The sequence below is a fragment of the Mesoplodon densirostris genome, chromosome 14 (genome assembly GCF_025265405.1).
Source record: "Mesoplodon densirostris isolate mMesDen1 chromosome 14, mMesDen1 primary haplotype, whole genome shotgun sequence".
NCBI classification, from domain to species: Eukaryota; Metazoa; Chordata; class Mammalia; order Artiodactyla; family Ziphiidae; genus Mesoplodon; species Mesoplodon densirostris.
In genome coordinates, this window is record NC_082674.1 from 71,031,500 (window position 1) to 71,091,387 (window position 59,888).

The following is a 59,888-nucleotide window of genomic DNA, read 5'->3' on the forward strand; positions in this document are numbered from 1 at the left end:
TTATATAAATGGAATCGTACATTAGGTACTATTTGTGTCTGGCTTCTTCTGTTAAGCATTATCCATGTGGCATGTACCAGTGGTTCATTCCTTTTTATTCCTGAACAGTATTCTTTTGTGTGGATCTAGCACAGTTTATCCATTTACCATGTGTGTGTGTGTGTCTATTTTATTATTTTTTTAAATTGAAGTACAGTTGATTTACAATGTTTCAGATGTACAGCAAAGTGATTCAGTTATACATGTATATATGTACATATATTCTTTTTCAGATTCTTTTCTGTTATAGGCTATTACGAGGTATTGACTCTAGTTCCCTGTGCTATACAGTAGGTCCTTGTCTACCTACTTTATATGTAGTACTTTGTATCTGTTAATCCCCCAATTCCCAATTTATCCCTCCCCACCTTCTCCCTTTGGTAAAGTTTGTTTTTCTCTGTCTTCCACAGTCCTTTTTCTTGAACCCCTACCACAAACAACCACCCACCCTCAGGAGAGGGTTCTTCTGAATGTAGCCCCCAGACCATGTGCTTGAGAAACACCCAGGGTGTGCAGGAAAAAAACAGGTTCATGGGTCCCCTTCTAGACTCCCAGAATCAGGATTGCTGGGTGTAGCACACAAGGCTATACACTGAAAACACACTTCACAGAGGGCTCTGCTGCCCTCTGAGTTTGAGAAGCTCTGCCTATGGAGTCAGGGGGCCCGGGTTAAGAACCTCAGTTCAGACAAAAGTGGATGATTTCTGGGACTTCCCTGGTGGCACAGTGGTTAAGCCACCGTGCTGCCAATGCAAGGGGCCCACGTTTGATCCTGGTCAGGGAACTAGATTCCACATGCATGCCACAACTGAGAGTTCGCATGCCACAACTAAGGAGCCCAGTTGCCGCAACTAAGGAGCACACCTGCCTGCCACAGCTAAGACCCAGTGCAACAAAATAAATAAATAAGTAAATATTTTTTAAAAATAGATGATTTATCTTGTGTACTCAATAGCTCATTCTCAGCCAATTTTGGCTTCAGAACACACAAAGTTATTTTTATATTGGTTCTGGAAAAATACTGACAAAGACAAATCTTATGCAGAAAATAAATAGATAATAGAGGACTCCCCAGAAGCTGCGTGGAATGTCTGGAGTGATCTGTGCCCCAGGCCGGCTCCATCACACCTGCTAGCGTCCACATGATCTACGCACAGCCATCTGCATGTGTAAAAATATCATTTGTGCACTAACCTAAGCAGCCCTGGTGGATAGGAAGTTTCAAGAAATCTCTGATGACTAGAATTTGTCATTTAGAGAAACAGAATGCAAACAACCCCTGAGCATTGCTGGCTTCCCTGCTCTGGGAAAGGCATCCTGGCCTTTCCATTTTATGACCCACTATGAATAATTCTCACAATGTTTCATCTCCCTATTACTCAGACATCACAAGCTCATTTCTTTTCATCCCAAGGCCATATTTTAATACAATGTAGCAATGCTCCTCTTCCGGATTCTGTGTTTTTATTACCCATCATGACACCATGAGAGCGCTGAGGCATAGGTACACTACTGAGGAAGCAATTGGTGCACAGGAAATAGAACGGGGCTATAACTACACATTTATTCCTCCTCTTCTCATTTGAGTAACTTTCTTTTTGGAAAGTCTGCTGACCAATTCATGGAGTGACTCAGTTTTCTACAGGAGACAGCTACAGAATTATTACAATTATAACTACCCAGCTGTAATATCTGACACCACCATATTTATCAGAAGGCACACATCCAAGACCTAAGCTGGTGTCATCCCATTAGGCAATTGTATAAAAAGGCTCTGGGTTGTGTTATGAATCTCTAAAACCTGGAATGTGTCAACAAAAAATAAGGATCTTTTTTTTTCACTTCACCTCTGAAGCTTTCAGACTTTGGACAAACCAAGATCAAGATGGCCAGTGTTTGACATTGTATGTTTTACATGGACGCTATTAGTTATCATATTCATGGAGACCTTGGCCTTTAGGGGGTCCTTGGTGTGGGAGATGTTACCAATCATGGGGAAAGACTAGTCAACAAATGGAGCTGGGACAACTGTGTTATCTCATGGCATCGAAATTCCAGGGAGGCCGAATGGAAGGTACACATTGTACTGACATTTTTAAGGGATCTTTAAAGGTTGAGGTGGCTCCACCTACACTTTCAACCTCCAAGATGATATAAAAGGCAGGCTGTCTTGATTCTCAGCCTCTGGCACTTTTCTTTCCCCACAGGGCTGCTGAGACCACCAAATATTCAGATGTACTTCCATGACAACAAAGGAAATTTTGGAGAAATATTTCCTTAGCTTCCTGTGATCTTTGCCCTGGTCATTGGTTGGCTCACAAGTAAGCGATAGAGAAAGTAACTCAAGCTAAGTGCAGGTCGTCATCCTCACCAGTCCTCATGGCCATAACCAGCACTTGTAGTCTAGCTCAGCTTTCTACATGGAAAAAAATTAGATTTCACACCATATAAAAATAAATTCCAGATGGGAGTAAGATTAGATAAATGTGAAATTAGATAAATTTTAAAATTTAGAAATTTTAGAACAACTGGAAGAAAGTACGCAATACTATTTTATTATTGGGGGAAAGGTGATTTCTTTATAAAGACAGCAGAAATCACTAGAGAAGATATTGATGTATTATTATAAAAGTGTTAAACTTCTGTACGATAAAATATGCTACAAACTAAGGTTAAAGACAAGCCACAATCAGAGAGAACATTTTTATGGCAAATGAAGATTTTTTTTTTTTTTTTTTTTTTTTCTGTACACGGGCCTCTCACTGTTGTGGCCTCTCTCGTTGCGGAGCACAGGCTCCAGATGCACAGGCTCAGCGGCCATGGCTCACGGGCCCAGCCGCTCTGCGGCATGTGGGATCTTCCCGGACCGGGGCACGAACCCGTGTCCCCTGCATCGGCAGGCAGACTCTCAACCACTGCGCCACCAGGGAAACCCTCAGATGAAGAATTTATATACAAATATAAATTCATATATATGCTATGAATTAATAATAGTTAACGATTAGACAGTGTTTACCATGTGCTGGGCACAGTTCTAAATATATATAAAGGCACATTATCCTAATAATCACCCTACAGCTATAAAGTAATCCTATTTATTCATTTTTCACTCTACAGACTAGGAACCTTAGAATTTAAACAGCTTACTCAATGTTACACAGCTGGTAAGGATCTGAGTCAGGACTTCAGCAAAGGATATGAGCAAGCAATTCAGAGAAGAAGAAATATAGTTGTTACCGACCAGGGTTCTTGGCCTCGCTAATAAATAGAAATTGATCAGAGGCTAGACAAGAAATTCAGGCAAGGCTTTATTGGGGCGCCTGCTGCAGCAGGGGGCAGTGAGAACAAACAGCAGTTTCCCTTGTTTGCTCGCTCCCTGATAGGGGGTGAGATTGTTCCTCATATGGGAGGAGGGTAGGGGTGTGTCCAAGGGTCGTGCCAGAGGGTTGGCTTAGGTGTTTTGCCCACCCCTTAGGTGGTGTTGTGTGGAGGGGGCATGCATAATACCCTGCTTTTGCTCCAGGCTCTTCAAAAGTGGCAGTTGGGTTTTTTGATCTCTTTGTATCTTTTGTTCAAAATTTGCGCAGAGTGCCCATGCACACAGTTATTTTTAGTCCCATAGAGTTTCTCTGTATTTTGTTGCTCAAGGAGAGCTGTGTCCAGGTGCAAGCATTGCAGCACTGCAGCAAAGGGTCCCAGATCCCATGTCTCATAGTGACCAGTAGACTAGTATTAGAGAAGTATGTATTAAAACAATTACATACCATTCACACACATAGGATTGTCAGAAATCTAAAAGTCTGACAATACTAATGTGGCAAAGAAGTGGTGGGCAAGTAAATTAGCACAACCCCTTTGCAAGCAATTTGGAATACCTAGTGAAGATGCTTGGAGTTGGGAGCCCCAGGGAGTCCATTTTGACGGTTCCTCAAGACTAGACTGCTCCAGCCCCTCAATTTTTACTGTGGGACCCCTCTCACCTGCTATTGGATTGGGCAAGACCCTCCCCCATTTCAGTGGCTGCTTTCAAACTGGTCCTCTGTACAACTTCGGGTTTCTCCTGTTCTCCAGTTTTTCAGATGCTGCCTGGTTATCTGTCTGTTTCTGTACAGATGCTGTTAACCTATGGGTCTATGGTTTTTCCCTGCCTACTTGTATTTTTGAGGTTTGTGGCAATGGCTCATCATCTGGTTTTGTTGTCAGTGTTGTCCATGGGTTTTGCTATCTAGTTGCTCTGGGTTTTTTTGTTTTTTGTGGTTTTTTTGTGCATTACACGGGGCTCTCACTGTTGTGGCCTCTCCCGTTGCGGAGCACAGGCTCCGGACGTGCAGGCTCAGCGGCCATGGCTCACGGGCCCAGCCGCTCCGCGGCTTGTGGGATCTTCCCGGACCGGGGCACGAACCCGTGTCCCCTGCATCGGCAGGCGGACTCTCAACCACTGCGCCACCAGGAAAGCCCTTTTGTGCACTTTCCAACCCATTCCAAAAACTGGGGCTGCTTCAATCTTCAGTGGCACTTTTTGTTTGTATGTTTGTTTTTACTGCACGTGCAAGATTGTGATGAAAATACAATGACTACCAATTCAATTTTGTGCCACTGCGTGGATTCATGCTATGTGTCATCAGTTTTACCCACCATTTCTTTTGTACCATCAGAGCAAATGTCTAAATAGTGAAGACAACTAGACATAGAAGCAACCTAAATGTCCATCAATAGATGAATGGATAAAGAAGGTGTGGTATTATATATATATATATATATATATATATATATACATATATATGTGTGTGTGTGTATATATATATATATATATATATATATATACACACACACACACAAACACACACATAACGGAATATTACTCAGCCATAAAAAAGAATGAAATAATGCCATTTGCAGTGATATGGATGGACCTAGAGATTATCATATTAAGTGAAGTCAGTAAGAGAAAGACAAATATTTATCACTTAGATGTGGAATCTAAAAAAAATGATATAAATGAACTTATTTACAAAACAGAAATAGAGTCACAGACTTAGAGAATGAACTTATGGTTGGGGGAAGGGTGGGGGGGAGACAGGGAGTTTGGGGATGACATGTACACACTGCTATATTTAAAATGGGTAACCAACAAGGACCTACTATATAGCACAGGGAACTCTGCTCAATATTATGTAGCAATTAAATGGGAAAAGAATTTGAAAACAGTAGATACATGTGTATGTATGACTGAATCATGTTGCTGTACACCTGAAACTAACAAAACATTGTTATTCAACTATACTCCAATATAAAATTAAAAGGTAAATAAAAAACAGAAATAGACTCGTAGACATAGAAAACAAACTTTTGGGAGACTTCCCTGGTGGTGCACTGGTTAAGAATCCAGCTGCCAGTGCAGGGGACATAGGTTCAAGCCCTGGACCGGGAAGATCCCACGTGCTGCAGAGCAGCTAAGCCCGAGTGCCACAACTGATGAGCCTGAGCTCTAGAGTCCGTGAGCCACAACTACTGAAACCCGCGCGCCCAGAGCCCATGCTCCACAACAGGAGAGGCCACAGCAACGAGAAGCCAGAGCACTGCAACAAACAGTAGCCCCTGCTCGCCGCAACTAGAGAAAGCCCACGCACAGCAACGAAGACCCAACGCAGCCAAAAATAAATTAATTAATTAAAAAATAAAAAAATAAAAATAAAAATGTTAAAAAAAAGAAAAACTTCTGGTTATCAAAGGGGATAGCAGTGGAGGCATAAATTAGGAATTTGAGATTAACAAACTACTATATATAAAATAGATAAACAACAAGAACCTACTGTATAGCACAGGGAACTATATTCAGTATCTTATAATAATCTATAATGGGAAAGAATCTGAAAAAGAATATATATATTCAGGTATACATATATAACTGAATCACTTTGCTGTACACCTGAAACTAACACAAACTGGTAAATTAACGACACTTCAATTTTTAAAATGTTTAAAAAAATAGTGAAGACAACTAATGTTCTTATGTTATTGCGAAAGTGGTTTTGATATTGCAGATCCCCTAAAAGGATCTTGGAGATTTTCAGGGGTCCACAGATCACATTTTGAGAACTGCTAATTTAGAAACTATTCTGCTGTTACAAAGACTGAGTACTAATACTTTCCTTAAGTTCATTTATAGAAACAAAAAGAACTAGAATAATTCGGAAAAACCCCAACAAAAATATTCAGCTACCTTAGTCACCAGTGTGTAAGCCTCTTGAAAGAACTGTATCTTTTAATATTTGAACAGCATCTTAGGAATGCAATAAATAATAAATAATAATAATGAAAGTAGTTTATGTTTACTGTGATTTTAACTACTGGGGGAGAACTGTGCTATGTACTTCAAATGCATTATCTCCTTTATTCTTTAGTATCAAACTCTGGGGTAAATATTATATAATATCCCTATTTTATAGATGAGGAAATGGGAGCACAGAGAGACAAAAGAACTTGACAGGGTCACGAGCCTTCTGTGGTGGAATAAAGATTTGAACCAACAAGATCTAATTCCCAGAGCTTGGACTCTTATTTTAAATCTGCATATTATTCAGTGTCACATCTAAGTTCCACATTTACTTGTTGTGCTCCTCTCGTGTACGTGTGTCCATTCAAACCCTCAAGGAGAAAGCAAATGTCTCTTGTCAACCATAGTGCCCCCAAGAAAGGGCTTAATAAATACCTGAATGTGTGATCAAAAGACCGAGTAAATCGCCCTTAAACCGCCTTGCCATCTTTAAGTCATGGTGGTTAGTACCCAAGTTAAAAGTGAAATTCTGAAATGCTGAGTCCCACCGGTATTACATTTAAGTCATTAAAGAGGAAACCAACAGGGTAGACCAAAGAAGAAAAAAAAAAGCTGGTCTCTTGAAAACTTGGCAAAAAATTATGTGTTCATGTGCATACGTGTGTGTACACACGTATCTATATTACCGTTTGCTAAGTAGATATATATTTAGGTAGTTAACAAACATGTAGGTTAGATCAAAAACAAAACTAGTTTACGTTTTCTAGGGCAATAAAACCCCCATCACCGTTGGGACTGACTCCACCCACTCTACCTTGACAAGGGGGTTACATCCCCCAGACTGTCAGCCAAGGGTGGTTCTGTGGAAGGGGCCTTGTTGAAAGTTCTGTTTTTACCAGGAAGGCTGATTAGGAATACTGGGAGGTACCCCAAACTCAAGCAATTTTGCCTTTTTCCAAGCTTGGATTTTTTTATTTTTCATTTTTCCAAGTTTGGGATTTTTTTTCGTTCTCAAACACCCAACCTGTTTCCTGGATGGAGACCTAGTGGGATTAGGTTTGGCCACAAGTCTCCCTGTCATTTCCCGGGATATAATTTGGTGGGTGTTTTTTTAGGGGGGTGTGGGTGGGAGGCTCAAGGACCGGGTGATCGGGTTTCTGGGGTCCTTTGGCTCCGCCCCCTCCCACCTCCCCTCGGTCCCGGCGGCGCGCACACGCGGGGGGTGGGGCGGGGGTTATGGTGTATGGGCGGCGGGGACGCGCACAGCCCGCAGGCGGCGCGCACGGCGGGGACGGCGGCGGGGACGCGCAAGCCGCGCAGGGGCGCGCGGCGCGGACGGGCGCTAGGGCCCCGTGCGGCGGCGGCGGCCTCGCCCCCCGAGAGGGCGTCGCGCGTTCGTTTTCCTTCTTCCGGCGCCGCCGCCGCCGCCGCCGCCACATCCCGGGCCGGGTGGGCGGCGGCGCCGAGGCCTCCGGGCGGGCGGGCTTCCAGCGCTCCCCGGACGCCGGGACCCCGTGCGCCTTGCCCCCAGGCCCGCGAGGCCCGAGCCGAGCTTCGCCCCTGGGGCCGCGGAAGGGCCCGAGGACCGCGACAGGCTCCGGCTCCACGGAGGGTGAGCTCGGGGAAGGGCGGGGAAGGGCGGGGGGCGGGGGGGTGAGCGTCACATACTCCCGGACCCCGACTCCCACAACACCCCGGGTGGACGGGAAAACGGGGGGAAAACCGGCTTCTCTTTGCTAGCGACATCCCAGTGTGTTTTGGCGACTTGAGGGCCTCCCTAGTTCGTGGGGTTAAAGAGGAGAACCTTCATCACGTTAATTATGCAATGAGGCGGCGTCCTTGCTGGGGATGCTGTGATCGTGGCATCATTGATACTCGGTGATCCATACTTTACTTCTTTCATCCTTGCCTGAGAATTTGCATTTGTAATTGGAGGCGGAAAGAGAAAGAAAATGTTCCACTTGGGTGCAGGGAGCAGGCAGACAGAGGAAGAGAGAGGCCGGGGAAGAAGGACCATGTGCAGCTTCCCTAAGTGCACAATTAAGCACGTCTCTGGCGAGTGGGAGGGGAAAGGATGGTTGGAAATGCGTGTGTCCTGCCAGGTAGGCTCCCGGGTGCCCTCAGCTCAGATTTGGACAAAAGAGAGGCCTGTCAGAAGTTGGAGGTGGAGGCATAAATTTCTGCACTTCTGGCTGGGAAGATGAACCAGATCTTCCAAAAGCTGCCTTGTTATTTTCCACGTCTGCAAAAGGCAGGAAAGGGCCGGGCACTGAGTGCAAAGCAGCGCAGTCAGGTTCTGGTTAGCTGAGCGGCAGGACTGTCATAAAGGGTTTTTTTGTCTCAAACACCCCAAGTCTGGGACCTTGGACCGTAACGAGTTGGTTATTGGTCAGTTTTCACTGCCAGAGTGAGAAATGTCTCAGGTATTCTTAAAACCAGGCAGCTCCCTTTAGCTCCAGGCTTATTCATTCTTTTCATTGACTGGGTTAAGAGGAAGAGACACGAAGAGGGAAATGGTCTTCTCTCTTTTTTCCCATTATAATTAGGGCAAAGTCCATCTTGGGTCCAAATGGGAATTTCAAGATGGAAAGAAAAATCTTCCCATCTTTGCTTTTGACCCTCAAGGATGGAGTCTCCAAGAAATACCTAAGAGAAAAATTCTCTCCTTCCCTGGAATGGAAACTGGAGTTCTTGCAAAACTGAACAAAGAAAGGGAAGAATTAGTTACTGTCCTGGGCAATTTGCAGTTATATTCAGATCATTTTTCAAATGCTTGAGGTTATACAGTAGAATAGAAACGGGGGAGAGAGGTGAATGCAGGACCTGAGAGATCATAGAAGCCAAGAGAGTGTTTTGTCCTGTTACAGGTCTGGAAGAATCTGCATCTTAATCTTTCTGTCTTTGTAACATGAAATTGCTTTTCCTTTTAATATTGAGTTCATAAGACTAAAGGGAAACGTAGCTAGACTGCTCCAAGCATCCCAGGCAGCTCGGGCTCTATTGTGTTTTAAATGAGTTGGATGTTTATTTTGCCAGGTAACTCTATTAAATCTGTTATCTCTCTAATTCCATGAGTTTGGCTTGTTTCCAGTTATTCATTCACGGTATGACGTTTGGCTAGAATTTACCAGGGTGTTAAAGCTTGAAGAAATACAAAACCCCGTGAACATTTTGCATTGAAAGATTTGATCATCTTATACAGGAATCCTTTACACAATATCAAACATACAAAACAGGTATAATAGGATCTGATTATTTTTGCTCCAAAAAAATTTCATTTTTTCATACTAAGTGACAGGGAAGAATCTTTTAAACAGCTAGCTCTTTTGGTACGTTTAGAATATTTATTCATCTGCCAAGCCATCCAAAGATAACCCCCCACTGTAAGAGACCTGGCGTGCAAAACATAATTGAAAAATCAAAGTGGTTAACTGTTTCTCAAGTATAAAGCAAGTTGTGTTCAGTAAGTTGGTCTCATAACCTTTAATGGTGCTTATTTGTTTTTTTAATCGTCCTGTACAGAGACAGGAGGAGCCAGGAACCTCCAAGGCAAAGCAGATACTGCAAGGAAATGTGGACCAGGCCTAAGAAGGTACGGAAGGGAGGTTGTGGACACCTCACTAGTTATCTGAGATCCATGTCACATAGCATTCTCCTTTCTTGCTCATATGGAGATTTCCGGAAGCTTCAACTCATAAACAGGAGTATGTACACGGATTCTTAGAAATGTTTTCTTAACCCTGATCATAATAGGAGCACCCGCTTAGGCAGGGGGTTAGGTGAGCTGGGTACCTGCCGAGTGCAGTGCCTGGCTTGCAGCGACCCCCGAAGACGTGTTTGCTGTTCGTCATCATCACTCCTGAGAATCTGTCTTCACCTCCAGTTCATTCCCCAGCTGGCTAGAGCGAGGGGTGGGTTTCCATTCTGGTCACTAAAGGATGAGCGGTCATCCTGAGTTGGTAAATTGTAATGACAATGGCCAAGTAGACAAAGGAAATTTCTGAACTTAAATTGAGAGAAACCCTTACTCTGAATTTAAAGCTCACAGCGATTGTAATAAGACTTTATATATTTTATAAATTCATGTGCAGCATTTTATTTTCTTAAGTGGTGATTTATTAATTTTGTTGATTAGGGAACACATTTTAGTTCAAAATCGAAAGGGCTGGTGGTGGAGGGTCCCCGCTGCTCCAGCCTCCGCTGTCTCTTGTTTGCCTTCTCCCTGTCTGTCCTCCCAGGGTTACCGGGTCCTTGTGCATGACCAGATTCTTTTTGTGAAGTTTCCTTTGGTTTCTGGATAGGTTTTGAATGAATGTTTTAAAAACTGAACACTGGGCAGGTGATCCTTTCCCCGGGGTACATGGGTGATGGGGGGCGGGGGTCCAGGAGTTTCCAACTCAGTAAAGGGCCCTTGACAAGACTCTTCATCTGGGCCACTCCCCCGCCGTCCTGCTCACTCTGCACAGGAGATGCCAGCCTCCTTGCTGCTTTGGGGATTCTGGGACCAAGCTCTTTGCCAGGGGCCGCGTGATGAGTCCCCTCCCTCTGTTTGAGCATCTTCTCAACATCATCTCCTCTGAGGTGCCCCTTCCTCCCTTATCCTTCTGTGTTATTAGCGCCTGCCTGGTGTGATCCTAGGCGTTAATGGCTCTATCTGTTTATGGCCTGTCTGCCTCTATTAGAAGCAAGCACCATGAGAGCAGGGTGGGTAGGTTGCTGTATCCCCAGAACCAGGAACAGCTCCTGGCTCAGAATAAGCCCTTGGTAAATATGGCTGAACGGATGAATAACATTTGGGGAAAAGCTGTTTTTTTGTGTTTTAAATCCCCTGTCCTTTCTCTGTCTAGTTGTCTGTCCCTCTGTGTCCTTCACATTCAGGGAGTTGAACGGAGGTTAACTCCTCGGTTACCATCCCTGATGTCCGCAGGGCCCCTTGTTTTGTTTACTTGTGGATGCCTTTTTAATTCCCGTTCCTCAGTCTCATTTCCTCTCGTCCACCCACATAAGAAATCACTGGAAAGGTCATCCTTTTCTTTCTTTGTGTTTTTGTAGAACGTGTATTTTTGGTTTCAGTGCCTGCGTTTTTAATTTACGTAAATGGCGCTGTGTCATATATCTCATTCTATTTTTTGCTGTATTTCCTTTGCACCACGGTTGTGAATTTATCTGTGTGGTTGTGTGCACACTAGACCAGGTCTAGGACAATTGCTTTTAAAAAATTTGTAACTCTGTTTGAAACAGTTAAATGGGCTTCTTTGCCACAGGAGGAGTGAATGTGCACAGTAGAAGCAGAACTAGGAGAAAAACAAGTGGAACTAGGCAGGTGGGAGTCAAACTCTTCTGCACAAATTCAGGGATTGTGCTTTTGGGTAACAACTCGAACACGGGGGAAAAGCCACTGGCAGCTGAGCAAAATGGATGCTTTCAAAAAGCATCTTTTTGAAAGTGCAAGGGAGGCCAAATTTGCACCAAAAGTTGGTAATAGTACCAGAGTCACTGTTAGTCATTACAAACATGTCACATGTGTGCTGTCTTCCTTACAGTTTGGAGAGAGAGAAGCAGCTTAGGATATCTTGCATGGTTAGTGGTCTTCCTGCATACCTGACCCTGCTTTCCCCATATGTCCGTCAGTTCTTTAACCACCGCTTCTGCCTTGTGGGTTTTCAAAGAGCCAAACTTCTGGCTTAGTTTCAGAGCCCAACATCTTGACAGGTGCAAATGCCACGTAATGATCAGGAGTAGGGAAGCTCTGCAAACGGTCAGGGTGCACGCTCAGGTTCACCCCTATTAGCTGAAAGAGGCACGTTGGGAGTTGTCTTGGCTCCTTGAGCAAGGGAGAGTTAATTACAGAAAATGTTAGGCTCTTTAAAGGCTGTTTGTCACCTGGTGCAGGGAGAGCAGTGGCCCTTCCAGAGCCGAGGAGGGAGGACCGTGGGTGTCAGGCCCCAGACTCTGCAGACGGAAACAGTGAGCCTCAAGGCTGTTGCCCATGGACAGGAGGCAGACCCGTGGGGAATTCGTGTGCTCAAGGAAACACTGCAGATGGCAGATGGCGGGGCAGGCCGGGAGGAGCTGGGGCTACAGGAGTTTGGAATGACTTTCTTTTTGTTTAAAAAAAATGGGGCAAATTTTCCTGAGTTTTCCAAGGTCAGCCCAAAATTCTACAGGGGCTGGTTACCTATAGATGGGAGGGCTGGAAAGGAGAGTAAATGGGAACAGTGATGGAGGTCTTTATTCTAATCAGGCCTCTTTACGCTGTTTATTCAGAGCACAGGTAATTCAGATCCTCAGTAGACAGTCTGAGTTGACAGACACCCTTTTGCTACCGATTTTCCTTCTCATACAGTAAAGAGGTGGTGGAAAGACAGCTGTTACGCTAAAAGGCCTAGAATCTGCATTTTAATGAGTTCCCCAGGGGGCAGCGGGGGCAGTAAAAGCTGAGGAGGCCTGGGGGCTGGACCAGCAAGCAGCTCAGCCTGGCCGCTCACTGGCATCCTGAGCAGAGCTTTTCAAACTCGCCCAGATTCAGCCTCACAGGTTTGCCTAGCTCCTCCTCCACAGGTTTGCATTGTCTCTGCTCAGGTGTTCTTGGGGCCCAGGGTGTTGCTGTAGTTTTCAGAAGCTTCCCAGGTGGTTCCAATACACAGCCAGGACTGGGAGCCACTGCCCTAAACATAAGGTCGGACACCTTAGCAGATGATCGCAGAGCAGAAACGCTGCCTGGCCAAGTGGACACACACCCCCGTAGGATTCATCAAAGCCTAGCCCGTCAGGTCCTGTGGCTCTTACTGGTTCATTGGCTGGTTTTCAGAGACTGAGAGGGTGATGTGATGGGGGGCATTTAGGAACACCACCTGCGGCCTGTGGAAGTGACCCTGGGGCTGGGGTGTGGCTGAGCGGATCGCTGTGCCTGACACCCCTGACTCTGCTGCCAGAGGAATAGTTCCAAGATGTAAGTCAGATCACCGCACCCCATCCCCGCTCACCCACAGGGCGACTGCTCCCCAGGGCCCAGCCTTGTCTGACCATGTCTGCCGGGGCTCCTCTCTGGGCGAGCTCGGGAAGCTCCTGCCTGCGCCTGGGTCTCCTCCCCTCACCTGTAGGTCTCTGTGCCGCCCCCGCCCTCCGTCTGTCAGGTCACGGCCCTTGTGCTTTCCTCTCACGGCACCGCGTCCTCTGCCTCATCTCACATCTTAGGTAGAGTCTGTGGTGGCTGCGGGTCCCCCCAGCAGCCTGCCAGCTCCACAGGACAAGGAGCGTGTGTGTGCGTGTTGGGGGGTGCTTTGGGGCTCGGTGCTGTGTCCCTGCGCCTGTTTTGTGGGATGAATGAGGACACCTTTTCGTGATGAGCTTGGTAAATGATCGTTGCTCGGCTAGTGTGTCCTTCAGAATGTATGCAGGTGCACGTGTGGGGGGGGCAGGGGGGGATGTCGTAAGTGTAGAGGTAGTGGCCCTGAGGGGTGGGGCATGTGGCGGGGGCCCGGGCTTCAGTCTCACTGGTTCTGGTCAGCATGGGACTTGGAGAGCAAGTCCTGGTTCGTCTAAATGTTTAACCAGCTTTTACCTTGACAGCTTCTTCACTTGAGTTTGTGTATGATTTGTGAATTTCCTCATTATAGACCACGAAAAAAAAAAGTTAAGTGCTTAAAAACGGTCCATCTCTCCACCCGGCTGTGCCACCGCATGTGCCCCCCTGAAAAACATAATAAGTAATGCAGTGTTTCCTCGCAGCCCGGGGGAAACTCGCCTCCCCTCTCCCCAGTCCGCCCTGCCTTCATCTGGGCTGGGACGACCAGCCTCCCAAACCCCTGCTGCTTCTGTGAGAGGAGCCGTATTTGATAGTGGAAGTGTCATCACCCAGATGGAGGGTGTCTGGGGAGGGAGGGGAGCAGGCCAGGCAGGGGCTCCAGCTCATTTGTAACCCTTTATTTCCTTTAAAAGACTCAAGTACGTACAGCAGAACTATTAGAACTGAGCATCTGAAAACAAGTATTTGTTATATTATCCTATGTTTTAAATATTAAATCGTTTTTAAAACTGAATTAAAAACTAGCTAGTGAAGACAGAGATGTATTTCCTAAACACTCAGATACATATTGCCTGTCCATTCACCACATCCTTTCCTGGCTGGAAAAGTATTTACCATCCTTTGCCCCATTTTACAAAGTGGTAAGGAAACTGCTGTTGGTGGTAGTCAGGTAGGAAAAAAATTAAACAGCAGAAATAAAAACACCTGGGTCCGCATATGTAGGTGGTATTTTCTGTATTTTATTGGTTTTTATTATAAAATGGATATATGCTTATTGCAATAATGTTTTTAAAATACAGAATTGTACGAAGTAAGAAATGACTCCACTCATCCTCAAGATTTTATTCTGTGCATCACACACATGTATGTGTGTTTGCGTGTATATATAATCACATACGTTCACATGTATATATATATAATTCTTTTTAACTAATAGGATCATACATTCGATTCTGCAACTTGCCCTTTTTTGCTTACTGATGTATCTTGATACTTTGGAGCTGTGTAATTGGCTTACCGCCTTTCAGTGTTGTTTTATTTAAAATTTAGAAAAAAAATTTTTTGGACTACAGCATTATTTCTTTATCCCCTGGTCAGTAAGTAGGTTTTAGACATAGAACAGTAGTTGTATGTCTATTCAAATGCATGTGAGTGTGTGAGTTATAAAATACAATTTTATTTTCAAGTATAGTGTGGTCCTAGTGGCTTTGGGTTGTTTTCTAGTCTCAGTTAACGCATGTTAAATACATAAGCACTCACGTGGAGACTGGAGAAATATTTTGAGGTTGAACGGGCGGGCCTCATACTTCAGAGAGTTTGGACCTTGGGGTGGAGGGTTGAGCCAGCTGTCTTCTAAAGCACCTGCCAGCTCTCCTAAGTCTTCCCGGTAGTTTCTTGGTTGATGTCGTCATCCAGCAATAGTGAAGGTCATCTTGTGGTGTGCTGGGCACTGTGCTGGCCGGGGTGCTCCAGCACGAGCTCACATGCCACCAGGGGAAGCAGAAGATTCAGGCTGTGGTGGGTGCCGGGAAGGAAGTGAAACTAGGTGAGGATGGAGGGCAAATCAGGGTGGCCAGCAGGGAGGGCTGAGCCTGCCTTGTGCTATGCAGCAGGCGGGCAGGCCCTGCCTGGCATTTACAGGGGCCCAGTGGTTGGTTGGTTGGTTGGTTGGTTGGTTGGTTGGTTTGGCTGCACTGCATGGCTTGCGGGATCTTAGTTCCTCGACCAGGGATTGAACCCCGGACCCCGGCAGTGAAAGCGCGGAGTCCTAACCACTGGACCGCCAGCGAAATCCCTCCGGGGCCCAGTGGCTGGGAGAGCACTCCACCCACTCCCCACCCCCTGCTACCTGAGCGCAGGCCCCCCACAGTGACCACCACAGGCTGTGTGGCCTGGGCGGGGACCACAGCAGGGCACCAGCGTCATTGGCAGGCCTGAGTCTGGTCTGCACTCTAAGCGCTGGCCGTATACTCTGCTTCCCAAGGGCTTTTGGCAGGGGCTGGGGTTTATGCACGCGGAGCTTCCCAAATCTGCAGCCCCATCACAATCCCCACGTGTCCTGGGCACCATCCCTGCCCGGCCCAGGCGGGCCGTGAAGAGGGTGAGAGGCGGGTGGGTGCCTTGCAGACGCCCCCCTCTCCTGATCCCGATGCCGTGGCCAGGCTTGGAAGGGGAGAGGGCTCTCTGGATGTTTTAGTGCAGTAGGAGTTTAGCAGAAGTCACTTGAGAAGTGGAACTTTTTGGAAATAAAATTGCCATCTGGAAGAAGCAGCGGGCTGATCAGTTGTACGTTGCAGTCGAGGTGCTTTGGCAGCGTCTGTCTCACAGGGGCCTCCCAGCACACTGGTGGGTATGCAGGCGGCTGCTCTGTCCTAATCTAGTAGGGGGCCCAGAGAGCTGTTCTGTGACTAACCCCCAGACACCAACACGGAGAGGAAGGGACCAAATCCTGCCCCTGCCCCACCCGCGCTTCCGGGTGAAAGTAGCTGTTGCTTCTGACTTTAAATGAAAACCCAAGGTTAGGAATGCAGGCGGAGCTTCACGACAGTGCAGGTCTCACTTTCCAAGCAGCCCAGAGGTAGAAATCCTGCCCCTAAGCCACCTGGCTTCCCGGAGGGCAGATGGCGGGAGCCGCCTTTTCATGTCAGGCTGTTTATCCTTTGTCTTCCTACCTTTATTTGGAGGTGAACCAGCTCCGTGAGGTAGGGGGTGGGGTGGGGGGGAAGCTGAGTGCCAGTGCCCGGGGCTCTTCTGTGCCCTGCCCTGCAGCGTAAGGTGTCTGTTGGGGGGTGGGGGACAGACCCCAGTGCCTCCACCGCACAGTGTGAATCACAAGCCCCGGGCCACTCAGCACCGGGGCCTCTTCCTTAGCCTCTATCTTCCCGAGAACTGGTGCACAGACACAGATGCCTCTGGGCACGTCGTGTACCACCCGCCTGGTGCTTGTCCGCTTTCTCTTTACCCACTCTCCAGCCCACACTGGTGCCTCCGCCCCTCTGTTAGAAAAGGCCTGAAGCCGGGCTTCCTCAGTGACTGGTGAGGATGGACCCCACCAAGTGTCCCCGTCTCGGAGGGCCCAGCTCAGCGGACTCAGCCCTGAGGGACCCTGTGCCCTCTGGGCCATCTGTGCCTCCCTTGTCTCTAGAAGAGAAAAGCTAGTTGGCTGGGCTGAGGATCTGGCCTCTCTTTTCTTCTCCTCTTGGGCAGTTCACACTGTTAGGTTCATTTCTAGGTATGTGTCAGTTAAATAGGAAAGTCACCAAGGGTGCCGAGGGACCGACCAATTTCTGTTTATAGAGGGTCTGCTCCAGGCCAGGTGGTCCTTTTGGTGCAGTCTCTTCATTGAATCCTCGTGACCATCCTGGAGGGGGGAGGGCCTTGTCTCAGGGACTGAAAGCCACAGCTTAGGGAGGGTAGGTGACTTGCTGAGTCTCAGAGCTAGCGAGCGGTGGGGCACTCCAGGGCTCTGCTTTGTGCTACGTGGCCCCAGACGAGGCGTGGCAGAAGGGGACAGGGAGACTCTGCAGAGACAGGCCAGCTGCTTCGGGCAGTTAGAGCGGGAGCCGTGTTCCCCTCACTGGGTAGTGTTGCCAGATAAAATGCAGGACACCCAGGTAAATTGGGAATTCAGAGAAACAGCAAATAGCTTTTTAAAGTATAAATGTGTCCCACGCAGCACTGGGGACATAGTTATACCAAGTACTAAAAAATGATTTGCTTACCTGAAATTCGAACTTCACGGGGCACCCTGTGTTTTCATATGTTTAATGTGGCAGCCCTACCAGGGGACCCCGGGAAACATGGTGCGCCTGCTGCGTGGAGACCTGAGAATGCAGGTGCTGGTGTGGGCTGGACTGCGGGCGGAGCTCCCCATCGCAGGCGGAGCACCCCTTGCGGGAGGGAATCCAGGTCGCAGTGAGGGCCTCAGAGGCAAGGATCTGTCGTTGAGGCAGGAGGAAGGCCGATGCCCGGGCCCTCGTGAGCCCTGTCCACCAGGTGCACTCAGGCTCCGAAACTGTCTGCCGTCAGCGCACGTGCAACAGACCAGCTCCCTGCTGCCCGGGGGTGATGGGCGGGCCCGACAGCCCGCGGACACCAACCCAGCCCAGCATGGTCTCTCTCTCCAAGTGGCTTGGTTTGGCTTCAGGAAGCCCCGTGTTAAAGGTGACACGAAGCACTTTTTTTGTCTCTCTTGCAAAGAATCGAGTGCAACTTCCGGTTCTTCTGTGTCCCCTGCAGCAGAGTGTAACCGTGTGACCCGCTGAGGACCCAGGTGCCCCGCGTCACTCCCGGGCAGCGATAGCCTGAGAAACGCCCACCCCCGAGGTTCCGCGCAGGCTCTGGCGGGCAAGTGGGCGGAGCCGGGACGCTCCGGGGTTCTTTCTCGGGTTTCAGAGATTCTCTAAGCTCAGTGGGTGTGGCCGCAGCTTGTCAGCGAGTCAGGATTTTAAACCCAGCCTGCTTGGAATCGCATCAGGATGGCGTCTGCCCTCTGAGGATTACCCAAAGGTCCGGCCCTCGGCAGGCCCCCTCGTGCCCCGGCTTCCAGGCCCTGGCAGGTGCCAGATGCCAGGGACACAGTAGCCTGGGCCAGAAAGAGTGAACAGGCACATCTGCAGAAGTGAAGTCCTATCACGTGTTCCAAGATCAAATAGAAATGGCTACTTTCTGGTAAAGTGTTTTAAATTTTATTTAATTATCAACTTGATAAGTTGCTATTAATTAAAAATATAATGTTAAGTTAAATAATAAGTCAAAACACCCTTGGTATCAATAGAAAAAATTTCAGAAATATTTGTATTGAGGCTATTAACTGAAATTGCCCATTCTTTTATTACCTTCTGTTTAATTGATTTATTTGTAAGCAGCAGGGCCATTTTGCTTGTGTTTTCCAGGAAGAATCACTGAATGGCTGACATTTGACAACATGCACCACCAGTGGCTTCTGTTGGCCACATGCTTTTGGGTGATTTTCATGTTCATGGTGGCCAGCAAGTTCATCACACTGACCTTTAAGGACCCTGATGGTAGGTACACCTCCTCACGGAATGGATTTTGGCGAATTCAGACCTTGCTGTGGTACTGTTCCCAGGTACCTGCTTGGATGAGTGGTGACACGGAATCAAGTGACTCTGACCCAGAAGGGACTTGGAGGTCACGGCGTCCAAATCCTTGATGTTGCAGAGGGTTCGGGAGAGGAGGTGGGCGGGGATGAAGGGTCCTTCTCCTCGCAGCCTGTGGGTTTGGGCACCAGCCCTGCTTGGTGTCGTTGAGAGATGCTGCGTATGTGCCCGGTGATGCTGCCTGCTGGTGGCCACGTGTTTGAAGGTCACCTTCAGCACCCTGGAAGGAAGGTGGTCTAATATATGTGTTGGGTTGTCCTCGAGGATTTTTTTTAACTCCCCTTGACCTGATGTAGGCGCTCAGATGAGGACATATTAAGAGCACACAACCCAGCCTCAGAAGAGCTGCGTCTAGTTCGTGCCGTCACCCTTCGCTTACCGGGGCCTTAGTATTTTTTCTGTGGAATGGGCGTGCTCCCTGCTCTGACAGCTCCAAGCCCGACCTGGACACCGTGAGGCCCTGTGAGTGACCTGTGAGGTGCTGGGCAGGAGTGAGGAGCTGCGGGGACGGTCATCTTGAACCCTGAGGCCACTCCTTCAGGGGCAGCATGAGGCAGGGTGCACGGGAGATGTTGAAAAGGCTCGTGAGCGGCCTTAGAGTGTCCTGGCACTGCCACCCTGATAGGGAGGAAGCGCACAGCATCCTTATCCTGCACGAGGCTTGGCATGTCCGCCTGCAGGCGGTGGCCCTTGAGGAAGGGATGTAGAAAAGGATCACACCAGTCTTCTGCTGATTTACGCCCGGGGGCTGCACAGCCCGTGCCGTTTGTGTGGCCAGCGGGCTCCGGGCCCTGCTCATCCTGGAGAGCCCCCAGGGGTGTCCCCGGCTGTGCTGAGGCTGCCCAATGCCCCACACCCCCTGCTTCCATCCTCCCTGTAGAGGGGCAAGGTTGGAAGGCAGATCTGCAGGCGGAAGAGGGAGGTGCTGAAATAAGCCCCCAGGGGGGTTCTCAACTCTGCAGTTTCAGGTCAGTAACGTTATCGGGGCTCAACTGGCTGTCATCTCAATGCTACCCTCATCTTCCAGGAGCCCGAGAGGCTTTCACAGCCCAGGGAAGGTGGAGTCACAGCTGCAGGCATCTGGGGTGGCCAAGAGCATCACGGGGTGTCACGGCTAATCACGGTCACACTGGGAACCAGGGCCACTGTCGGGACGGCACAGGCCACGTCTGGGAAGGTTGTTGGAATTTGAGCTGCGGATCTCAGCCCAGCCATTTGCTGTGGGGCAGCTCCCCCCACCAGTTAATGTCACCGATAGTGGAGACCCCGTGTTAAGAGAGCAGTGGTTCTCGTCCCCAGGGCACTTTAAAATCCCATGGGGACTGTGTATACCTCCTGCTGCCCAGGCCCAGCAGAGACCAGGGGGCAGAATCTCTAGGCGGGGGCCCCAGGTGAGGACCACCAGTGGGAACGTGGCTGGGAAACTGCACAAGTAACAAAGCTGCAGAGAACATGAAATGGTGTCACTAAGTCTACACATTTCACCCGTGATTCCTTTAATGTCACCTCCTGGTAAGGGAGGCACTTGAAAGGCGAGCCGTGAGGTTGAATTGTTTGTGGTTTATTTTATTTAAAAATGAGGAGTGTATGTAATATATTTTATATTCCACCCAAAATAATTAAATAAGACGTGTGCCTCTGAGTTTGAATATGATCTAGCAGTAAGGCCTCTGAAGAGCACCTCGTGTCTCAGGGGCATCTGATAAACGAGGTGTCGCTGCTGTGACGGGGCAGGTTTTATGCTGAGTGTTTTCAGAAAAGTGTAGAAGCTTGAGAAGGTTCGGGGAAGGGGAGCGGAAAGTGAGTGGGTGGCAGGTGGCCCTACAGAGGAGGCTGAGAGGCCTTAGGATGTTGAAACTGCAGAGAAGGTCTGCTGCTGCCCTGAGGGCTCTCACCAGGGTCTCACCAGTGGCTCCAGCCCCATGAGGCGCACGGTGGTCCTCGTGCCCTTGGGCGTCCCGCGTAGTTGTTGGGGTCCGTGCGTGGGAGCGCGGTGGCGGGCCGCTCCTGGAGGGAACATGAGAGCCAGAGCTCACCAGCCAGCTCCCCTTTCCCCCTCGGGCAGCACGGAGGAGCCGGTCTTCAGTGGGGATGCAGCCCCGTGTCGTGCTGTGGACTGAGTGAGGACCCTAACCCCTAACCCCAAACCCCAAACCCTAACCCTTTGTTGTTGGGCTCAAACATAACCCAGCCTTTCTCGACCACACAGATCTTATCTAATTGTCCCCAAGTCCCTGGCTGCGATCATGAAGGTGGGTGTCTGCTGGCTGGGTTCGGGTGCAGGAAGCCAGCTCACATGCATGGTGTCTTGCTGGCCTGGGTGACTGAGCAGGGAGCGGGCCCCCCAGAAGTTCAGGCCTCAGCTCCCTGGAGCACCGTGGCTCAGTCCTCGGGTCCCCTCTGTCTTGAGAGGCAGCTCACCCCCCCAGTGGATCTCGGGCTCCTACAGGAAACCGAGGGAGGTTGGTAAATGTGTGGCCGTGAGAGATTTCCTCATGTGTTGGAATTTATTTTACTCGCGTTCAGTGTTTCTGCTTTTGAACCAGAAGCCCACTGTGAACTGTCATCACAAGGAAGTAACTAACACACAGTGGTGTCCTGTGTGGGGAAGTTCCATCCCTGTAAAGCGGGCGGCAAATCCATGGCCTCAGTGTTCAGGGAGCTGGGTGCCCTCAGTGTCCATGGGCAGCTCCTTCCAGCTCTGTCCCCTGGGAAGTGGGTTCTGTTCCAGCATCCAATTCTCACCTACCTGTTCTTTTTTTTTTTTTTTTTTTTTTGCGGTACGCAGGCCTCTCACTGTTGTGGCCTCTCCCGTTGCAGAGCACAGGCTCTGGACGCGCAGGCTCAGCGGCCGTGGCTCACGGGCCCAGCCGCTCCGCAGCATGTGAGATCCTCCCGACCGGGGCACGAACCCATGTCCCCTGCATCGGCAGGCGGACTCTCAACCACTGCGCCACCAGGGGAGCCCTAAACTTTTAATTTTGAGGTCGTTGTACAGTCACGTGCAGTTGTATAAGAGAGTCCGATGTACCCTTTACTCTTTTGCCCCAGTGTAACACGTTGCAAAACCACAGTGCAGAGTCACAAGAAGGGTATTGACAAGGATGCAGTCACGATGCACAACATCTCCATCACCACCAGGATCCCTCCAGTTGCCCTTCTGTAGCCACACCCACCTCCCACTCCCCACCCCTGCCCCCTCCCCCCTTGACAACCACTAATCTGTTCTCCTCTCCATCATTTTGTCCTTTCAAGAATGTTATATATGTTATTTGACCTTTGGGGATTGGCCTTTTAAATTCAACATGGTCACATGGAGATGCATCCAATTTATTGTGTGTATCAATAGTTTGTTCCTTTTTAGTGCTGAGTAGTATTCAATGGTATGGATATACCAGTGTTTGATTAACCATTCACCTGTTGAAGGATAGCTGAGTTGTTTCAGTTTGGGGCTATTATAAATAAAACTGTTGTGAACATTCGTGTATAGGTTTTTGTGACATAATTTTTCATTTCTCTGGGATAAATGCCCAGGAATGCAATTGCTGGGTCATATTGTAGTTGAATGCTTAATTTTTGAAGAAACTGCTTCTTCTAGAGTTTCTGAGAGCTGCTGTACCATTTTATATTCCCACCAACCATGTATTAGTGATTCCTTTTTCTGCCTCCTCACTAGCATTTGGAGTTTTCACTGTTTTTGTTTTAAGCATTTTGATAGGTGTGCAGTAATATCTCACTGTGGTCTTAATTTGCATTTGCCTGATGACTAATGACGTTGAACATCTTCTCATATGTTCCTTTTCCACCTCTAGATCCTCTTTGGTGAAATGTCTGTTCCTGTTTTTGCTCATTTTCTAATGGGATTGTTTGCGTTTTTTTTTTTTTTTACTGTTGAGATTTAAGAGCTCTTTACATATTCTAGATATGCCAGTCCTTGGTCAGACGTGTGGTTTGCAGATAGTTTCTCCCAGTCTGTAGCTTCTCTTGCCATCCTTGTCATAGGGTCTTTGCCGAGCAAAGGTTTTAAATTTTGATGAGATTCAGTTTATCAGTTTTTCCAAAGATTTACTCCTGTGCTCTTTAAGAAGTTTTATAGTTTTTTGTTTCACATCTAAGTGCTAATCTCGAATAAAGGGTGAGGTTTAGGGAAAGGCTTCTTCTTTGTCTGGGGGCATCCAGTTGCTCGGGTACCATTTGTTGAAAAAATGCTCCCCCACCACATTGCTTTTGCGCCTTGTCAGCTATCACTTGGGTGTGTTTGTGCGGGTCTCTTCCTGGGGCCTCTGGGCTGTGGCACTGATCGGAGTGTGTGCCCCTCCACGGGAAGACATTTTAACCTCTCTATGTCTCCTAGCCTACAGCGCCAAGCAGGAGCTTCTGTTCCTGACGGCCGCGCCCGACGCGGGGAGGTCGCTGAGAGAGACGCACTTCCCTGAGGAGCTGAAGGTGGGCACAGCCAGGCCGCGGCACTGACCCCTCTGCCCGTTCTTCCCCGGCATCTCCCTCTCACCTGCTCACCCCTCCGGCCCCAGCGGGTCCCCCGTCACGGGGAACAGCCTCCCCTCCCTCCCTGCCCTCATCGGCTGGTTTCCACTTACTGTCATGCTCGGCTTTAGGGTCACTGCTTCTGCACCTTTCCGCTTGTTTTTAGTGTCTGGCTGGGGGAGTCACGGTCAGTGGACCTTGTGCATCGTGGGTGCCCTGGAGTGTTGACTGTGTTGGGTTCCCGCCCAGCCGAGAATGAGCTTTGTGATGGGTGGATTGGGGATGTTGGGCGAGTCGGGGGGAAAGATCTCCACCCCCGAATCCTGGGAATCCTGGAACTTTAGAGTTATGGGGCAGCTAGTCCAGCCTCTGGGCTGTGTGGATGAGAGATCTGAGGGTAGGAAAAAGGCTAATCATCCAGGGTCACGGGGGAGTTAGCAGCAGAGCCCAGGGCCGCTGACCTTCACCCCGTGCTCACCTTCCCTGACGCTCTGACTCCAATTTCTCCCCAGGCTCCTTTTGCACGTAAATTCCTAATCGTCCCCCAGCCAAGGTGAGGGCGCACTCCTGAGACCCCCTTCTCCCCCTGCTGGCCCCTGTGCCGGGTCTGGATGGAAGGTTCAGGTTGCCCTCGTGCAGGAAGAAATGAGGTGAGGAGAGCCAGCTCTAAAGATGTTTATCAGCCCAGCATTAAACCCAGAGAAGGGACAGTCCTGCCCATGAGCTGCACGTAAGGGTCAACAGAAAGAATCCAGCAAAGTCTAGACAGCACACACCTGGGTTTCTGGCATCACAGCCTTCACCCCACAGTTCACATGGATCTTCTCACCTGGTCTCGTGACTCCTTAGAGCAGAACCAGTGCTGATGGGCTCCATCACCTGCTCACAGCAGCTAAACTACTGGTACCACTGACCTGACTGCCAGGCAGAGCCCCTCTCCTCACCTGAAGCCACATGTCGGAGAAACATAATTGTGTGCTCAGCCCTGAGGAAGTAGAATAATGGTTCCTGCTTTTATAAAACCCACACTGAATGACCTAAGGTGTTTTCTTAAATTAATAAACCAGATACACCAATGTACCAGGTTATCTTCAAAACAGCCACCGTCTGTGTGGACAGCGGGTTCTTAGGTACAGTCCACATACTTAACACCCAGGTTACATGGAGGGAGAGCCAGGGGGCAGAAGCTGGCCTTCCCTCACTTCGCTGAGTGGAGGATATCCTGCCGTTGCCAGGAAGTCATGGGCCGTTGTGCCATCAGCACAGCGACAGGCAGACAGCCCACCCGCCCCCGCGGCTTGTCCAAGCTGAGGATGAGGAGACAGGGTCAGCCGTCTCTGGCTGCACTGTGGTCCAGCGCATCCATGCAGCCTGGACCCCGGGCCACAGCGGTGACTCACGCCCTCCGTCCTGCTGCTTCTGTGGGGACAACCCCCAGGCTCCGGCCTCTGTGAGTTAATGCCCGGCATGCCCCGTTCTGCTAGTGAAGCCCTTGTGCCCGTTTTGTCTCCATTCCCTGCAGCTGACCGGGAAGATGCTGCCGGGAGGGCGGCTCGTTCCACCCTTGGTCTATATGCAACGCCTGGAGCTCGTCAGAAACGTGTGCAGGGAGGACGCCCTGAGGAACCTCTCCCACGCCGCCGTCTCCAAGTTCGTCCTCGACCGGATATTCGTCTGTGACAAGCACGAGATCCTCTTCTGCCAGACGCCCAAGGTGGGCAACACCCAGTGGAAGAAAGTGCTGATCGTGCTGAATGGTGCGTCCTCGCTGGGCCTTAGGGTCTGCGGGGAGGGCAGCCGGGGCCCGGGCGGGGGCGTGGGGGAGGGCGGCCGAGAGAGGAGCCCGGGAAGGGCCGGTGACCCACAGACAGCGTGCTGGCGTTTCTCCTGTTCGTGTCCACCTTAGAAGTTGGCGGGGTTCACCCCAGTGCTGCATACCCACGGCCAGGGCCTCCTGGCTCCCCTGTCTCTGCCTGCCCAGTGGATCCCGTGGCTTCTCTTCACAGTCCCTGCATTGATTCTTACACGAGTCACTCACTCTGTTCTGGGAGGTCAGGGCTCCACACTGACTGGGCCATCCAGCAGCTGTCCTCACAGCTGCCCTCCTGTGCTGGGAAGGACCCACACCCAGACACTGGTGGGTCTGGGGGCCTCCCCGCCTGCAGTCATCCCCATCTTACACTGAGCATCCGTATTCAGAGGTTTAATCCGCCTGCTTCAGGAAATCTGGTGTTTACTCGGGAACAAATTAGATCATTAGAGAGTGCCCTCATGCACCACAGGCTTTGATTCCTCACCACTCTTTTCAGACACTGTGTTTGTTTAAACTCCAGTTACTCTGAATTGACCCAAGATAATTATGGGCTCTGTCTTAAATTCAGCTTCAAAAGAAACATAGTTCCAGTAGACAGCTGTGTGACTCCTGGATCAGGAATCAGACCTCGGAGCCCCATGGGACACGGCCCCGGGCTCTCCGTCCCGTGGCCCCCCAGGCCTGCCGCTGCTCTCAGAGGTGGTGTTGGAGTTGGGTGTCATTCGGCCTCTTCCCTGGTTCGTTGGGGAAGAAAAGGGAGACACCCGCCTCATCTTCTGCTTATAATCAGTGCACTTCTTGAGTAATCAGGCAGTATGTTGGATTTTTGACATCGGAGAATGAGCTTACAAATCAGATTTAAAACAACAAATGTACAAAAGTCTTACAGATTTGCTACCACCGTGTGATGCATCAGACTTTGAAGAAGAACCCGTTGATGAGGGCAGGATAGAAGCGGGAGCGGTTCGCCAGGCCATATGATAGGAAAAGGACAGTCCCGGGGCTGCCTTCAGCTGTCCGTAGATGCACCTGCATGGCGACGGGTACCAGAGCAGGTCCATAGAGCTGGCTCTTCTGTTGGCCCCTTGAGAGCAGATGTGCATCTTGCTTGTTTTATAGCCATCCATCCACTGTACTTATAGCACAGGGTTCTGGATCGGGGCTTAAATATTCTGTGGAGGCTGTGGTCACTGCTTAGATGGCCCAGCAGAGATCCTTCCCTGCCAGACTCTGAGTTTAACATGGCAAGGTTAACACAAAGATGCACATGAAGGGTTGCAGAGGCTTGGGTAGCACCCCAGCACAATGATGCTTTATTTCCATTTGTCTAAGTTGAGAAAAGAGAGAAGCACCTGCCCAACCCTCCAACCCTAGGATGGGCCCCCCGGGTTCCACTCTGCAGCCTGGACCAGGAGCTGTGGCTCTCGGCCCTGCCCTGCCTTCTCCTCAGACACTCCGTGTCCTCCTCTGAGCCATGCTTTGAATATATCACATCACTCGCACAGCATCAGCCTGACGTGTCCAGCACCAAACTTCTTGGCCGCTGCCAGTCTGGGATGCTGTGAGGTTACCTAGGAACCTCTTAGGCCTGGGCGGTGTCACGCTGGGAGTGATGGGCCCGAGCCGGGGCTGCAGGCGTGGATCAGCAGTGTGTTGTTGTTTTGTTTTTTTTTTAATTAATTTTTACTGGAGTACAGTTGCTTAACAATGTTGTGTTAGTTTCTTCTGTACAGCAGAATGAATTAGCTGTACGTATACATGTATCCCCTCTTTTTTGGATTTCCTTCCCAGTTAGGTCACCACAGAGCATTGAGTAGAGTTCCCTGTGCTATACAGCAGGTTCTCATTAGTTATCTATTTTATACCTAGTATCAATAGTGTCTGTATGTCAATCCCAATCTCCCAGTTCATCCCACCCACCCCCGCTTTCCCCCTTGGTGTCCATACATTTGATCTCTACCTCTGTGTCTTTATTTCTGCTAGCTGTGGGTTTCATGGTCCCAATTCTCTGGCAGTTTCCCCCAGTTCCAGAGCAGCGTCAGTATTACAGGTTTTGGGCATTCTGCTAGCAGGCACTGATCTTTCTTTTGTGGCAGATCGAACCCGATTTAGGTGCTCGTTGCTGTAGCCGTTGCTCCCTCCCTCTCCCTCCTCCTAACTCGTCTTTTTCCTCCAGATGGCCTGTGGTTCACCAGAAGCTTTTCTTCACTCTCATCCTGCCCACAGAAGCAGTTGAAATTCAAAGACCTAAACGTGGATACTGGGATGGCCCATGGGGAACGCGGGCCCGGGCTTCGAGACGGGCATCTGTCTTTAAAGGCAGCATCCCCAACACGCCCTCTCCCTGTTTGCCTCCCAGGAGCCTTTCCTTCCATCGAAGAGATCCCTGAAAGCGTGGTGCACGACCACGAGAAGAACGGCCTCCCGCGTCTCTCTTCCTTCAGCGATGGAGAAATTCAGAAGCGGTAGGAGCAGGGGAGGGGGATGCTGATAAAACGCCCAGGCTCTGCTCTGTACTTGCCGTGTTTCCCAGATGGCTCCAAGAGCTACTGGTTTGTGTTGGTGAGAGGCAGCCGGACCTACGCCCAGCGTTCAGCGCATTTAAATTCACGTCTCTGTGAGAAGTTCTGAATGTCTTCTCCACCCTAACCTTCATGCAGGCCATGAAAATGAAGGTTGCGTAACTGTCTTGTAGAAATGAGTGGTCGTTTTTGTTCTGCTCTGATTTTGTTAAGTTTTATGGATTTCTTACTGAACATGACCTTCATTTCATAAGAAAGGGATTTGGGTTGCAGGGAAGCCCCACTTCTTTTTTCATTTTCTCCCAAGGTGTTATTACGCCTGCCTTCGCGGCAGCTACCCCTGGGGGGTGGCGGGATCGGCTGGACCCAGCAGAGGTGGAGAGAGACAGGCCTCACCAACCACAAGGAGGGAAAATTCCTTAGCTGATCGGACAGTTGTCTTGACAGCTGTGATGTGGCCCCGTAGAACAAGGTTTAAAAGGAACAGGTACATAATACGCTAGTCAGTGTCAGGGCACTGAATGACCTTTGACCTCCCTTGCTTTTCAGCTACTTGATTTTCATTGCTTCCGGCATTGGTTACTCACTCTTGTCAACGTGTACAGCCTTAGAAGGCAGGTGTCAAATGCCGGGTCAGAGACCCTCCTGGGGGAGGGCGGTCCTGTCACCCCCCTCAGCAGCGATTCTGCGGGGCATTTGTGAGAGTAGACACGCTGAGACCTGCAGCGCTGAGAGGGTCTCTGGCCTGGGTGAGCGCACGGAGTCACAGCAGTGTCGTCATCGCTGTCAGTACAGGCCCTTCACGGGGTTACCCCTGCGCCGCCACCCCTCCCACTGGCAACTCCCCCAGACCCCCTTCCTCCAGCTGGAGACTGGAGCCTCACTCTGGCTTTCCTCTTCCCCCCCGACTCTGCCCCCCATTTTCCTTCCCCTGGAAATTTTGAATTGAGTTTTTAAAGATGTACCCTTAGAGTCATTCTCAGGCCTCAGCTGTTCCTAGCTCAGTCAGCGTTCCTGCCCTTAACGGTTTTCTGCACAGGAACAAAACTTTCAAACATTCCTGAAGTTTCAAACTACTCAAGTGAAACAAAACATGGGTTAAATAGATGTCTTCACAGCAGCCCCGAGGGTGATGAGTACTGTGGTCTTGGACAGTTAAGGTCTCTGAGCGTCCATTTCCTCAACCTGTAAAATGGGTCCATAACAGGATCTGCTTCCAAGGGTGGCTGTGTGGATTAAGTAAGAGCCACATGCAGTGCACTTGGCACAGGGCTCAGCCTGGTGGCTGCCACTGCTCCAGCCATCACGCTTCACTCTTCCTCACAACCCACAGCCAGCACCACCAGCAGCATCAGGTTAACTTCTTCATCTTCATTTTTTTCCCTTAGCTTGAAGACATACTTCAAGTTTTTTATCGTAAGAGATCCCTTCGAGAGACTGATTTCTGCGTTTAAGGATAAGTTTGTTCACAACCCCCGCTTTGAGCCTTGGTACAGGCACGAGATTGCACCTGGCATCATCAGGAAGTACAGGAGGAACCGAACGGAGACCAGGGGCATCCAGTTTGAGGACTTTGTGCGCTACCTGGGTGATCCGAACCATAGGTGGCTGGACCTTCAGTTTGGGGACCACATCATCCACTGGGTGACATACGTGGAACTGTGCGCACCCTGCGAGATCAAGTACAGCGTCATCGGTCACCACGAGACCCTGGAGGACGACGCCCCATACATCTTGAAAGAGGCCGGCATCGACCACCTGGTGTCTTACCCCACCATCCCCCCGGGCATCACCACGTACAACAGAACCAAAGTCGAGCACTACTTTCTGGGCATCAGCAAACGAGACATCCGGCGCCTCTATGCACGTTTTGAAGGGGACTTTAAACTCTTTGGGTATCAGAAGCCAGATTTTTTGCTAAACTAATGTGTAGGACTGGGAGTTCAAGTATCTTTGTTAGACCAGAGGCTAACCAGGTGGAGATCTGGGCACAGAAATGACACTTGGCTCTGTCACACTCCCCCTGAACACTCCTCAGTTCCCATGGACCTGGGTGCGCCTTGGCCAGTGAAGCTGGACCCTGACCGTTATGACCTAGTTTGGACAGACAGTGCACGGCGGGCCCTGCCCCCCTCCCCCACCCCAGCCCCAGCGCCATCAGGCCTTTGCTCTCCGCAGCGGGGAAGGAGACTAAACATTTGCAGTCGAACAGACAGGAGGCAAAATCATACAGCCTCGAGTCACCTCCCTCGGTTGTCAGACACCTGCAGCTCCCCCAGAAGGTGGGGCAGTCATGCCTGTCCCCAGGGGATTGTAGACATGGCACCCAGCGCTTTCAGGAGAGATGGAAGAGCCAGTGGTCTGCACACATCCCAGGGGCCGAGATGGGTCAAATCTGAGTAATTACACCTCTGGGTTTCATCTTGGCGCCACTGTAATCACAGAGGCAGACCCTTCTTTCCAGGACCGTTTTGTTCCTGAGTTCAGGGATGCCTCGAGGGCACTCTCCGGAGGTCCATCTCTTCAGAACACATGCCTGTATGCTGCTGGGCCAGATTTCCAGACCTCTGCCTGCCAAGTGATTATCTCATTCAGCCCAAGAGATCCAGTTTTGGAAAGTGAGGGGAGTGTACATTTTTCCCACCTGAGAAAGGGAACATCTTTGGGGACCTTAAAGGGAGCCTGGGAATAGGCAGAGCTGGCCGGGTGCTGGAGCTCAGGCTGCCCTGGGCTTGGGCACGTCCGCCCTGATGACTGTCTGCCTCTTGTCTCTGATGGTCCCGCGTGGATGGGCACGGGGTGGGGCGGGGGCGGGTATCCACCTGTCTCCCCCAAGGCCAGGCCCTCCTGGGGGCCAAAGGCAAACACGGGCAACATGCCTGTATTGCCCAATCAGTGCAGCTTACACATTTCAGTCACCTTTTGTCTCAGCAAAATGGGCACCACTGGACCCACTTCTGATGACGCCGTCATCCTGGACTGTAAGTTGGATAATCAAGTTCACCAGCAATAAACTCCTGGGCCGTGGCAGCCACAGTAACGCGCCTTCCAGGCGCTGGGGAGCAGGCCACGGCTACCATTTCAGGTGCCGTCCGACAGCGAGGCCCCTCGAGGTACGGGAGAGTTTCCCTGCAAAAAGTCCCCAGCGCTCAGGCTGCACAGGGCCCAGGAGCCCAGCTTTTCCTTCAGGCGGCCTCCACCGTCCCTTTCTCAGTGTGGCTTCCTGAGTTTGTAAATGTGAAAGTAACATGAAATTAAAAACCAAAACAAAACACGTGCCAACCTGACGTGGGCCGCGGTTCCAGGGCAGGTGCTGCGTGGACGCAACGTCCCCGAAGCCTGGTGACGGTGAGGGGCACGTGGGCCTGCGTGATGGCTGCGGGCGAGCCGGCGGTGGAGGAGTGGGGCTCGTGTGCCCGCCTGCCACGCCGGCGGAGGGGCAGCCTGCGTGGTGGCCCGTCACTCTCTGCTGACACGCAGAGGCTGCAGAATCAGTCATTCTTCTATCCCGTTTTAGCAGAGTCTTGTTGAAATCATTCTGCACCTGATGCAGGAGTGTCTCTGTGGGGTGGAGCGAAGCTTATTCCCAGGGGAGACACCTGGCGGGGCAGGGGGAGGAGGAGATGGCAGCTAGAAAGGGCGACCCCGCAGGGAATGTGCAGGTGAGCACTCAGAAGGAGCATCAGCCTGATTCAAAAAGAAACAGAAGAAGCAACTCTGCCTCCAAGAAGCGGTCTTAAGGCAGGGAGGGCAGTTCCTGAATTTGGAAGTTTAATAATATTAGGTTGACTTAATAGGCTTGTGTCGTAGATCGCTTTTCTCTTATTGGATTTCTTCGCACGCATTTTAGTTTCATGGGTCTTACGTTGGAAACTGTCAACAGTGAAATGCCCAGAGCCAAGGCGAGATTTGGTTTCCCTAGTGGCTGAGTGCACACAGTGATGGCAGATCCCCACATGCTAGGGGCCCAGGTGGCTCTGCTTGGGGCGGGGGTGGGGGCGGGGAGGGGTCCCGGGAGAAAGAACTGCTGACTGGAGACAGGGTCCCAGAGAGTTACTGTGGATGTTGGTTTCCTGTCTGCTCACACTGTACCCCTCACCACACCCCACCCCCACTTCCCCACTCAACCCCAGCTTAGCCCATTTAACTGGAACCTCCAGAAGCAGGTAACAGCAGAAAGAGGGACGAGAAGGGGAAAACGATCAAGATGCAGCCAAACTTTGGACAAAGAGCCTTGCCACCTCTTTGATGAAATTTAAATTGTTCTAGGTACTGCTGATGAAAGATTAAATCAGTCGATCTAAGAAAGAAATGGAAAATTTTATTTGAGACAAATTGAGGATTATAACCTGGGAACAGCCTCTCAGAAAACTCCGAGAGCTATTCTGCCCATTAGAAGTCAAAGCACAGTTAACATAAATTTTTGGAGACAGAGGGCTATACATTAAATGATGTACTGTTGACAGTTTACACAATCCAGATCTTCAGGTACAAAGTGCTGGGTCCTTGTGAACCTTTGCAAGATTAAGAAAGAACGTCGGGCCTCCCTGGTGGCGCAAGTGGTTGGGAGTCCGCCTGCCGATGCAGGGGATACGGGTTCGTGCCCCGGTCTGGGAGGATCCCATATTCCGCGGAGCGGCTGGGCCCGTGAGCCATGGCCGCTGAGCCTGCGCGTCCGGAGCCTGTGCTCCGCAGCGGGGGAGGCCACAGCAGTGAGAGGCCCGCATACCGCAAAAAAAAAAAAAAGAACGTCATCTTTTAAGGAGTTGTCTTGTTGGTTCTAGGAGAATGTTGCTGTTTATGGCTGAGCAGATATTTCTGCCGATGGGGAGGTTTGGTCAATGCCTAATGCAGAGACACAATGCACGGTAGAGGGTAGAGAAGAGGCCTAAGGGCAGAGAAGATTTTTTACATTTACGTTTTTCTTGTCTTGCCGTAAAATGTGTTATTTCACAGTACCTCTTCCAAGCCCCTTGGACACGCCAGGCGCTGCATCCATCCGGGTTATGGGGTTCAGAGCTGAGCAGACCTGCGAGCTTGCAGCGGAGCAGAGGCTGGCAAGTGCTGAACAGGGCTGCCCAGGCCTGGGGGTGGCGGGTGCACAGGAAGGACTGGGGAGTTACATGTTTGTTTCCTTGCCCTCAAGCCAGTCTCCCTGTCAGTGTATTAGCGGTCGTCTTGAAACTGTCTAAAGACTTGGACAGTAACGTCACATCCATCATCTGTATTGTCCTCAAAACTGAGTTGACCTGGTAAGTCTTAACAGGCCTTTTTCAATCTTATTTCCTATTGTCTGTAATCTGTAAACTCAATTGTTGTAACACTGCAAGGACCCAAAATTCTGGACTTTTCCTTTTCTGCTTGCCAATTTCAACTAGCCAATCCTCTCTTTCCACCTCTCTCTCTCTCCCTTTCTCTTTGTCCCTCCCTCCCTCAGAAAGTAGAGACAAGTAGTCAATACATGCTTGCACTTTGCCTCTTGCCCTCCACTTTCCCCAACAGTCTCTGTTTTCTCTTTATCACTCATATTATCGCAGGTGAGTTTCACTCAATACTGCACCGCAGCATCACATGAGCCTCAGTCTTTCCAGCCCACAATACCTGTTTTTTAGCCACCCAGCTCCTAACCAGTGAATATGAAATTTGAAAACCACAAATTTTAGGTTTTTGTAACTGCAGCTCCAATATCAGGATAACGATTTCTTTGTTAGATAGGGTAACATCAGCTGCCCTAACAAACAAAAACCAAGGTTTCAGTGATTAAAGACAATAAAATTATGTCTTGCACACATAACAATCCAGTGGTCTGTTCCTCGCAGGCAGGGAATTTTCCATCTTGTGGCTCCATTATACCCAAAGGTCACGTCATCCTCTGCTTGCAGGAGAAGGGTAGGAGGAGGGAGGACCACTGGGGCATTATTATGAGCCAGTTGTGGAATTGGGACACATGTCTTTCACTGCGTCCTTCTGGCACACAGCAATTTCACAGGAGCTGGGAAATGTGATTCCTGGCTTGACAGGCATTTCCTGGTGACAACTCCCAAATTCGTGGTGGATGTTGACAAATCCGTAATAATCCATATGGAAGTATAGTGCTTTACCATTTACAAAGCATTTTAATGTAAGTAATGACATGAAGTAGGCCTAAAAGTTTTATTATCACTATATCATAAAGGGAGAAATAGCTTCAGAGGAGTTAACTTGCTCAAGATTGTACAGCTAGACTTCTGGTTTCAGGCCCAGTGTGTATAAAGGGCTTGGAAGTTGTCGTTCCTATTGTTACAACAAGAAAAACGCTGAGAAAACTGAAAATCAACACCTTTCCTTAATACTCGTCAGAGAATCATGAGATGGGTGAATATGGAGATTCTCAGCTGAGATCAACTTACCTGTAGCAGAAACCACCAGAGCCGTGGACGGGTAGGATCACTTATGTGGTAATCTTGACAAATTGCTGGAGGTTGAGTGTGAGCTACCAGGCATTCTTATGATGAAGAGTCAAGAAAAATCTCCTCGTGGCTCTGCAGATAGAGGAGAAAGGTAACCATTCTGAACTATGCCCAGAACACCCTCCATGACAAAGGGCTACTTGCTAGAGTGAAAGACTTCACCAGAGCCTTATCCCACATGGGAGATGGGCATTTACCCAATTCCAGCCCCCTCAAGCCTTCCTGTCTCACCTCAGGGGTAAAAAAAAATAGCTAAGAAACACCTGTAAAGGTGACAGCCTGGAGACACAGGCCCACTAAAAGACTGAGATTTAAGGCTACAATTGTAGAATGCCACCCCTTCCCCACGCCTTGCCTCCACAGCACCAGAAATCAAATACAATGACTGTGAGTTACAGCTGGGAGAGCTGCAAGGCACAGACTCTGTTTAAGGAGTAGTTCCTAGGGAAACCCAGGGACAGTAGAGGTAGCAGCAAGGACCCTGGAGGAAGCTGCAGCCTCCAGCACCTATGGCTGCAGCAGACATTACACACAGCCCAGCTGCTCACAGGTTAACATACATCCTAACACGAAAGGCCTTCCACCTCAGTTCCTATTACCTGATGTACATTATGTCTGGATTTTAACCAAAAAGTTGCAAGGCATGCTAAAAGATAATTTTTTTAAAAAATCCACAACAATATGAAGAGCATCAGAACCAGACTCAGATATGGCACAAATGTTGGAATTCTCAGGCAGGGAATTTAAGATAACCAATTAATATGTGGAGGCTCTAATGGAAAAAGTAGACATCATGAAAGAACAGGTAGGTAGTGTAAGCAGAGAGATGGAAACTCTAAGAAAAGTCAAAAGGAAATGCTAGAAATCCACAGAAGTGTAACTGTAATGCCTCTGATGGCTTACCAGTAGACTGGGCACTATATGTGAAACAGTGTAGTGTTATTTGAAGGTGGACTCATTAGTTATACATGTATATTGTAAACTTGAGGGCAACTGCTAAACAATATAAAAAGAAAATGTAATGGATATTCTAAGAGAAGAGAGAACTCGGAATCACACAAAAATGTTCAAAACCAGAGGAAAAAAAGAACAAGCACAATGAATAGAAAAGCTACAAACATATTTATCCAACTGTATAAGTAATAACTATAAATGTGAATGGTCAAAATACACTAATTAAAAGACAGGGATTGCCAGAGTGGATAAAAAAACAAAGACCCAGCTACATGTTGTGTACAATAAACCCACTTTGAGTATAAAGATTATACAACTAGCGAGTACCTGAACCAAGCAGACTCTCATTCTTTAACTTCAATCCACTTGTCCTCTTCCCACAGCACATGCTGTCAGTGAATTACAGAGGCAAGTACAATTTCTAGGAAAAGCGGAGCCTCCCCACACCTCCAACGTTTATGTCAAGGGGGATAAACTAGGCCTTCATTCTCCGGAAAAGTCCTTGAGGGCTTGCTGTGATTGCCAACAGGATAGTGGATTAAATAAACCAAACTCCTGCTTTCCCTGCAAGGAAGCCTCAGGTCAGTTACCTGTTACAGGAAAGAATGTTTTAAATGGATTTATCTCATACCTCCTGCTCTCCTTCACCCCCTACTACTCACTCCCCTCCTCCCACCCACGACCGAGTGACCCTCAAGGGCAGGGACTGTTTCCATTTATTCCCATAGCTCCTGAGCCTGAACAAATACTTAATGAACGCTGCCTTGACTTAGCACAGTCATTCTGAGCATGGCGTTTTTCTACAGGAACGCTCGCTGACCCCCTTGGCTACCCACCTATTGCACGCCTGGCACCGCTGCAGCAGCATTGGACCTCCCTTCTCCCCAGCTGCCAGCATTCACTGGGAGTCAGTCATGAACTAAGCTGCTTCCACGCTACCCCATCCTAAAGACACATGAGCACCTTTTCTCCTTCCCACCCTCCCCATCCCATAACTTGAGGACAGGGATGCTAAAGAAGGAACGTCTGTACACACAAGAAAGCTGCCAATTTCTCAATGCATGTTCTTCTTGGCTATTTGTTACCTTTTTCCTTAGGAAAAGAACAATAACAATTTGCCCTTTCATCTCTTAAAATAACTTTGAGTGTAAGATATACTTTAGAGCCTTCTGTACATGATAGCAAAACTGGTCTGTGAACATTTGACCGTTCAGTTAGGATCAGGCGACACTGCTTTGGAAATAAGAATATGAGAATCTCATCTTGAGCCAGGCAGATCGGCTGCTCCACCTTAAGGTCCGGAGGCCCAGAGGAGCTCCTGCAGGTCCAGAGGTTTAAGGAGGAGAGATAGATACACCTCTGAGCTGAACAGGAGGAGCTGGGCACAAGCAGGAAGAAGAAAGGAAGTAGGGCCTCCTGTTCCCACCCTGTTCCTGGTAATGAGCTCCAGCTGCCTCACATTAAAGTAGTGCTTTATGGCTGGTGAGGATACCCCTTAAAAACCATTGCTCGGGGGCTTCCCTGGTGGCGCAGTGGTTGAGAGTCCGCCTGCTGATGCAGGGTACCTGGGTTCGTGCCCCGGTCCGGGAAGGTCCCACATGCCACGGAGTGGCTGGGCCCGTGAGCCGTGGCCGCTGAGCCTGCGTGTCCAGAGCCTGTGCCCCGCAATGGGAGAGGCCCCAACAGTGAGAGGCCTGTGTACCGCAAAAAAAAAAAAAAAAAAAAAAAAACCATTGCTCAAGGCCTTCCCAGAAAACCCTGAGAATCCAGGTGCTGAGAAAGAGTATTCCTTTTACCTTCCTCCTACACCCTCGATACAAGAAATAGATTTGAACCCTTTGGTTCTCTTAGGTAGATACCTCAGCATAGAATTTCTGGGCCACAGATATTTTTTAATGAAAAGAAAGAAACCAATGTTATGACTTAAGGGAAGTTTCTAAAAGGCAAAAAAATTAGAACCAACCTCCATGTTACATAGAGAATGTAAGTAAAGAGTTGGCCATAAACAGATTACACTGCAAAATTATTTGGAAACTAGAAGGATGGTAATAAAAATAGCAGCCATATATTCTCTAGTCTTCAGTTGGTTAGATATTAGGTAACTATGACCAAAAGCTGTAGTCTTCTGAGCCAGAGACCACCCCATAAAAAGGTGTGGTTACCCTGCCCAGGCCAGGAGGGCTGGGAAACCCCAGGACATCAGGGGTTTTTTTCTGGAAAGAAAGAACTGACAACCTGTTCCCTTCTCCCCCAGCATATCTGCATGAAACCTCATGATTCTTTTTTTTTTTTTTTTTTTTTTCTGTATGCGGGCCTCTCACTGTTGTGGCCTCTCCCGTTGCGGAGCACAGGCTCCGGATGCGCAGGCCCAGCGGCCATGGCTCACAGGCCCAGCCGCTCCGCGGCATATGGGATCCTCCCAGACCGGGGCACGAACCCGTATCCCCTGCATCGGCAGGCGGACTCTCAACCACTGCGCCACCAGGGAGGCCCCCTCATGATTCATTTTAATTTACTTTCTGATGTTGCACAATTTTGGCATTCCCGTTGATGGTATCTCTCTCACTGATCTTAAAAATAGCCAAATATGAAAACATAAAATTTTGGATAAATCGAAAGTGCTTTCTGAGGAGGGAAGTGTGGAGGATCTCTGACCTGAACTTCCAAGCATAAGAAGATGGACAGGATGGCAGAAGTGAGAATACCCAGTTTACAGTTGGGAACATCAAAGGTGCACAAGTTAAAGGGGTCCTTGGGCCGCTGCTGACTCATAAGCCGTCCGGTTGTAGCAGTTTCTCTGCCAGCTTTGTTCACCAATTTCCTCCAGGGGGCGCTGTCTCCTATTCTAGTGCCCGCTAAACCCAGGTTCCCTTTGTGTACACAGGGAAGCCCGCTAAGGTGATCTTAGAAGCTACAGTGAAGACGGTTACAAAACAGTACTCTTCTGAAATTAGGCCCAGGATGTACATGGTCAGATTTTCTCTGCTGAAGAGCAGGTAGAGGATAGGAAATCAAACTAAGTCTACAGAGAGATTGCCAAAAATCTCTGACCCAGGGAAATGGAAATTTTGTCTATTTTATTAAATCATAAGCTCTAAAAACAAATGGACAGCTTCCCTTCCAGGAGATAATTCTTAGTAAAAGACTGGAACCCCTTGCTTAGGTCTTTGTATGATGTCACCCAATTTTACTCTTGCTGGAGCTTGCCTCAGTGATAGTTGGAGCGAATCCAGCCAACTCTGTATGTCTTGTTCTGAGGGGAATGGGGACCTGCTGTGGGCCCAGGGAGGCTGTTGTGTTTGCCAAGGGCTGTCCTCACCAGCAACTGTCAGCCTGAAAACACTCCTTGGGACTTTGGTGGGAGTTTCAGAAAAAGAAATCTTCTCTCTTCCCGTCCAGCATCAACAAAACCCAGGTGAGTAGCGTTCATTAGCAAGCTTTCTATTCCACAACTGCTCAAACTTGCAGGTAAGTTAATTATTCTACAGAAAGGTTTTCCTGCTTAATATTCAGAAAATATAGTAAAATCAAGATATGCAGAAAAAGCTTTGGGTGTGACAGGTTTCTGTGTATGTGCATGTGTGTCTACCTGTACACACTGTTAACAAACAAAAATTTAACCGAGTAAAATTTAAAGGTCCAATTGGCTTTATTAAACGATTCATGAACTGGGCAGCATCCCATCTGGCAAGTAGAGAGGAGCTCAGAGGAGCTGTACAAAACGGAAAGCTTTTATAAGCAAAAGGAGGAAAAGAGTGGATTGCTTCAGGCTTAGGTAAGCTACCTATGGGGGACAGGAGGGGACCTGTGTGGTAGATTCCCTCACTGGTGCTGACCAGAAATTTCCATACTGACCGGTTAAGACAGGGGTCCCCAACCCCTGGGCCACGGAACGGTACCAGTCCATGGCCTGTTAGGAACCAGGCCACACAGCAGGAGGTGAGCGGTGGATGAGCAAGCGAAGCTTCATCTGTATTTACAGCCGCTCCCCATTGCTCACGTTACCGCCTGAGCTCCGCCTCCTGTCAACATTACGGTGAGTTGTATAATTATTTCATTATATACTACAATGTAATAGTAATAGAAATAAAGTGCACAATAAATGTAATGCGCTTGAATCATCCAGAAACCATCCCCCCACCCCCAGGTCCATGGAAAAATTGTCTTTCATGAAACCGGTCCCTGGTGCCAAAAAGGTTGAGGACCACTGGGTTAAGACTATATTCCTGGGGGAGGTTGTAACTGCAATTAGGTTAGGTATTAAGTTTGGTTTGCTGATGTGGGGCTTAGCACAAGTGATTCCATTTTGTTGTTTCTTTGTAACAATGCACAGTCCATTTATCTTTATCTATGTGTAACTTAGGTTGATTTCAGTAAACCTACAGCTTCCATTCTTGGCAAACAGATACAAAATTTATGCTTTATTTCTATGTGACTCACTGACATTCTCCTTCCTTGAGAGCTTTGTGCTCTATACATTGATTTTTTTTGCTCCCCCCGTTATCATGTACATGCTTCAGTGACAGCCTTCAACCCTTATCGCCAGAGATAATTGTCCTATGCAGGGAAGCCACAATATCCTGTTGATTCTGCCTTCCCTGTATTGATGGAAAATGTCATTTAAAATGTAAGTGGGAATCCACATGTGAGCGCAGTCACCTGGGGAGGCCTTGGTGGGTACAGTCCTTTACAGCCACAAGTGAAGAGTAGAAAGGTGTACAGTGGCGGAGCCGAAGAAGTGGGTAGTAGGCCCCAAAAGAGCTATGAATGCAGATAATGCAGAATGGGTGGGGTTGTCTTATGTCCAGTTACTTTTTAGCCTACTCACTTGTCTTTTCACCAGATGATTCTGGACAGTGGGAATCAACAGCTAGATGATATATGAAACTAAGTTATATATTTGAGGACTACTTTGTGAAGATTTACCAGGACACGGTGGAAAGGATTTGTTGAGGGAGATTTCCATTGTAATGCTGCACATACTCAGTTCAGGGAGTTCCAAGGGGAAAAAGGGCCACAGAGCTTTTGTCTGGTCAATAGCCTCATTACCTGTCAGCCAGCAACTCTGTTAACACTAATGATGGCTTGTTTCCGCTTTTGGCAACAAGTTCCAAGCTGGTTGACTGACTGATGGTCATTTTCTACAGAAATGCACACCATCGCCAGCTCACTGTGCAGCTATCTATGTCACAGACAGCTGGAATGTTTCCCATAGTTTATCTTTATACCCATGTATCCTGAAGAGTCTGTGCCTGATTTTTAAAAACTGTCTGACGAAGGCCAGTATATAGGCACAGGGATCAGTGATGTTTCGTACAGTTTCACTTCACTCATAGGGAGTCCTATAGGAATTCCTCATCCATCATTTACCTTTAATGCTTAAAGAGTCCTACTCATTTGAGCATTACCATGTTTTCTCAGTATAAGTGTAGTGTGAGTATAATTGTGAAAATAAGGAACAAGCATACTCAGTGCCCATCAAGGGCTGGCATCAGAGTTTATCAGTTAGTATGGGGGTTTCCAAATCCAAAACATTTCATTTTGGTTCCTTCCCTGTCTTGGCGTATGATTAATTACTTCATCCTTGTGTGTTCCCTAGTTTTTTTCTGTAGGAATAATAATATTGGGTGGGCCAAAAAGTGCCTTCGGTTTTTTAAGTAAAAATTTAAAAACCGCATTTTTCATTTTCACCAAGAACTTTATTGAACAACATATTCACCCCTTTGTTCCACTACCTTCTGCCATTTTTCAGGCAACTTCATTATTCCATCTTCCCAAAACTTTTCATCTTTTTGAGCAAAGAACTGTTCCAGGTGCCTTTTACAGTCTTCCAGGAAGTTGAAATTTTTTCCATTAAGAGAATTTTGTAAAGACCGAAATAAATGGAAATCCAAAGGTGCAATATCTGGTGAATATGGCAGATGAATCAGAACTTCCCAGCCAAGCTGTAACAGTTTTTGCCCGGTCATCAAAGAAACATGCAGTCTTGCATTAACCTGATGGAAGATTATGCGTTTTCTGTTGACTAATTCTGGACCCTTTTCATCGAGTGCCGCTTTCAGTTGGTCTGATTGGGAGCAGTACTTGTTGGAATTAATCCTTTGGTTTTCTGGAAGGAGCTCATAATACAGGTCTCCCTTCCAATCCCACCATATACACAACATCACCTTCTTTGGATGAAGACCGACCTTTGGTGTGGTTGGTGGTGCTTCATTTCGCTTGCCCCATGATCCCTTCCATTCCACATTGTTGTACAGTATCCACTTTTCATCGCCCATCACAAACAGAACATTTTCGGGCTTCCCTGGTGGCGCAGTGGTTGAGAGTCCGCCTGCCGATGCAGGGTACACAGGTTTGTGCCCCAGTCTGGGAAGATCCCACGTGCCACAGAGCGGCTAGGCCCATGAGCCATGGCCGCTGAGCCTGCATGTCTGGAGCTTATGCTCCACAACGGGAGAGGCCACAGCAGTGAGAGGACTGCGTACCGCAAAAAACAAAACAAAACAAAACAAAACAAAAAACAGAACGTTTTCATTACATTTCAGTAGAGAATTGCTGCAGAAATATGGTCAAGAAGGTTTTTTTCACTTATGTGGAACCCAAACATCGAAGCGACTCACACGATAAGCTAGTGCAAATGATTTTCAGTGCTTGATTTGGACATTTTGAGTATGTCTGCTCTCTCCTGCGTGGTATAACGTTGATTGTTTTCAATTATTGTTTTGATTTGATTGCTATCCACTTCAGCTGTTCTACCCAACCATGGAGCATCGTCCAGCGAGAAATCCCCAGCAAGAATTTTGCAAACCACTTTTGACACGTTCGATCAGTCACAGCACCTTCTCCATACACTGCACAAGTCTTTTTGTGCATTTCAGTTGCGTTTTTACCTTTCTTGAAATAATAAAGCATAATATGCCGAGAATGTTGCCTTTTTTCTTCCATCTTCAGTATTAAAATGGCTACACAAAAATTCACCAATTTTGATGTCTTTTTTAAATGCACGCTGATATGACAGCTGGCACATTCAATCTAACAAAATTGTTTTGAATGAAGTTAAAGACAGCTAAGTGCGTCTAGAGCTATCTTACGGAAAAAAACGAATGAACCTTTTGGCCCACCCAGTACAAGCTACCAAGATGGGATGTTATGCTACAAAACCTACTGATGTATCCTCAAATCTTAGTGTCCAGGAGGTGATACAGGCTAAAAATGTACTTAAGAGCTAAAAGACCTTAGATGCTTTAGTAAATAATAAAGTTCTAGAATTTAATAATGGAAGTAGAATATTTTGGTTTTATTTTTCACTTTGAGGTTGATAAATAAATACCATGAGACCTTCCAAAATACTATTACTCAGTGCCCCTGTCAGAAACAGAAGGATGCATTGAATACAGCATTATCATTATTCTCATCATCATTACTATCAAAAAATAACCACTCTGGAGTGCTTGTTGTGGAGCGCAGGCTTTAGTAGTTGCAGCGCACAGGCTCAGTAGTTGCAGCACGTGGGCCCTTAGAACGCACAGGCTTTAGTAGTTGTGGCACATGGGCTCAGTAGTTGTGGCTCATGGGCTCTAGAGCACAGGCTCAGTAGTTGTGCATGGACTTAGTTGCTCTGTAGCATGTGGGATCTTCCTGGATCCACATGTGGATTGAACCCATGTCCCCTGCATTGGCAGGCAGAATCTTAACAACTGTGCCACCAGGGAAGTCCCTCTTCTCTCTTTTTATTATTGTCCCATCTCACTAGAGCTTTATCAATGTTAATAATTTTTTTTCAAAGAAACAGCTTTTGGTTTCATTGATTTTTCTCTATTGTCTTATTTTCAATTTCATTGTCTTCTGCTCTGATCTTTATTTTTACCTTCTTTCTGCTTTCCTTGGAGTTATTTTGTTTTTCTTTTTCTAGCTTCTTGAGATAAGAACTTAGATAATTGATTTGAGAACTTTCCTTTTTCATGATGTAAACATTTTAGTGCTATAGAAGTTCCTCTTGGCTCTGCTTTCATTGCCCCCCACATATTTTGATATGTATTTTAATTTATATTCACTTCTAGGTATGTATTTTACATTTTCAGTTCTATATATGTATTTTAAATTTTCTTTGAGACTGCTTCTTTGACCTATCAATTATTTAGAAGTGTATTGTTTAATTTCCACACGTTTAGAAAATTTTCAGTTGTCTTTCTGTTACTGCTTCGTGGTTGATTCCATTATGGTCAGAGAATATATTCTGTATAATTCAATTTATTTTAAATTTGTCAAAGTTTGTTTTATGACTCAGGTTATGGTCTATCTTTGTGAATGAATATTCATGGTTGCTTGAAAAAAATGTGCATTCTGCTGTTACTTGCTGGAGTATTTTTCCCCTTTATTCCTCAAGGATTATCTCGTTAAATGCTGAGTTTGCAGCTGACTTTTTTTTTTTCTTTCAGTGCTTGAAAATAGTCTACATGGTATTAGATGAGATCCACTAATTTTTTTTTTTTTTTTTCGGTATGCGGGCCTCTCACTGTTGTGGCCTCTCCCGTTGCGGAGCACAGACTCTGGACGCGCAGGCTCAGCGGCCATGGCTCACGGGCCCAGCCGCTCCGCGGCATGTGGGATCTTCCCAGACTGGGGCACAAACCCGTGTCCCCTACATCGGCAGGCGGACTCTCAACCACTGCGCCACCAGGGGAGCCCCACCACTGCTGTTTTAATTGGTATTCACCTATAGGTGATGTTTCATTTATCTCTGGCAGCTTTCATGATTTTTTTTCTTTGATTTTAGTTTTCAGAAGTTTAATTATGATATATGTGGCCAGCAGAATGATGACCCCCAAAGACATCCAGGCTCTAAACTCCAGTACTTGTGAATATATTACCTTACATGGCAAAAGGGACTTTACAGATGTCATTAGGTTAAGGTCTCTGAAATGGGAAGATTATCTTGGTTTACATGGATGAGTGCAACCAGATTTTCCCAGCTTTGCTCAGAGAGAGAGATGTGACACCTGAAGAAGGGTCAGAGAAATGTGACATCGCTGGCTTTGGAGATGGAAGAAGGGCCCTTGAGCCAAGAAACGAGGAACCCCTAGAATCTGGAAAAGGCAGAGACCCACACTGTCCCCCAGAATCTCCAGAAAGGAATGCAGCCCTGCTGGTTGTACTGGCCTTCTGATTTATAGAACTGTAAGGTAATAAATTTGTATTAAGTTTGTGGTGATTTGCTATGACAGCTATAAAAACTAATACAATGTCTCTTGATGTCATATTCTTTGGGTTCATTTTGTTTGGGGTTCATTCTGTTTCTTAAATCTATAGGATTGTGTCTTTCACCAAACAAAACCAAACCAAAGTTTTCAGCCATTATTTCTTTGAGTATTCTTTCAGTCCCACTCTTTCTTTCTTATCTCTCTTTGGGACTCCCGTGATACAAATGTTAGATCCTTTGTTATTTATTACAATTATGTCCATTCTTTTGAGAATGACACTGTCCATTCTTTTTCTTCTTAAGTCTCTTCGCTCTGTTGCTCAGATTAGGAGAATTTTATTGATCTGCCTTCAAATTCACTAACTTTATCCTCTGTCATTTGCACTATTGAGCCCATCCAGGAAGTTTTAAAAATTTCTGTTGCATTTTTCAGTTCTATAATATCCATTTGGTTCTTTTCAATAACTTCTATTTCATGACTGAGATTTTCTATTTTTTCATTGTTTTAAGAGAGTTTGTAATTGATGTTGAAGACCCTGTGTTAAGGCTGCTTTAAAATCCTTGTCAGATAATTCCACCCTCTAAATCATCTCGGTGTTGGTGTCAGTGGATTGAGATTCAAGTTGAGATTTTCTTTGTTCTTTCTATAACAGGTGACTTTTTTTTTTTTTTCTTCTTTTTTTTTCTTTTTGCGGTATGCGGGCCTCTCACTGTTGTGGCCTCTCCCGTTGCGGAGCACAGGCTCCGGACGCGCAGGCTCAGCGGCCATGGCTCACGGGCCCAGCCGCTCCGCGGCATATGGGATCCTCCGAGACCGGGGCACGAACCCGTATCCCCTGCATCGGCAGGCGGACTCTCAACCACTGCACCACCAGGGAGGCCCACAGGTGACTTTTAAAAAATTGTATCCTCAGCATTTTGTCTGTTATTTTAGGAGATCCTGGCTCCTACTAAATCTTTTCTTTTAGTGGGAAGCCACCCTGTTTATAGCAAGCTGCATCTGGCCTGTATTTGTGGGCTGTGGTTCCAATAACAATGTAATTTTCAGAAGCTTCTGGTGCTGTTTTCTTGACCTGAGTGTCTGGCATGCCACCTAAGACGCAGAAGCGGTCCCCCAGGCCCTCCATACTGCTGTCTGTCTCCTGGGGGAGGGAAGGCTCAAGCCCAGCAGAAATGTAGGGCATTTCCCTTGTTTGCTTATTGTTTGCTGGGCTCCCAATCCATCCCCTTACTGGTGTTGCTGGGCTCACCTGATGGCCTTGTCAGATTGGCTCCCATTAGATGTGGGGGAAGAATTAGCCTACCTGGGTTACCTTCTGTTGCTGGGTCAAGGGTCAAAACATAGCAGGTCCAGGCCACTGTCTTCTGGGATGTAAAACACCCCGCCACAGTGCTGTTCTTCCCGTCCTGGGTTCCCAGACCAGTTTGTCTTCTTCTTACCACATTTGGAGTACCTCCTTTGGTTGCCTCTTGCGTTATTTTCAGGATTTATAGTTGTGCTTAGTGGGTAGGCCCAGGGAAAGATGAGTCTGCACCAACTTGTCAGGACTGCAAGGAGATAGTATAGTTTCAATTACAGCTTTTATTCCTTCTTGACAATGCAACAGTGTTTTTTTTTTTTTTTACTACCATCTCTCCTTTTTGTTATTGTTGTTACATATTTAAGTTAGACACATATTTTACATTACACAAGATACTTTTATTTCAGTTCTGTCATATTATGGTATGTTCTATTTTTATTCATAAATCTTTACATAAAATTAAATCGCAATTCTTTTTCATTTGATGTTTAAATAAGGAGCGTTTCCCTGTATTTTTAGGAACAGATTTCAGTGTACAGGGTGGGGATGGACCACGGTTGCTTTCCTACCTTCATGGCTTCTTCCTCTGCTGTTTCTAGGGGTAAAAAACGACATCTGACTCCTCTGACCCTTCTGTTTTTCAGTATTGCTGCCCCAGTACCTACCAGCTCAATCTGAAGTTACTACTGGCAGTTGAACCATTGTCCTAGTAGAAGGGAGATTTTGGTAAAGGTGTAAGCCACTCTTCCATCTTCCCACTGCCCCTCGGTGGGACCCTGTGGCCTTGCTGCTCTCACACCAAATGGGACCCTGTAGACCTTCTCCCATTCTGCCTGTTGTGTTCAGACCCACTTGCAGAGGTTCCCACACAAGTTAGGGTCCACTGTTGGGATCTTCTCTTCCCTCCACATGGCTGCGTATCTCATGTGGGACCGGTGAAGGTCCTACTGCTGGCAGATGGTTTGGTCTTCCTGTACATATTTGGGTCTTGTGGCATATCGAGTCACTTAGTCTTTTCTTCTGCTGATTTTTCCTTCTGTCCTGATTTTTCTGTCCATTTTTAGGAGGAGATATAATGGAAAGTTGGAAAATTACGACGCCATCATGAGTTCACCCCAACTCCCTTATATTTTTTCCTCAAACTATATTCCTCCTGAAGTCAGTCTTGAGTTGGAGTCCTTGACTCTGAGGATATAATCCTTCATCCTAGCTCTAGTCCTTCAGACATGGTATTTGTATCAGACTTTCTAGAGCTTGAATGTGGCCTTTCCCAATAGACTTGATTTGCCCCTTATCCTGGATACTTCACTCATCCATGGAACCGAGCTCTGACCGTGGCCATCCTGTCCAAGTCCAAGTGCCCTGCAAACTTCCCTCTGAGACTCATAGAAGAGAATTCAACCATGAGAGAGCATTTTGTCTATCCTCATTGTTTAATAGATGAAAAACTTAGGCTTACATAAATTAGGGAAAATATCCAAAGTCTCAGAGATTTTCTGCAGCAGTATGAACTAATTTACTGGTTTATCTAATCTATACCAGCAGCTTATGACAGAAAGTCCTGCCCTATTTCCCAATCAGCCTGAACAGAGCCACAGGATCCTCGTGAACATAATGTACATGGCAGTCACTTCTAGAAGCTTCTGATCCCAGTCCAGTGCTCTTTCTAAAACACACTCAATTCCTGCTCTTAGCCATGGCAACAAATACGCTTACCTTCCATCTAAGTACACCACAATGCTGCCTTGAGTTTTGTTTGTGGTTCACTATGATCCCTAGATCCTTTTCTCTTGTTATCTCAAATAGAAGGAAATTTCCAGTTGTATTTTATTTATTTATTCTATTTTTTATTTTTTATTTTTTTGGCTGTGGCTGTGAAAGCTCGGAATCCTAACCACTAGGCCACCAGGGAACTCCCCCCAGTTGTATTTTAGTTTTTCTTTCTCCTCCTTCTCTTCCTTTTTGTGTGTAATATCTTTCACTTTGTTCTCCAATACTTGTTACTATTTTTGTCCTGAGCGTTTCTCTCCCGACCATTTTTTAACAATAAGGCGAAAGATTTAGACAAAGACTAATTTAAAACTATAAATGGGTACAAACTTGCCCACCAACATCTGTGAGTAGATCAGCATGTTTTTTTTCCCCAAGGCATTTCATAAAATCTTTATTTTTATTATTTATTTATTTATTTATTTTTGCAGTACGTGGGCCTCTCACTGTTGTGGCCTCTCCCGTTGCGGAGCACAGGCTCCGGACGCGCAGGCTCAGCGGCCATGGCTCATGGGCCTAGCCGCTCCGTGGCACGTGGGATCTTCCCGGACCGGGGCACGAACCCGCGTCCCCTGCATCGGCAGGTGGACTCTCAACCACTGTGCCACCAGGGAAGCCCCCTTTTTTTTTAAATTAATTAATTTGTTTATTTTTGGCTGCATTGGGTCTTCGTTGCTGCGCACGGGCTTTCTGTATTTGCAGCGAGTGAGGGCTACTCTTCATTGTGGTGCTCGGGCTTCTCATTGCAGTGGCTTCTCTTGTTGTGGAGCACAGGCTCTAGGCGTGCGGGCTTCAGTAGTTGTGGCACGCGGGCTCAGTAGTTGTGGCTCACGGGCTCTAGAGTGCAGGCTCAGTAGTTGTGGCGCATGGGCTTAGTTGCCCCACGGCGTGTGGGATCTTCCCGGACAAGGGTTTGAACCTGTGTGCCCTGCATTGGCAGGCGGATTCTTAACCACTGTGCCACCAGGGAAGTCCCCATAAAATCTTTTAACAGTATCTGCAGCATGATTTCTATGGATCTGAGTGCTTTTGCTACCCACTTGTTTAGCCATAGTATTTATGAAGTTGCACATCTTTATGCTTCAGCACCTCTTGTACTGACCGTTCAGTGGGAAGAGCTTTTTAATGTTTTATTAATGCCTCATTCATCTGTAACCCGTGTGCCTCTCTTGCTCTCACTGCCATTGCACTACTTGCTACATGACTGGATATTCATTTCATTCAGTCTGTAGGGTTATAAAACGTGCTATCTAAAAAGTCTTACTTCGTCATCAAAACTTCTCTCAGCGTCAGACTTCCTTTTATATATGATCAGGTTAGCTGAGAAATATAATTGAGAGGAACGTGACCTAGGCACCTTTGGGCTAGGAGAAGGCAAGGTCTGCGTACTGAGCAAAATTGCAGAAAACATAAATAGATGGAGAAGACCGATTTCAGAATCAGCTGGGAGAGATGATTCTCACTGCTGTTGTGGAACTTTCTGGCCAGTACAAGGGCCGGAAAGGGTTCCTCGTGTGGGGTCCATACACCAGAGCTCCACCCAAAGACCTGAAAATCACTCCTCTCTAAAGGAGAATGTGTGATTCCACCGCAGGGGGACGTTCGCCCTGCAGCCTCCCCATGTCCAGGAGCACAGCTGGACCTTAATCCAAGGTGCAGCCAACCCCAGGCCCTGCCAAGGCCAGTGTCATCTGGGATTGAGGAATGAGGGAAGGAATGATACAATGCACTGACTCAGGTGCCAGAGAAGACAGGTGCTTTCCAACCATCCTGCTGATTCCCACAACACTCCTGGAGACACATACTGTGAGCCTCGTTTTATTGCTTACTGTCAACAGAGTTAAAGGTTTGAAACTGTTCAGTTTTAAGGTGGAAGCAGAGTTCAAGTTCAGGTCTTCTGATTCCTTATCTCAGACTCTTTTCATGATTCCTCTGTGATGGCGTCTTCTCATCCGTCCTCCCGGGTACTAAGGGGACAAAGAGTTAACCACACTGTCATTTATACAACTGTATAAGTCTTATAAGTACCATTTATTTTAACTTGCTCTTGTCCCCAGATGTTACCTGGGTTTAGGGTTTTGTTTCTGGCTTTTGGCGTTTTTGCGTAAATCCTTGGTTCACTCTGTTCATTCTTGTTCAGTCTGACCTTGTTTGAGGTGTGTTCAGAAGAGCGTTGCTGTTTTGAAGTTAGAATTATCCAGAGACTAGGATTTAGGCTTATTTAATCCGTCTCTAGGGCTTGCTTGGGTTAGGTGGGCCACCCCACTGCTAAGACGGACGTGCCTATGTCAAGCCAGAACCCCTGGCCTCGAGGGCGACCCAGTGCCTTCCCCTTCTTGCAGGTGGTAACTATATTCCCCTTCACTCCTGCAATTCGGTCTTGCTCATTGGGTCTCCTTTTCACTCCAGAGGAGATGTTGTCCCTGAATGCCCTCAGGGACCTCTGGCAACTCCCTACTCTTCTGCTCTGGTTAAAATGCATGTTCTGGGTGGGGCCCGAGATCTTTCCTTCCTAATCAGCTCTGGGCGATGCCAGTACCACTGGCTGTCAGAGCACCCTTTGAGCAGCAAGGTCTGGGAGCTGTGCCCTGCCCGCCCGCCACACAGCAGAGCCTACTCCCAATTATCCAAGTGGCTGAGTGGAGGACAGCTAACCAAACGTCACGTGAAAACGAGAGCCGACTCAGCCCTTGATTATCCAGGGACAAATGAACTGTGACAGGTCCGGCAGGAACCTGGATCAGCGGGGGCCGATTTCCCCAGAAGGTGCCCCTACTTAGGTTGATAATTAGGCAGCAGTTCATTAGAATGGGTTTCTGACATCACAGTGTGGAAGAAGCAAGCCAGCTGGCTGGGTGTGCAGTCCCGTGAATGGCACTTCTCCGCAGCAGAGGGATGGGGAGGGCGGGGCGAGACCTGGAGCCCAGCTAGCCCAGGCAGAGCTCAGAGGGAGCTGGGACTGGCCCTGAGCAGTAACCAGGAAGGACAGAACTTACCAGGTCCTTCTCAGCCTCGACGAGAGATCATCTACAACATGTGGTCCCCAAACAATGCAGAGATGATGAAACTCAATAGAATGATCTTGAAGGTGGGCTTCTGAGGGACCCATCATGACAAAATCAGAGCTCCTGCCATCTGGCCCTGGGGTGCTCACCCTCTGCTCAGCCCAGACTGTGTGGAGGCGTCAAGCCCACTGACCCCTCCTGTGTTCACACTGTCAGCTGAGTGGCCTCTCCTAACTGGGAGGACCCACTATGGTGCCCTAAGTCCTTCTCAAACAGGATGGGATCTTGGTCGGTCTAACATTGCTAATCCTTTTATCTGGCCCTTTATACTCTATATGGCACTTCCACATACACTAACTTGTTTGATTCTGAGAACAGCTTTGGAGATTGGGTATTTTACTGGTCATTGCCTCATTTACAGATGAGGGAACTAAAGCCCCAGTTCACATAGTAACAGCCACAATCAAGACTGGAATCCATGTCTCCTTATTCCCAGGCCAGTCACTGCCCACCATATTGCATGGGTGGTCCACGGCTCTTGCTGTCCACTGCAGGGCACTGGAAGAGTCTTCAACTGACCTTGCTGAACAAAGCTCCTGAGGAAAACTTAAAATACCAGTTTCTTTTCTTTTCTTTTGGAATGCCTGGGGGAAGAAACGCTGTTTGCTTTAGTAGCTTGGTAGTAGTTTAGTAGAGCACACAAATAATGCAGATGACAAAAGCACCATAAAAATATTTTCATGGGAGGTACATTTCAGGCCAAAAGAGTTGAATGGAGGGAGATCAGGGTCAAGGAACATTCCAATACCTGGAGGACCACAGGCCTCCACTACAAAGGGGGCTGCCAGTGCCCAAGTCCTAGAGATGAGTAGAGAAGGCAACAGGGCATGCATGGAGTTAAGAGCAGAGAACAACAGTACCAGTTTGCCTGGATTCAAATCTCAGCACTGACCTTTCCTGGGCCAAAACTCTCTCTGCCTCAGTTTCCTCATTTTTATTTTTACCATAAAATAGGAGAAGAAAGGGGGAGGTTGGGGACTACTGACCATTATTAGCAGGGAGGGGCGTGCTCCTTTTTTTTAAACATCTTTATTGGAGTACAGTTGCTTTACAATGTTCTGTTAGTTTCTGCTTTATAACAAAGTGAATCAGCTATATGTATACTTATATCCCCATATCCCCCCCCTCTTGCGTCTCCCTCCCTCCCACCCCCCCTACCCCACCCCTCTAGGTGGTCACAAAGCACCAAGCTGATCTCCCTGTGCTATGCCACTGCTTCCCACTAGCTTTCTATTTTACATTTGGTAGTGTATATATGTCAGTGCCACTCTCTCACTTCGTCCCAGCTTACCCTTCCCCCTCCCCATGTCCTCAAGTCTATTCTCTATATTGGCATCTTTATTCCTGTCCTGCCCCCAGGTTCATCAGAACCTTTTTTTTTTTTTAGATTCCATATATATGTGTTAGCATATGGTATTTGTTTTTCTCTTTCTGACTGACTTCATTCTGTATGACAGTCTATAGGTCCACCCACCTCACTACAAATAATTCAATTAGGAAGAGAAAAAATTTATAAACCTGTACACATTCATTGAAAGTATACATGTGTGTATGTAATTAATCTATACGCTTGTCACTTTTGGTGTTTCCACAGTTCTAACTAGATAAAACTCATGATTGAAATGATGATTCCACTTATGAAATGCTTATATTCACCCTTTGAATAAATACCATGTGTATTAATACATAAACTTTTTAGGGTGACAAATGAGCTTGCTTCCTGCTTGTTAATTAATCTAATCTAAATTAGATTGCCAATAATGCTATTTGCAGGAGATAATTTTTCTGTTCTGTTCTACATTTTGTTTTAATAACACTAACAGTAGAGAAACTATCTCACAGAGGAATGTTGATAAAATTTTTAATTTAAAAATTTTACATTTTAGCAGGCTTCCCTGGCAGCGCAGTGGTTAAGAATCCGCCTGCCAATGTAGGGGACACGGGTTCGAGCCCTGGTCTGGGAAGATCCCACATGCCACGGAGCAACTAAGCCCGTGCGCCACAACTACTGAGCCTGCGATCTAGAGCCCAAGTGCCAAAACTACTGAGTCCATGCACCACAACTACTGAAGTGCCTAGAGCCCGTGCTCTCAACAAGAGAAGCCACTGCAATAAGAAGCCCATACACCGCAACAAAGACCCAATGCAGCCAAAAACAAACAAACAAACAAACAAACAAACAAATAAAAACAATTTAAAATTTTTTATTTTAGGGACTTCCCTGGTGGCACAGTGGTTAAGAATCCGCCTGCCAATGCAGGGGACATAGGTTCGAGCCCCGGTCCAGGAAGATCCCATATGCTGCAGAGGAACTAAGCCCTTGCGCCACAACTACTAAAGCCTGCACACTTCAGGGCCCACATGCTGCAACTACTGAGCCCATGTGCTGCAGCTACTGAAGCCCATGCGCCTAGAGCCTGTGCTCTGCAACAAGAGAAGCCACCACAATGAGAAGCCCGTGCACCGCAACGAAGAGTAGCCCCTGCTTGCCACAACTAGAGAAAGCCCGCGCACAGCAACGAAGACCCAATGCAGCAAAAACCAAACAAACAAACAAAATTACATTTTAAAAAGCTTTCCATGAATCCAGAATGAAGCAAGTGGTATTGCACTATATTTTCAAAATTCATCTTCAGTCCTTCATTGGTAGCCAGTTCCAACAATTTACCCAGTAAAGTTATAGTTGAATTTTTTTTATATAAATTTATTTATTTTTGGCTGTGTTGGGTCTTCGTTGCTGTGTGCAGGCTTTCTCTAGTTGCGGTGAGCGGGGGCTACTCTTTGTTGCGGTGCACGGGCTTCTCATTGTGGTGTTTTTCTTGTTGCACAGCACAGGCTCTAGGGTGCGTGGGCTTCAGTAGTTGTGGCACTCGGGCTCAGTAGCTGTGGCTCACGGGCTCTAGAGCACAGGCTCAGTAGTTGTGGCACACGGGCTTAGTTGCTCCGCAGCATGTGGGATCTTCCCGGACCAGGGCTCTAACCCATGTCCCCTGCATTGGCAGGTGGATTCTTAACCACTGCGCCACCAGGGAAGCCCCTATATTTGAATTTAAATTACCTTTTGATGAAAGTAATTATTCCCACTTTTTGAATATCTTATTAGTTCTTTTGATGAAAAATTACATTCAAAGCATTATATCCAATGTGTAAAATGTGTAATGGTAGCTTTTTACAGATGTGCAACATCAAGAACATTTCCTAAATAATTGATAATTGTGGTTAAGGCATGGAACACATCCAAACAATCTGTAGACACTCTCTTCCTCCAGGCTTTCTCCGCTCTGCCCTCAATCTTATCTGAAATTGATAAAATTGCTTGAGTGGAAGTATTAAGGTCATTAAAAATACAGAAGTATGAGCTTCCCTGGTGGCGCAGTGGTTGAGAGTCCACCTGCTGATGCAGGGGACACAGGTTCGTGCCCCGGTCCGGGAAGATCCCACATGCCGCAGGGCGGCTAGGCCCGTGAGCCATGGTTGCTGAGCCTGCGCGTCCGTCCGGCACCTGTGCTCTGCAACAGGAGAGGCCACAACAGTGAGAGGCCCTTGTACCACAAAAAAAACTAAACAAAACAAAACAAAAGTATCAGACAAATAAGCACAATTTACACATCTAAAAACTGGGATCCAACTGGCTTCTTAAAGAGTTTCAGCCCTCTGTATCTGCAGATTCCTCAACCAACTGTGGATGGAAGATACTCAAAAAAAAAGAGAAATTCTACAACACTGTAAATCAACTATAATTCAATTAAAAAAAAAAGAAAAGAAATTCTAGAAAGTTCCAAAAAGCAAAACTTGAATTTGCTTCGCACACTAGCAGCTATTTACATAGTATTTACATCATTTTTAACAACACTTTACATAGTATTTACATTATAATAGGTATTATAAATAATCCATAGAAGATCTAAAATATATGGAAGATGTGCATAGGTTATATGCAAATACCATAATATTTTATATAAGGGACTTGAGCGTCCGCAGATTTTGGCATCTGAGGGGTGTCCTGTAACCAATCCCCCACTGATACGGGATACAGAGGGACAACTATATTGCAGAAGCTCTAAGCGTTCATTCTGTAGTTCAAACATCTTCAGTAGAACTTTTCCCCTTGACATACCTCCATAGCCAATAATAGTTCTTTGTGATTAGCATTTGTATTTTCACATAATAAAGAGAATAATCTTAGGGACTTCTCTGGTGGCACAGTGGTTAAGGCTCCACGCTCCCAATGTGGGGGGCCAGGGTTCGATCCCTGGTCAGGGAACTAGATCCCACAAGCATGCCGCAACGAAGAGTTCGCAAGCCACAACTAAGGAGCCCACCTGCCGCAACTAAGACCCGGTGCAACCAACTAAACATATAAAACAAATTTATTTAAAAAAATAAAGAGAATAATCTTAAATTAACACATTTGCCTTTACACATTTTACAACTTTTGTGACGTCACTAATGACGCTTTAGTTTTTTTTCATAGCAAGAGTTTCTTGATGAAAGAAGTAGTACATTATTTTATATCCTGGCACGTGCTTCTTAATCTGGGTGACAATTTCAGGGTGTTTTCCTGTCATTGCACCTTTACTTTCAGATCACACTTTTTCAAGAATCTTTCCTATGAAATCCTTCCCTGTGTTACACTATTTGGAGCTAGCTGTGTTTGTCAGCAACAATGCTGAAATAAGACATTCTCTTTCATTTGACCATCACGTCCAAATTATACTAAAAGAATTGCCTTGTTGCTGATATTTGTGTATTCATCAAGTTGCAATAAGCAGTGCTTTGCTAGTTTTATTTATTCTGTGAGTTAGTTTTCCATAACGTTTGCTACTTCGTGAATACTTTGAGCTGCATGTCATTCACCTACTTTTTTTTTTAAATTTTATTTTTTGGCATTAAAAAAAATTGAAGTATGGTTTATTTACAATGTTAACTTCTGCTGTACAGCAAAGTGATTCAGTTATACATATATATATATACTCTTTTCCATTATGGTTTATCACATATATTAAATATAGTTCACATATATTAAATATACAGTAGGACCTGGTTGTTTATCCAAGATTCATCTAGTTTAAACAAACATCTTTGATACACACTTATATACTTTATTATTTCAAAGTGTTACTTTATAAGATGCACTTGAAGCACTAATGTTATATGTAACATATTAAACATTTCTTCTGTTAACTTTTTAATTCCATACTCATTCTTTCAAAGAGTTATTTTAGTTTGACTCTTACTTCTCTCTGGTTTACTCATAAATGCCAGTTAGGTTTTGATGACTTTCTTGCTCCGTAACCCAGCACGTCACAAACAACAAAGCGACCGTAGCCTTTTACCATCCGTCATGGCTGCAAACCCAAACTCAGCATGGGAGAAATCAAGCTTCCAAGGAACACTAACAATTTTGGTCTTCACTTCTTAACATCACTTAGACCATCATCAGAGGTTTACCTCTGCAGCTGCATTCAGAAAATGTGTGTCTTTACTAGGAAAAGAAAAAAGGCCAGTGAAGTTTTTTTTTCCCATCTGTACATCAAGGTTTAAAATAAATAATAGAGATTTTACTTATCTCTTTTACCTAACAATGGTCAATCATAGATTTAAAAAATTGACTTCTTGAAATGATTGTGAAACTGGCAAATTATAAAATAACATACATTTTCTTAGAGTTTTATACACTTTTAGGACACATGTGGCAGATATCACATGTTGTGCTTATTATATTCACACACTGCAGGAGCCACAGGCAGCTCACTGGGTGACCTTGACAACAACCCCTCCCAGCTGTACGCTGTTCCCTGAGAGACCCACAGCTCGGAAAGCCCAGACATGTCAAATTATACTTACTTCAGTCTGTGTACTTACCTCATCATTGGCTGGTAACAGACCGTTGGAGGACCAGCATTTTCCGCTCTGGCACTTTGGGCAGCAGTGCTGGGACACCCTGCTCTACTGTTGCACACTGTACAGCCAGGTCCAGGAAGGGTGAATGGACAGCAGTTTGTGGCCCTTGGTTTCCAGAAAATACCGTATGGAGGTAACTACCAGAAAAGCAGAGTGGTCTAGGATGCCCAGGGCTATGGCTGCATAGATTTGCAGAGGAGCCTCTGAGTTTCCGAGTGGACTAGTGAGCATGCTCAGTGGGAGGAGGGAGCCCACAGAGGGGTCCTCCTGACTCAGTGTTTCCAAGCATCCATGTCCTCTGGGGGTTTTGACTGTTACACACAGTAAAATTCTATTTACTCATAGGAATGTATTATTTAGTCCATTCTTATAGGGGACTATTGGTTTAAAAAAAAAAGTCATGTTGAAGTACAAAAAATTAATAAGGAGCTTTAAAATTTGTTTCAAGAGGAGCTTCATCAGATCAGTAAGCTGTATTCTCACCAAAATTCTAATAAAGAAAATCAAGAGGTCTAGTATTTCAAAAATCAATGTTAAAAAAGACAAAATATAGTGACAGTTATCTTTAATTGGCTTTTCATTTACTGAGCGAATGGGACGGGGGAAACTAGCTACATCTGTAACATTGTTTTTCAGATTAAGGTTCTAATAAAAAGCTGTCTGAGGGCTTCCCTGGTGGCGCAGTGGTTGAGAGTCCGCCTGCCGATGCAGGGGACGCGGGTTCGTGCCCCGGTCCGGGAGGATCCCGCATGCCGCGGAGTGGCTGGGCCCGTGAGCCATGGCTGCTGAGCCTGCGCGTCCGGAGCCTGCGCGTCCGGAGCCTGTGCTCCGCAACGGGAGAGGCCACAGCAGTGAGAGGCCCCGCGTACCGCAAAAAAAAAAAAAAAAGCTGTCTGAAATTGTCTTACCTAGTTGTTTAATAACAAAACATAATTTATAAGCAAAAATCTGTTGTTTTTTTTAAGGTACAAAATTAAAGAATTCCAAATATTTAGACATAAATGCGGTTTTTGAGTATTTGTATGCCCAAACATGGATTTGGGCTTTGGCTGGATAATTTTGGAAAAGATCTAAGGAAGTGGGAATTCACTCTAGATTGGATGCTATCAGAAAGCAGGTGCAATTCTATGATTGGATATCCCAGTAAACCTTATTTATAAGGAGGGCAAATCAGAAGATAAAGCTGTAATTGGTAAAGAAGTAGTAGTCTTTCGTTTTACTGGGAGAGGGTTAGGCTTAGGTTTAGGTTTAGGCTTAGGATTAGCTGAGAGACGAAGATGGTTGATATTTTGTGGGTTGCACAGTGACCTTGTTTTTGTTTCACTTTATTGTGGGCTCAAGATGACTTTGTCTGATGTTGGTATTCTATGAGATTGTTTATTCCAACAGGAGAACAACATTAACAACATTAACTAGTTGTGAGCATCAGGCCAGCTTTTTTTTGGGGGGGGTGGTTTTGCAGTACGCGGGCCTCTCACTGTTGTGGCCTCTCCCATTGCAGAGCACAGGCTCCGGATGCGCAGGCTTGGCGGCCATGGCTCACAGGCCCAGCCGCTCCGCGGCATGTGGGATCTTCCCGGACCGGGGCACGAACCCGCGTCCCCTGCATCAGCAGGCGGACTCTCAACCACTGCGCCACCAGGGAAGCCCCCATTCTGGGATTTTGATTGACATGGAGTTGAATCCATAGATCAATTTGGGGAGAATTGGCATCTTAACACTGAGTCTTTCAATCCTTGAACACAGTATATCTCTTCATTTGTTTAGGTCTCCTATAATTTCTCTCAGTGGCGTTTTGTAGTTTTTAGTGTACATGTTTTACACATTTTTATGATATTATAAATGGTATAGTTTCTAAAATTTCAATTTCCACTTTGGCTACTATACAGAAATCCAATTATTCATTCCATGGGCTATTTAGAGATATGTTATTTAATTTTTAAATAACTGAGGATTTTCTAAATAGTTTTCTATTATTGATTCCTATTGTCAATCCACTGTGGTCAGAGAACATTGTATGACTTGATTTCTTGAATCCTTTTAAATTTATTGAGACTTGATTTGTGGCTCAAATATGTATTGTAATATTGATAACTGTTCTGCATGCGCTTGAAAAGAATGCATATTCTGCTGGTATTGGGTGGAATGTTCTACAAGTGTCAAATCGCTCAAGCTGGTTGGTAGTATTATTCACGTCTTCTATATCCTTACTGACTTTCAGTATATGTGTTCTATTGATTGTTGGGAGAAGGGTATTAAAATATCTAACTATAATTGCGAATTTACCTATTCCCCCTTACTGTTCTATCAGTTTTTGAGCTTACCTATTTCCTTTTACTGTTCTATCATTATTTTTCCCCCGTACATTTTTTTTTTTTTTTTTTTTTTTTTTGCAGTATGCGGGCCTCTCATTGTTGTGGCCTCTCCCATTGCGGAGCACAGGCTCCGGACGCGCAGGCTCAGCGGCCATGGCTCACGGGCCCAGCCGCTCCGCGGCATGTGGGATCTTCCCGGACCGGGGCACGAACCCATGTCCCCTGAATCAGCAGGTGGACTCTCAACCACTGCACCACCAGGGAAGCCCACCCCGTACATTTTGAAGCTCCATTATTAGGTACATGCTTGTTTAGGATTGTTATGTCCTCTTGACCAATTGACCCCTTTATCACTATGAAATGGCCATCTTTTCTCCTAGTAATATTCTTGGCTATGAAATCTCCTTGGTCAGATATCAGTGTAGTCACTATCCCCTTATTTTGATAAGGGTTAAGATGAAACAACTTTTTGTGTCCTTTTACCTTTAACTTATTTGTATCTTCTTATTTAACTTTTACCTTTTACTTATATGTATCTTTGTCTTGGAAGCAGCATATATTTGGACCTTCCTTTTATATACAATTTGACAATGTTGCCTTTTAATTATAGTGGTTAGACCATTAATATTTAATTAACGTTGATTGATATGGTTGAGTTTCAATCTACCATCTTGCTATTTGTTTTCTATTCATCTCCTCTGTTTTTATTCCCCCTTCTCCTCTTTTTCATCATTCTTTTGGGTTAATAGACTTTATTTTTGTAGAATAATTTCATTTATCTCCTTTGTTGGACGTTCAACTATAAATATTGTGTTATCTAGGTGGCTGCTTTAGGGTTTGGAGTATGTATCTTTAGCTCACTACAATATTCCTTCAAGTGACTACACCATCTCACATGCAGTATTAGAACTTTGTAGCCCTCTGTTTTTCCTCTACTGGCCTTTGTGCTATTTCTGTCACGCACTTTATTTCTGCATGTTATAAATCTCACAATACATTGATATTTTTACTTTACACACTTTCTCTCAGCAGGCATACCTCCAATCAGCATCTCCTTTCTGTTCTCTTGCTAGAAATTTGTCTAAAAGAACAAATAAGATCCGAGATCACAAGGTTTCATAGTCCTTAGTGTAGAGTCTGTTGC

The 59,888-nt window shown here is 46.9% G+C and overlaps 1 protein-coding gene across 4 annotated transcripts; it reads left to right on the forward strand.

Annotated features, from left to right (window-relative positions):
• Positions 1-7,726: 7,726 nt before the first annotated feature.
• Positions 7,727-31,059, forward strand: CHST10 (carbohydrate sulfotransferase 10). 4 transcript variants are annotated; one of them, XM_060117721.1, is made up of 7 exons: positions 7,727-7,928; positions 9,839-9,908; positions 18,740-18,871; positions 23,322-23,413; positions 24,975-25,209; positions 27,442-27,730; positions 29,176-31,059. In XM_060117721.1, the coding sequence occupies exons 3-7, from the start codon at positions 18,772-18,774 to the stop codon at positions 29,711-29,713; spliced, it is 1,254 nt and encodes a 417-aa protein (XP_059973704.1). In that variant the 5' UTR covers positions 7,727-7,928; positions 9,839-9,908; positions 18,740-18,771; the 3' UTR covers positions 29,714-31,059. The 4 variants fall into 4 exon arrangements, with proteins under 4 accessions (XP_059973704.1, XP_059973706.1, XP_059973707.1 ...); XM_060117723.1 differs by having other exon boundaries at positions 7,733-7,928; positions 27,625-27,730; XM_060117722.1 differs by lacking the exons at positions 7,727-7,928; positions 9,839-9,908; positions 18,740-18,871 and adding an exon at positions 23,965-24,102 and having other exon boundaries at positions 23,324-23,413.
• Positions 31,060-59,888: the final 28,829 nt, after the last annotated feature.

Coding starts and splice junctions, on each gene's coding strand:
- CHST10 (XM_060117721.1), top strand. CDS start 18,772: ATGCACCACCAGTGGCTTCTGTTGGCCACATGCTTTTGGGTGATTTTC. Junction 23,414..24,974: donor ACTTCCCTGAGGAGCTGAAG/GTGGGCACAGCC, acceptor CATTCCCTGCAG/CTGACCGGGAAGATGCTGCC. Junction 27,731..29,175: donor GATGGAGAAATTCAGAAGCG/GTAGGAGCAGGG, acceptor TTTTTCCCTTAG/CTTGAAGACATACTTCAAGT.